Source organism: Kryptolebias marmoratus, linkage group LG2, assembly GCF_001649575.2.
Source record: "Kryptolebias marmoratus isolate JLee-2015 linkage group LG2, ASM164957v2, whole genome shotgun sequence".
NCBI classification, from domain to species: domain Eukaryota; kingdom Metazoa; phylum Chordata; class Actinopteri; order Cyprinodontiformes; family Rivulidae; genus Kryptolebias; species Kryptolebias marmoratus.
The window spans coordinates 27,270,437-27,342,525 of NC_051431.1; the positions used below are offsets into that span (position 1 = coordinate 27,270,437).

Genomic DNA, 72,089 nt, shown 5'->3' on the forward strand with positions numbered 1-72,089 from the left:
GATATATTTTTTTAATTCCTGAAGCCTGAGGAAACCAGTAGGTTTATTAAGGTGTTACGTCCCAGCACAGCCAGAGGGTGAGAGACGTAACATGAATAATCCCAGACAGTTTTAGATGGTGATAAGAAAAGGTGTTTATTCTTGTTTGGTTTAAAATTGGGTGGCAAACAAAAATAACAATGAGCATAACCTCCAAACAGGAGTGTGACACGTGAAAAATTAATAACCAAAACTAAAAGAAACAAATTCCATTCAAAACAAAAGTTGGGACTCAACTTAAAGTGGGGCCAAATGGCTCTTAAATACAAAGTCTGATGCCCCTTTTCCACTGGCTCTACTACAGAAGCCCTACTCTACTCGGCCCGGCTTGGCTCAGCTCTATAAAAAAGGCATCGCGTTTCCACCGGCCAGTTTGGTCGGTAGCAGAGGAACGCCTCCTTGTGTTGCAGGCAGGGCTGTAGCTTCCATTGAGGACACCGAGGTCCGGACCTCAGCATTTTTCTGCTGTGTATATTATAAAAAAAATATTCAAAACAATGCTTTTGAGCGGCGTGGTTCTCTGCGTAGCTCCACCAGTTTACTGTAGGAGGAGCTGCAACTGTGTGCAGCTGCAGCCAAACTCAATGTCTACGAAGAAGAGTGCAGCTTTGCGTACCTTACTGCTAAAATAAAGACCAGAAGAAGGAGAGCGCCACTTACGGTGAAACACAACTGAGGTAACTTGCTAAAAATATTCTCCTTCAATTCCACGAAGCTGAAGTTGGTTTCTGATTGCAGCTTCCGATTCGGAAAATGGCTAAAGGGCGATTCCACCTAATTTTTCACTACCTTCAGCATCTTTAATTTACTCTAGTTAAAAAACTACAACACCTAGACACTTCAAACCTAAACCAGAATATTCTACACTGATTGCAGAACATTTAAAACCAAGTGTGTGATCTGTGAAACCTTAATCTAATTTGTGAAACCTTAATAAAGGACGACTTCCGCACTTTTTTTGCATCTGGACCACACTGGTATTTGATAAAAAGGTCAAATCTATGCTAAAATCTTGTGTTCTGAATGTGTTTGTGCAGCGTGAACAATCAGCATTCATATAAACTAATTAATGTAATTTCAGTGAGTCATCATGGTTGTGCCCTGAATCCTCTGTTGCTTAAGATGACATCGCGCCCCATGAATTTACAAACACACAATTACATGTTATATACACATTCAAGTCACCTGTTTTAAATAAATGCTTCTATTTTAATTAAGTTTTGGTCATCATTGTAACTGATGTGCAGGGGGATAATGAGTGGTTGACCTCAGTATTTTTTAAAGTCTGGCTAAGGCCCTGGTTGCAAGGGTGGGTGGGTGCGCTACCGAAACTTAGCGTCATTTGTGGAGACAACAGAAGCGCTATGGACAACGTTGGCCCTGTGTTGTTGCTGTTTTTTAAAGTTATGGGGATTCTCCTGAGACTTCAGGAAGAAAGGCGCAGTGGAAAAAATGCTCTGGATGCCGCGATAGTTGCACGGAGTAGGACAGCTGTTATCTGCCAGAGATTTTAGGCTTTACAGCGCCTTCAGCTGGGGGACAGACGGCAGAAACATTGCAGGGTAAGCTAACGCTGTTGTTTATATTCCTATTACTTCGCTACCGTTCTAAAATTGTCTATCGTTGTTTCTTTTGCTCTTTATGCTTGCATCTGACCACACCCACGACTAATGAGTGAACAGGTCCAAAAGAGGGACCAAAAAAGCAGGGACCGGCATTGAAAAAATCCCGGTGGAGACTAGCGCAAAGCAAACCGAGTGGAGTGGAGCCGGGACCTTTAGAGCCGGTGGAAAAGGGGCATTAGTAACGGCTGAAAGCCAAACAAAACACAAGTATCAGAAGAAAAACAAGCACTGAATACTTCTGGAACACAAATCAAACTACTTGTGAGGTTTCTAAGTGTAAAACACAAAGTCCGAACACTGAAGGCTATCAAACATAACAAAAGCTACACAGCTTAAATCAGAGGCATACAACCAACAAGGAGGCAAACTGTTCTAAACAGGAACAGCTGCTCCAGGCGGAAGGCAGTGAGGGCTTAAATATGGCGGGCCTCCTCAGGGATAGGTGAAGCAGTTAATTGGCCAACCAATCAGGATGTCCATGGGTGGCGACCAGGAAGGAGAGACAGGAAGGGCTGCATCCAATGGTCCCACAGTGGAGCCTGCTGGCGACTCAGCGGACTGCACAAGGGGGAGGAGGGAAAAAGAAAAGAAAAACACACACAAGGCCACTGGCCGTAACAAGGTCTAAAACATAAAAATCCTCACTGACTCTTCATTTTCTGTTTTTTATTTAAACAGGGTGTGCTGCGACCTTTCTGTGTGACGTTTGCATGTTTCTCAGTGCATGCATGGGTTTTCTCTAGATACTCCAGTTTCTTCCCACAGAAAAAAATAAAATAAAACACAGAGATGTTAGGTTAACTGGCAATTTACTTTCCATGTTTGTATTTGCAATAATTGCTGCCATTCACGCCTTGTTTTTCTTCCTATAGATAGTACTTCTGGACCAGGGCTTCTGTGTTTGTCTGTGTCTTTTCCCTGTCCTCTCAAACCCCATCCGGTCGAGGCAGATGGCTGCTCATCCTGGGTCTGGATCTGCTGGAGGTTTCTTCCTGTTAAAAGGGAGTTTTTCCTCTCCACTGTCGCCCTGTGCTTGCTCAGGATGAGGGATTGTATTGAAGTGAAGATTCAATGCAATCCGCTGGTTTCCTTAGATACACAGCCTTTGACTAATTGGCATTTTATATTTTATTGTATCTGATTTTTATTACAGTATTAAACAAACATTGTAAAAAAATAAAAAATAAAAATCCCCTTCGCTGAATTGCCACCTTAACGTGGTGGAGGGGTTTGCGTACCCCCATGATCCTGGGGGTCATGTTGTCTGGGGTGTTTGTCCTTGGTAGGGTCACCCATGGCAAACTGCCCTCTGGGGAGGGATCAGACTAAGAGCGATTCAAAACATTGATAACTCGCCTGGATTAGGATACCCTGCTGGAGCCAGGTCTGTGGTAGGGGGAGGGGGTTGTGTCCTGATACATAAAACCAAAACAGGGTGGACTTTTTTTTTCCAATATCTGTATGTCTGTTCTATACACCATGTGTATATTAAGGAAAACTACCAGCCAATAAACAGATCTGGTCAAAAGATCCAAGTGTGTACGTTTGGTGCATGAGGAATTTAACCAAGTTAGGTGGTCTAAACTTTTGGTATGTTAGGATTGCACTATTTAGCAGAACCTCTGTTTTGTCACATTGAGATTTCCCCTTCCCCATAAAAGTGAAAGATTGTATTCTTTAGATTTCCACATATACATTTCCACTATTTTTTTTATTTTATTTTATCAAGTGATGTATTCTCTGCCTTCTAAAAATTTGATCTTTCTGCATCAGCAGCGCCTTCAGTTTCATCATCTCCAAAGTTACTACTGGTAAGACTTTCTAATTCTTCATTCTCTGGTTGCCATTCATCATCACTTTCTCTTGCATCATTGCATCTTAATTCATAGATAATCCCTCCTCTTATCTTACAGTCTATCTACTTGTATAAAATGACAGCTGACAGTGAGATTGCATCGTGCTGAAACTTTTAGTTGCCAAACCTGTTCAAACCCAGGAAGACAAAGACTTGATTTACAGAAACAAAATTATTCTAATACCTGTTCTTCTGAGAAAAACTAAGACCACTGACTTCAGTTGTTGACATATAACAAGTGATGCATGACGTCCAATTGACTGGACAGAAAATGAATCATTATTTCTGCCCAGAATAAAAGTCAGACTTTGTAAACCATAAATATTGTAATATAAATTGAAAAAAAAAACAACAGCAAAGACCATCTGCTGTAGAAAAAAAGCTTTCTTGGTTTTGAGAAACTTTGGTGCTCTTACCCTTGTTGGTCAGTGGGTGGCAGTATTTGGGTTAACTCACTATGCTTGATTTGAGAGGCTAAATTACATCTATATGAACTGAATGTTGGAAAAACCAGCTTTAAAAAGCCATCCACCAGAGTGACCACTATATAGAAAAGGGTTAAAATAGTAAATGACAACACCAGTTTTATGTTTGGAATGAGGAAAATGTGTTTTGAGAAAAAGTCATTTCTAAACCTGGGATTGGTGTCAAATGTCCAAGAGGAGTCTGTTCAGAGAATCATTTCACTTTAGGCTTTTCTTTTCCCTTTTTTTTTGCCATCCTGCCAGCCGCCTTTGCTGATTTGAGTTTTTACTCCTTTCTGCAGTTTCTGCTTCTTGGACAGCTTCTACAAGAACAGAGACAAAGATCTTTATGACCACTTATACTGAGTCTGGAAGCTTAGAAACCCCAGGGAGTTCTTAGAATGGTTTGGTCCAAAAACACCTATAGAACTGGGGCTAACTTCTCAGAAAGGTCACATGTATGGATCAAATAACAAGACAGAAGAAATGTTTGTTTTTCTTTTCCGTTTGGTTGGGCGTCGCCCAGTCACCCCTACTAACAAACCATTCATCAACCTGATGTAAAATTACAACTTTTCTGTTTACATTCAGCAACGTTTCTGTTGTCTTAAAGGACAGCCTCAAAAACTGAAACAAAAAGGCTGTCAGAAGAAACATTCAAACTAATTTATTGAACTGCAAAAGATCAAACTGTAAACTAAAGCTCACCTTTATTCAAACACCAAATAACCCTTCAGCGCTTTTATACTCATCATTTGGAGTTTGGACACCACTTCAGTGTTGTCTGTCACCTCATCTGCAGCGTCGCCTGAATGTCAAACAGCACCGTAAACAGAAAAATTAGCTGCATAGCAGCCTGAGAAGTTCAAACGCAGGTTGCTGATTTAATGTGAACTTTCTGTTATATATTATGTATCAATAGGACTTCTAGGAAAGAAAAAATCAAATGAGATTTAAATGATTAAATATACTGCAAACTGCTATAAACCCTTCTTTAGCATCATTTGATCTTTGACTCAAATTAGTTGGCAGAAAATGTTCATAATTTTAAAGGTTCTTATTCCAACAGCCTTTCATCAGATCCTGTGGATAGTGTTAGTTTTGAAAGATTTGGTTCAACATCTCAAACACATCTAATATATCACTTGACTGCATTGAGGTCAAATTTAATATTTTGCCAACTTTTTAGATGACCCTCAGGTACAGCAGCATTCTGCCTGCATCAGTTTTGTCCCTGTGTTGTAAATTTTGTTCCTGCTTACAAACCCTTAGCCATAATAACCTTCAGGTTCCATCCGTTTATTATCTGCGGGGGCAGCAGCTTGAGGACAGAGACCCAGACATCTCTTTTCACCGCCACCTCTTCCAGGAGGATTCCAAGGCGTTTCCGGGCCTGCCAGGAGAGTCTCCCCAGCCCCCGGGTGATCTCTCAGTTGGACATGCCTGAAACACCTCCCTAAGGAGTCCAGGGGGCATCACCTAAACTGGCTCCTCCTTCTACGAGTCCATCTCACCATACCTCTGAGAGAGCCCCGCTACCCTGTGGAGAAAACTCTTTTCCGCTTCCTCTATCCAAGATCTTGTTCTTTCGGTCACTACCCAGAGTTCATGACCTTAGTTGAGGGTAGGAACGTAGACCGGCTGGTACAGAGTTTTGCCTTGCAGCTCCGCTTCATCCTCACCAAAACGGACCAGTACAGAGAACACATTACTGCACCGATCTGTCTGTCGACCTCACGCTCCATTCTTCCCTCATTCGTGAACAAAACCCCGAGATACTTCAGCTCCTCCACAGGAGGCAGCTACTTCTTCCATCTGAACATTGACATTAGGTGAAAGAACTTGTGCAGAGATGCTTATTAGAAAATCTTTCTGTATTTACAGGTTTTAACAGACAAGCAGGTACAGACAAAGAGTGCTTATTTACAGAGCAGCACATGATGTTAAAATGAGCGCTAAAACATGACGGTATGTACAGATGGACTACAGCAGAAAGTACACTAAGAACAAGATTTATCACAAAACTTCAGGTACTCTACACAGTATCACAAATTCCATGAACTGTACAGTTAAAAACCAAAATATGGTAAATCTACATGAAATCCAGCGTTCCTCCAAATGAGAAGCACTGAATTATATATATTTACATTATGTATACATATAGTGTGTAAGCATGTATGTTGTCATACATTTATAGCTACCTGTGGTGCAAAAGCAGCAAAAGAAATTACAATGTGTGGAATCCAATACAAGAAAATAAAAAGGTCTGACTGACATAGTAAGGTTACATCATACATAACTAATATACTGGCAAAAAGAAATATTGAGCGCAGGTAAATAATATTCGCTCAAAGTCCTAATGGTCAGAAGTGAACACAAGGTTACAGTCAGTCATTCACAAACAGAAGAGATTGTCAATAATACTTCAAGTTCATGCAAAGATAGAAACCATTACAAAAGAAAAAAAAATAAACAGAACTTTTCCCTGTTGGCCATCCAGCTGTGCAGCTTTCCCTTCATTGTGATGTGGAAGGTGCAGAACAATGGGAGGGGCTTCCTGTGCGGATTATGGAACAGAGTTGGAGTGCAGTACGGGCACTTGGTGGGAGGGGACCGCCTCAGCATCGGCCTCGTCCTGGCTGGACGGGCTGCTGACTGTGGCAGAGCTGGGCGGGGGCGTGGAGGTGAGGGCGGGGCCGAAGCAGGCTGCGCCGCTGCCGCCGTGGGACCCGGCGGCGGGCGGGACGGCGTGCTCCTCTTTGGGCCGCTCGCTGGCGAACTCGGTGATGCTGAAGACAAACTGGAGGCAGCCCAGTTTGATGTAGCTGCCGTGGTGGAGGAGGGCCGTGCCCTCCCAGCCCGCCCCACTGCCCCCGATCAGTCTGGAGCTGCTCGCCTTGCAGCTGCACGAGCGCTCCACACCACCCTGAGAGTGGCTGCTCATGACGCCGCCGACGGGTAAACAGCCCACTACGGGGCTGGGACCTTCATCTTCCTCCCGCTTCTTACTGCGACCTGCAAGCAGAACACAGACAGCAGGTCTGAGACAGACTGACAGAGCTACCACCACCACCAGGCCTGCACAGGGAGGAGAAACCAAACAAACTATTTCTAGAAAGAAGTTTTTAATCTTTCTTTGTCATAAACCTTTATGCTACATTTTATTGCTGTCAACAACCACAAGACTAAATAAACGCCAGTATGTTTTCTCATAAGCCAGTGATGTAACTGAAAAAAACAACTGAATATGACCATGGGGACGCCCTGGTGTGGGTCAGGAGGTGAACCCCCTAGATGCTCTTGGATCTTAAATATTGAAGCTAAATCTGGACCCTTTGGGAACTTACATGTAAGGGTTTATGAGTAGGAAAATAAAATAAAATGACAAAGATTGCATATTCTACATTTGACCTGTTATTTTAGCGGTGACCAAAACAACTCAAATTATACACAAAAGTTAATTTCATTAACCTTTTCTTGAGCATTTAATTTTATTTTTCTTTTCACATTTTGCTTTTTAATAGTTATATTTTAACAAGAGACAAAATGCTGCCATCATATAGATTTATTTTTTCCTTTAATAAATAAGTAGGCCGTTCTAAATAAAACGTGTAATTTAGAGCTTTGCGATTCATTTAATTACCTCATTTGTTCAGTTTGGTTGTTATCTAGTCTTCTTTCACTTTCATTTTGTTTAGAAGTCCAGGTTTAAAACGCTCAATTTGTTTTTGTTTTTTTAATTCACCCCCTCCTGAGTCTCCTGAGTATGCCTCCACCTCCACCACGTCAACATGAAAATATAATTATTACTGTACATCAATGCTGCACTGAAGTTAGTATTATGCTAAAGCTACATCTTCTACTTCTGTTTTTACACCCCAGACGCCTTCGTTTGTGTTATGAAATTAGGAGTGTTGTCTTTTACATTTTTACTGACAGCCTTATGGAGCTTTTCATGCTAACGGCAAGTTTATTGAAACGCTGCGATCAGGAAAAATCTCCACTTTGGAACAGCGTACCATACATTTTAGCAGGCTTACTTTAAACATAGGGCCATCAAAAGGTTTGGGTTATAATAGCGTCCGTGTTTCTGGTTTGGAAAGTGAAATAAGAGATTTATTTGAGCTGTATCTGATCTCAAATTACATTTAGAGTAAATTGAGACAACATTTGCATACTTTACCTTATCCTCACTGAGTTTTCAGATGATACTATCAGGTATATTTTGTGTTTTCAGGAAGGTGGATGTATATTCTTCTGAAGCTATCCACTACAGTAGTCTGAGTTTAAGGACTTTTAGCTTGCTAGGCTACCGAGAGGATCATCTGGCGAGCACCAAATAGTTTCTTCTGCACACAAGAGAACTCTCAGATAATATACTGTGCCCACATTTCCTGTGTGCATGAAGACTGATGCAGGCTCCTTTTAACCTCACAAGTGCGTTTCTTACCACGCACACTTTTTCACAAGTGATTCAAAAACCTATTTCAGTAGCATGTAGCCTTGAAGGATGCTAATGCTACGCTTAGCAGAGAAAGAGGAGGAATCATGTTAGCAGGGTGAGAAGCAGAAGGAAAAGGAGGAGTTTGTGTTTGCGCTCGGTCTTCTGTGCAGATTAAACATTAAAGCACATTAAAGTAAGAAACAGAGCTGATCTGAGATCAGTCCAAGCAAAAAGGGACTTACGGATAATGCCTTGGACCTTGGCCACTAGGCCACTGGGTGGAGACGGCGAAGCTTTCTCTGAGAAGTCACACGAGTACAGGACATTGTCCACGGTGGTACCGTGCTCGCTGTAGTTCAGCAGCTCATAATGCTTGGTGTTCTGAAGGAGGAAATACACACACATTCACAAGAACAGCAACATACAGAGCAGCAAAGTCGCTCCGACAGGTTAGAGGCTCGTACCTCGTCGTAGAAGATACAGGCGTGTTTCCCCGATACATAGTTGCAGTGACCGTAGTTTGTAAGGCACACATCCATGTCAGCACCTTGACAGAAAAACAGGAAGTGAGTCGTGTTCACATTGACGCCATGGAACACGTTGGACGGCTGCTTTAGTCTGTTTCAAAAACGAGTGCCGCTTATTTCTTGACGACATCCATTCCTGTCAACATTAACCTCAACCTGACATGGAACATGTTGAACATTGGGAATTAGGAACTGCTGGCAGCCTGTTGGAAAACTGAGCAGAAGTTGGTGCTTTTTACTGACAGAGAAACCGATGATGAGTAACACTGCCAACCGCGCCAATAAAAGATGTTAAAGTGTTAATAATTAAAGAGAAACTGAAAAAAAAAAAATCAATATTAAAATCAGGATTACTGAACGAGATTACTTGTTGAGGTTGGAAACATTGCATTTATTGAAACAAAAACAACAGTGAGTTCCCTTGAATGTGAATTTTTTCTTGTCTCTGTCTGTTATATTTTTGCAGCAGAACTTCTGTTGAGCTGAATGAGCTGCCTTTGAATGACAACACCCTTAAGATCTGGAAAAGCTTCACCTAATCGGACGCAGCTTCATCTTTTTCTTGAGGAATATCCGATTCTACACATGCAACTTAGAAGTCTTTAATAAACTGTTGTCTCACTTCTGCTGACATGTGACCCAGTGGTCTGCAGTCTGCGTCTCTTACCAGATCCTATGTATAACGTCCGGTAACACATGTTGACGGCTCCCCCTCTTCCTGTTAGAGGATAGAAGACAGCTCGGGCCTGCACCTTCTTCTGTCCTGGTGAGAAGATGGCGCAGCTGTTAACTCTGCATATCAGACACTTCGTCTGCTCACAAACCTTCTGTGGGCAGAACGCTGAGCTTTAACAGCCAAAGAGCGCGATGAGAGGCGAGTTCAGTGGCTTACTGTCAGGATGGGGGGACAGACTTTTCGAGGCAGTACTGGAGGCTGGTGAAGGTGAAGGTGGAGCGCTGGGGGCTTTGGGGGGGAACAGCTGCTGGATCCTTTGGTAGGCCAGCAGCTTGATCAGATCTGCATCCAGCCGGTCCAATTCGATCCCTGCACGTAGAACACACACAGACGATCAGAGGAAGGTAAAGGAAACCCCTTGCATTCACAATTCATCAATTATGAGAATCTGTCGTCATCAATACAGGACTTTATCTTTATCTTTAAGCTGCAAAATGAACTACATAAAGTCAGACAGGCTTTCTGTCTGCTACATTAAATGTTTTAGAAAACCTTTAGACCAGAATCTGCTCTCATGTTCAAAAAAATACAGCCATACAAGGTGTTGAGTTTTGTCCTCCTATCGAGAATGGTTTCTCCATCTAATTAACCTCTGTTCTTGTAAACAATGGGTTAAGTAAAATGCTAAAAGAAAGATCTGGATCTCCTTCTACTCCTTTTTTGTCCACTGCAGCAGGAGAAACTCCTCCTGATGGGTGGGAAAACACCTCTCAACACAACATATAAAAAGCGCAGGCCTAGTTGAAATACATTTGAATGTTCCAGTTTCCATCTAAATATTTCTCATTACAATTTGTTGCCGTTTTTAACCAACAGTACCCTTACATCATGCTGAACATTCAGGCTTTTATTTGTAATTGCAAAAATAAAAAGAGCTTCCTTTATTTGTCATACTGAAGTTGGAACTATGAATTATATTTTAAACTTTAATCTGAAAGTATTTGTTTACAGTTAATTATGTGGGATACTGTAAAAGCCAAAGTTGACTGTTAAAAATAAAATGAACTAAAATAAAATAGTAGATCACGATTACTGGAGGAAAATTGATTGTTTAATTTAAAAAAATTATCTGACTAAATAATCAAAATAAAACAGTGGTCAGTGGCGATCCTGCTTTATTCCAGACACGTCAGATGCGCGTGAGCACTCACCCCCGTCCACCCTTTCACTGTTTATGCACACTGACAGGTTTGTGACAGAAGAAAGTGCGCTGGGCAGCAGAGCAGGACCGGCCTTCAGCTCTGTGGAGGAAAACATCACAGTCTTCAAAATGGCTTTAAACAGGAAGTCCCTACTGCATCTAACAACAGGTTCATCTGCTCAAGTTATTCTTTTCTCTTTATTAATCTAAAACAAATTCTCATTTCAACTTCCTTCCGTTTTTACTTTTCTTTTCATACAATGTCAAGAAAACTAGTTTTTTTAGAAGTAGCATCTGTTGCAGTATTGATTCGATGAATAATTTTCTACAAACGTACAAACATGAACCCTTCTCCAGCTTGTATGGGACAGTTTGTTCCAAAGAGCAACAGGTTAGTACAACAGTTCTTGTCTAAATAAGAAGGAGAAAAAAAAAAAGTTTAGCAGAGATGATGTTTTGATGTCAGAATACATCTCGATCCTGCTCTGAGGAACCTGAGGAACTGACCTGGGTACCATGAAGGTTTCCAGACTGAGAGGATAAAAAAAATAGAGGGCTGGGAGTTCATGTGCTGCATGTCACTTTGTTGTTGCTGGATGGGGACGGACAGTTTATCGACGGTTTGGCAAAAACTATGAATCGTATGTAGAGGGAAAATCTAAACCTCAATAATAAAACAAAAAGTTTTTTTTAAGTACAGTAAGTAGTCAACTTAAGGCTCCAGCATACTCTATAAGACGTTAAGAAGTCTGCTCGCGGTCACGTGGTCGCGAGCCGTTCATTTTCCACACACACCTTTCATCGTCCACGAGACACTTGGCTCAGAACCCCGCGAAAGCTCCTCCCCCCTCCTACAGCGTTAAAACAGGTTTCTTCCCGCTGGCGTCCTAACTTTCCCGTCTTTGTACAGATTTTTGCTTCCCTTAACCCAACCAGATGTGTTTATGAAACAGACTGAGACAGTACACGTCGCTTGGCATTTGCAAATATGACGGCGCCTGGCCGAGGCACATTTCCTCTTGGCCACAAAGAGCCGCCTGCATCTCCATGCAGTCTCCTTCGAAAACAATAACTGAGATCTCCTTCCACAAGTTTTTCATCAACTGACCATCTTTTTAAGTTCATGGGTTTATCAGTTTAGACGGCTTTATTTTTCTAACAGCCTCGGCCAGCTGCTTCTCAGCGGAACAGGAGAAGCAAAATGACTCCATTAAAGCTTTTTCGCATAAACACACTCACAACAACTTCTGACCAATCACACAACATTTGCCGCAAACCCCTTGCGTCTCAAAACGGCGGGTGAAGCTGCTACGCCAACAAAATGATGCAATTTTTGTCACAACTACGTGACTGAGAGCCGACCTTGTGACTTCTCATGGAGTATGCAAACAGCTTTACACCATCTGATAAAAGTCAAAAGTCTTTCATCAGATGATGTGTTTTGAGAGAAGTGATTTATTGAACAAAACCTGCCAGCCACACAGCTGTCCTCAACCTGCTGCAGTCTCTCTGAACACCAGGAACACACAGATTTTTCCACGAGTAACTTGAATCTGTTCAGTTTGAACAGCACCAAGCACCCGATCACTGAGTGCACCAGAGCAAAGCAGCTCATTTGAACTAGCAGAAGAAGAAATGCACAGGAGAATCAGCTTGTGACCGGCACTGGCCGATTTCTGGCCTAACGGACCAAAATAAGTGATCAACCGATCAACACTCAAAAATCTGATATTTTTCTGGCCTATGAACGCACCCCAGGTGAGTCGCTGCCTCCTGCAGCACTGCTCATTAGGAAATCCCCTACTGCTGTATGGTCTGTCTGTAGAGTGTTTAAAATAAAGTCAGAGGAAGAACACAAGATGGAGAGGCTGTTAGAAGGAAACAGTGTTTCTACGGAAGAATATTCTCTGCTCTTCGTCACGCTCTGTTTGTTCCTTTAAGTTTTCAGCCTCTGTGTTGGGAAACTCAGTGAATCAGGATGTTAGCAGGTAGTTGGGAAAACTTCATGAGGCGAGCTGTATTTACTGACTCTGAGACTCATGATGCTAATAGAATCACCTGTACAGCAGCTCCTCTCTCTGATACGTGACTGTCCTCTGCTTTTATTATGTTTAATTACCAATCACTTACAGCAGAAGGCTGAGAGAGTGTCCCTACAGCCAAATGAAAGAATGACTTCATCTGACACATCTAACATTAAGGAAGAGGTTTGGTAGTTTGTGGATTTTCTTTCCCAAGTATTACTTTTGACAGAGCTGCTAATTATCATAATAGAGAACTTGTACTGTGGGTGAAAAATCTGTAATGTGGTGGAGGAATGTTTTGAGGTATGTACGTAAAATAAAAATGCTAAGATTTATAAATCAGATATTCAGTACTGTATTTTCCGCACTATTATAAGATCCATTCATTGACCCGTCTTTTTGGAGAATATTGCACCGACATAAGCATCAAGTATAAACGCCTCAGGTCCGTGCACGGAGCCCTGCGCGACTATAACTGAGCCTTAATGCTTTGTAGTTTACCAAAGTCATACTAAAACATTACGACTTCTTACATATATAAAGCGCACTGTTGGGTTTTTTTTGAGAAAATTGAAGGCTTTAAGTGCGTCTTATAGTCTGGAAAAGACGGTAAACATTTTTCTGTTGGGCTTTATTTGTACAAACCCTTCTAATTATCTGGAGGATATTATTTTTAGATTTTCAGTGACAAAGTTGGAGCTGTACAAAACCCAGAAATTGGTGTCGGCCAACAAAACCAGAATCCATGCATCTCCACAAAAGACTGTTTTACAATTTTACTGACTGAAGAAGACACAAAGTTAGATTTCATATATATTATATTATATACTACTTATATTTCATACTAGCGGTGTAATAGTACGCCTAAGTCACAGTTTGGTATGGCACAATACAAAAAACACCTAGCATTTGCACTGTAACATAGAGATATTTATAGTACCTATATCTTTAAGTGTATTTAAGCATCACACTTAAATACTACCATAAATCAACAACTGCATGTTCATACCAGCAATAAAACACATTAAACAAACAATCCCTTCTTTCCGTTCCAGCTGGGCACTTTATGAGTCTGGAAAGCCTTACAGTCCAGAGCCCTCTTCAGTCTTAATAAGGGCTTTTCATCTAAAGGGCTGTTTACACTACTTCATTTTGGAGTTCATTTTCTTCTGCGGTTCAGTCGTTCGTGTACGCGACGACAGCGCTTGTGTCCTCTGAAACCGAAGCTTTCTGAACCCACGTCTCAGAGTGGACGTTTTCAGACACCCGCGTTCGCATTTCATAGGAAGCCGAAACTTGTGAAACGGCACCACAAACAGCTGCTGTTCGACGCACACACGAGTAGATAAGCAAACAGCGGAGTGCCGTTTATGTTACCCACCCTTTTCGACATGTCATGACCGAGGACCTGTTGCCTGTTTCATAGTTTTGTTTTAACACAGTGAGCACGTAGTCTCTTTAACACAAGCTCGGCCGCAAAAAACCTCTTCTTTGATGGAACAGAAACTGCAGGAACACACGTGGATATGTTTGCTAATTCTGCTAGTTGAAGGCACTATCGCTCCTTCACATTTTACCCGTCTGATGGCTCAGTGGGGAGGTGTGGGCGTGTGTTCTGGCAGTAAAGGTGGAGCTCACCTGTGGCTGTAGTTTCCACTTTGTAATTTTTTCCAAATAAAACTGAAACTATGAGGGAAATAGACGTGAAACCACTCAAGGTTTTTAAAATGAGAGGTGCAGATTCCATTCTAGAGGGGGATAAATCATTCATAAGCATCAGGACTGATTTTTGGATGTCTTCGATAAATAATCTGTAGTTTGATGATTACATTTTTCACTTTTTATATGATATAAATAATGATGTATAGTTGAGGAAAAGGTATATTTATCTGGGCTGTGATAATGTACCTCTGGTTTGCCTTAAAAGTACAAAAAAGAACTACTTGTTTGATGTCAAAATACTTCCACAACAAAACAAAACAGCTCAATGCAGTCATTCATTAGAGTTTTAGTATTTCAAATCCTAGAGAAAATAAAAAATATATATTTTTATCCCAAGTTTCCTTTACATCAGAGAGCTGTAGTGTCGCCTCAGCCTCTCTAAAACCATGTGAATCGTACCTGTGGTTGGTAAGGATGGCTCCAGCTTTGCCGAGTCCTGGTCCTGGGTGCCTTTAGCTGCTGAGTCTGATGTTGAACTGCTGGTGATGGAGAAACTGGGCTTTTCATCTCTGCTCATACACTCCACCTGGAGCTCTGTCTGGCTCCTGTGGTTCTGCTGGGTGCTGGGGGGCCATATTGTAGGGCCCGTGGGGCAGTTTTTCTGAACGTAACCCTCCGTTGTGCTCTCGGGATCCTTTTTAACCATTTTTGTTCCTATGTGGTTTGGGAGCTTCGGCATGGGAGCCGAGTCTGAGGGGGTTGGACAAGGCTTCAGTCTGTGCTGCAGCTCAGCCTGCCTGCAGGAGTCCGATGCACTCTTACAGTCTACAGGTCCATTGGCTTTGGAAGGCTGAAGCTCTGCCAGAGGTCCGTTGGGTTTTCTACAGTTCTGACATGGTTTCATGCTGCATTTACAAACACCCAGCTCTGCTGGGGGGTCTCTGGAAATAAAGGTCCCTTCGGGGTTTTCAGGTAAACCACAGGACTTAAAGCAGGGGTCAGAAGAAGTAGTCCTTCTTAATGAGGCCTTAGTCTTTATGTCTTCTGATGTAACACATGTTTTCTTACTGTCCAACTCTGCTGATGACACTGTGGACGCTGCAGATCCAACCTTCTGTTTGATGGACAGGTGTCGCATGATGCTGCACTGGAGTGCGATGACATCCTGAAGCCACTGTTCAACACAGAACAGACACTTATTTGTTGAGAATAAGGAAACACTTCGTTTTACAGAAGAAACGATCTGATGGACCTTATAGCAACATCTTACAGATTTTTCCTGTGTAGCAACATTTTCAAATATTGGTGACTGAATAATAATACCATTTGTATAACCTTCTGAGATGCTCAATTCATTGAATCTTTCAATCCAATAAATAAATATTATATACCTACATTGGCTGACACATACATGTGATGCCGTTTCTAACAGTGAATTTGTATTTCATGGCTTTCAGTTCACGCTACATTCATCTGCTCACTTATTCACCAAATAGTGCATCAGTCAGATACATACTCAGACAGGATGTTCAGTCCTGTCCTTAAAAATGGGTTTTAGATATCTGACAGTAACTGAATTGCACTAAACATAGGTCTGAACTCCCTCAATGCACATTAAAAACATTTTCACTCAAACCACCTTCTGAGGTGGTCTGGACCCCTTGTGTCTGCATGTGTTTGGTAGCCTGAACAGCGGTCCATCTCAAGCCTCGATGACGGACCTCCTACCGACCTGAGGTGACCCCACACAGGCAGCAGTCTGCTCAGCTGCAGCTGATTACAAACAATAAACAGCAAGGATTGGGAATATTATGAAGATACGCTTTTATTTAGAGTTCTGTTTTTTAGCTAAAAGTTTTAATGAACTGTTTATTAGAACCCTTCCTAATAAAGATGTCATTACAGGATGCTGTATGGAGAGTTTCTCTTTAGTTTAATGTTTTCAAAGTGTTTTTAGAGCTGTTGGACCACAGCTGTGGTCAATGTCAGCTAGAATATTCTGTCAATCACAGAACAACAGCATTATTTTGTATTATATTTACCTAATGAAGCACAGAGCTGATGTTACATTTACAATGAAGCTGTTAAACCGCCGATGGCTGTCAGAGCACCGTGTTACAGGTTAGAATCTTTAGTCTTTGCTTTGACACTGAGCTCTGAGCTTCCTGGTCATTTCGCTTCTTTATTTTACTTATATTATGTCTGTCATGTAGTTTAGCTTAATAAGAGATAACTCAACAAACAAATGACTCACACGGCTCTGAAGCGTGTTAAAATTAAAATAATATATTTCAGATGCCTTTATGTGTTGTCATTTATCTTGTTTGTTGCTCACTGACAGCCCTCTGTGTGATGTGTGTGTGTGTGTGTGTGTGTGTATATGCATACAGTGCAGCTAACTGACATCAGTTGAAAATAATGAGGGAAACACATTTCACCACCAAATGTGAACAGAGGCGTCAGAGTTGACCACATGCAGTCAAATCACCTGAACTAAATTTAAAACAGATTCAAAAAACCAAATGCGAACAGGCCCAGAGAGTGAAAAAACTCGATCAGTTAGTGAGATGGCATAAATAAAAGGAGGCTCGAAATGGGCAGAGCCTAAAAAAAGCAGCTGATTTAGTTAGTGGGGCTAAAACGGCAATAATAATCCAAGGAAAAAAAATAATATCTTATACAAAAAACACAAGTAGTTACACTGACAATGCAACCATTAGTGCAGAAAAAAACAACTTTTTTTATGACAACGCACACAGTTTGGATTACCTGTTAGTTTTAGCAGCATCATAGGCTCACAGCATCATTATGTCACATATTTTTAAGGTATTATAGGAAAGCAGCATCCTCTGATGTATCATACTAATGCAGTAATGTTAGTGTATCATTCACAGAAAACATTATTAATCAAAATGTTAAAGAAGTTTTAACTGCTGGCTGCCTGAGTGTCCAAAAAGCACCGGTTCTGTTTATTATTTCATTTTATTTATTACTATTTATATCTGTTTTCAATAACTTAAATATTCCATTTAGGAGGTCTAAAATAAAGACTCGTTTAATATGTCTCGTTTAATATTATCATCTCAGTTCCCACAGAGAAACATTGTGCATCTCTATAACCTGCAAAAACCTGAGGAAAACAACTTGTTTTGTATGTGTTTGGTTGTAGTTTAAAGTATTTTCAGTCCCCAGAAAGACTGAAGTCTAAAAGGCAAACAAACTGAACTGTCCTCACAGTTCGTCTTATGTGTGGCTTGCTCTTTAATAAGAGCAAACTTTTCTTATAGATTCGAGGCGTTGGCCTTGTACCCACCTCCTCCTGCTCAGCCTCGGTGGTGAAGCGTTTCGAGGGCTGATGGTCAGGACCGCTGCCACAGATCAGCTCCAGCTGACGCACGCCTGCAGGAAGCAGCATGGAGGGAGGACTCTGGTACTGAGCCTTGATGGCATCTGGCACCTGAACAAAAACAACCATTCTCAGACAATTTTTGCATATTTTTTCCTATTCTAATATTACATTTCAATCTTTAAGTTAATTTCAGGCTGTATTCCAGTTGAACAAATGCCTTCCAGAGGGTAAACAGAACTATTATTTGATGATTTGGGGTTTTTAATGAAAGAGTATTATGTTCGATCAGCATGTGGACTAAACAAGAGGAGAATAAACAGATGATTGGTACACAAAAACCTTGATTTAAAGACATCAAAGTAAAAAAAAAACGCAAATCAACTGTGTGTCAGTGCTCAAGATATAAGATAAAGAAACAATACAACACGCTGCAGCCTGCACGCTACCTTCATGGTTTTCTTGGTATGCTGATGAGAAGTGCGCCGATTGGGAGCATTCCGCCGGTGGACTCGGCGGAGGAAGTCCACCTTGACGGCGTGCTGGGAGATCCTGTCCTGGAACTGGTCAAAGAGCTGACAGCGGCTGGACAAGCTCAGGCTCCTCTGATTCAACTGGACAGCAAATAAGAACGTGAGCGGAAAAAATGTTTGGGTAGTCAAAGAAAGATTTGGAGCTCAGAGGAGGCCTCTTACCACAAGGTGCTCAACGTGGTTTGGACACATCCATTTGCCAGCAGGAAAAGCTGTTAGTGGAGGGTCCAGACAGTCCATGTGAAAGAGAAGTGGACAATAATCACACTGGATCAGCGGAGCCAACCTGCAACTCCTGGGAGAAGAAACACGGGTTAAATCTCTGGTTTATCCTTTAAAGCAGTTCCAGTTTTAAAGCAGGACTGGTGCGTGAGCCGGTTCTGAAATGGTTCTATAAAACAAACAAATGTACACCCAAGAACAAGACTGTTTATTTACAGCTATAAAGACACATCATTGCATCACATTAAAACATCCCTCTCTTTACAACACCCAGTTTCTGACGGACATTTAAAAGCTGTGCCGAAAACAGGAAATCCACAGTCCATTTCACCGGTGTGTGATAAATAAAGACCAAACAATGTGGATAAAAAACAACTACACTGTGTTAATATATCAGTTATAAATTAGTGCTGCTGCGATTTTTCAGCCTAGTCAACATCAGCAATTATGATAAGTCGCCAACATAAATATTTTTACTTGACATATAATTTTATATTATTATATATAATATAATCCATCTTTAAGATCTTTGTCTCTTTTTGGCCACTGTAACAGAAAAACCATCCTGGTGACTGGAAACAAGTGTGTTTGGGTGGTAAAACCCATCTCAACTCCTGACCTGCGTATTAATGTACTCCTTTAAGCAGCTAATTATGTAGATATTATCAGCTAAACAAATAACATTTAAATCAGACAAGTTAAAAAAAATGATACAAGCAATTTAATAAATACAACTGATATGTGATATGAAAGTTGTTACATTTTAAACAGTGATGCTGTTTTTGTTTCTCTCTACGTTCTGAAAGTAAAATCATGTGAATGAAATCCTGCAGGTTTTCTCACCTCAGTTTGATGTAGTTCTTAATAATATTAATAATAATTTCCTTACAACATGCTGAATGCTCAGGCTTTTTTTAAATACATAAAGAATAAGAATCATTTTATTTATTTGTCATGTTGGAGTTGGCACTTTAAACCTTTATGTTGGACTAATTTGCAAGTTTTTGCTTCCATTTCACTTTCTGATTTACTGTAAATGCCAAAGTTGATTACTAAAAAGTGAAATAAAACTTTGGAATTTTGGATGAAATTTAGTCATTTAGATTAAATTACTCAAATGAATCAAAATAAAAATAGCTGATAGTGGCAGCCCCGTTAAAAATGAGGACAGTATGCTTCTCTGAGTGACTGATGATAATAAGACAAAGAGCAAAAACAATCAGCTTACAGTATTCTACTGCTAATTCAGCTAATCAGTGCTAAAGCAGTGTTTATTATCGCTCTGGCCTCATTTGAGCAGACACTAACTCTGAGTATTTAGACACGACGGTCACAGCCTTTTAAATAGATGGTTGTCTTTGTGAATCTGCACCCTGACTCTGACAAAGCCGTTTTATTTGCTGTGGCCCAGGAAAGATTTGATAATTAAGCAGCACCTGCCACAAATCCGCCACTGAAGCTGATCAGATGTTGCTCTCTAACCTGTTGCAGGAAAAGCACACTTTAACGGGGAGGGGGACGAGGCCGTTTGGATCCAGCTCGTGCTGAGGCCTCCTGAACGGCTTCCCTAGCAGCTCTTCTTTTCTCCTTCGTTTACTGCTGCCTGGAAAAAAACAGAACACACACATATAGAAACATGAGCTCGGACGTCCTCCCACTGTCTGCTGCAGAAGAAACACACGGGAGACAGATGGCTCGTCACACTCTGGCTGCTCTGTTGCAGCTGAATCACGATACATGTACTACATAACATAACAATGATAGGCAGGGAGTATTCTGAACTAATCTGTGCTGCAGACAAAAGACTCATTTTCGTCAAGTTTTCAAATGTTCATGAGTTAGAACAGCGACGTACCAAAAGCCTGAAGTTCAGCAGGTTCCACAGCAGATAAGGTGCAGTGCTTTCCTTATAATTGAAGTTTACTAAAGAACTACATATGGAGCCTTTTTCACCCAGTTCTTTGGGAAACGGAACGTCTAAATGAATCCAGAGATGTTTGTAGAATGGACTCACCTGGCAGAGCAGTGGTGCAGGTCAGCTCACTGGGCAGCTGAAACTGGGTGGGATTTCTCTCCATAGCTGCAGCTATAAGGAGCTGAAACGGCCTCTTGAGGAGGCGCGGCGTCGGAGCTGATGATGTTGCGCACTCTGGCTCAGCTCCCGGGATATCATCCTCTGGCTCGGCTACCTCCTCCTCTCCGTCGTTCTGCTCCTCCGAGGGAGTCGGGGTGGACGAGGTGTTGGATGTCGGAGTCCCAGGACGGCTGCTCGGCCTGCTGCTGGTCCTGCGCTCAAGAAGACGGACCTGTGCCACTCTCAGACCAGGACCTGCTGCTCCGGCGCCCGGAGGCAGACCGTCAAGCCGCAGCGGGCCGGCGCTGAGCTCGAGCTCCATGGCGGGGGATGCAGAGCGCTTTGATGAGGACCGCTCTGGTAGGCCATTAGTCTGCTCGTTCTTCTGCTCCCGCTTCTGACAGCAACACACACAAATCAAAACGTTGAGTTATCAACCCACATAGCAAACAGCAAGAGCACGGTTCAGGTCACACGTGGTTCTCAGGACTTTATTCAAGAGTGAGGGAGAAGGAAACTGTGTGACGTCAGACAGAAAAGGAGGTAATATGATGTGGATGTGACCAAATGAATCTGGGATTTCCTTAATAATTAAAGAAAATCCACACACTTTTTGCACTGTGAAAAGGGTGTGGATGTGTTTTGGTCATTGCAGCCCTCTATGTGATTTATAATAGAAGTAGACTAATTTTTTAAATTGGCCAATATTGGACATATTATTAAAAAAAAAAAAAAAATCCCTAATCAGCTATGTTTGTACTTATTTAACCAAATACCAAGTAGGAAGATGAAGATGCAGCAGCAGCTGCTACAACCAGCTCACTGTCGCCTAAAATTGAGTTTTCTTAAGCGAGAATGGTCTTTAATGTGCTATTCTGAAGTGTACAAGTTCTTTTAAGGGTTGTTAAATATACATCTATTTAGTTTAAGCAATTATTGACATATTTTGTTAAATAAAAAATACATATTGGCCAAATAAATAAATCATACCAACCAATCGGTGTCGTTTATCGGTCACTGGCTGCCCTGATTTCTAAAGATTGGCATCAGCCCACCTCTGATTCAGACTGTTTATGCTGACAGCGCTGAGGCTGAGAATGTATCAGCTCACTGAGAGGTGAATAAACTTTCTGACTGACTAGATCCGCTTATCAGGCGGATTGATACACTCAGCACCGTCAGCGTATATCCGGCCACCTGTGCTTCACACACATTCGTGTAGTAACCCGGATGTTGTTTGGTTGAGAAAACAGTGACAGACTAAACAAACGGAGTCATGCCAAAGTGTGTTGAGGTTTACTAACAGCTAATGTGTCATTCTTTCACACCAGTCTGTCGTTTTTGAGAAAGAATTGTTTTATAAACCTGACAACCAATAAACAGATCCTCATTTGGCTAGTCATAAGCCTAGCTCGGATGAAGACTTTTGCCCTTTTCATACTCTGCGCTCTCTGACTGATAAGGTACTAATTACTGATAACAATTTGACAGAACATCACTTTAAAGATGACTAAAATATCCCTTTAGGTCCATATGTGAATCAATATTATTTTAAAAAGAAACATTTGAGGAACTTTACTTTACAACAAAAGAGGAAGTGTTTTTTATTTTATTTTGTTTCCTAACTTACAGGCAGATTTTGTAATAAAATTCTGCATGTCATGCACACAAATGAGCCTAAATGAGCCTTGATTTTCAAAACTGGTCATTTAGTCACAAACACTGGAGTTCAGTGAGAGCGTAGCTGTAAATTCACGTATTTATTTAGCAGTTTTGAGGATTTTTTTTTTTCCACCAGCTATTCTCCCAAGAGTCGCAGCTCAGTGAGACACCAGCTTTAGGGCGGTGCTGAGCAGAGTACTGCTTTATCTAGTGAATTATTTTTAATTTCCTGTAAGACGAGAATTTTTAAACCATCATACTGCAGCAGAGCACAAATAACAACCAGAATCTTTTATTATCCAACATATTTTTTGCCAATAAAAAGGTTTCATTACCTTGAATTGACTCTAACAGAGATGACACGCCCTCGCACAGCAGAGGACAATTTACATCAAACTATTCAATCACAAAGTGAATGTTCCTAAATTATAACGCAGATTGGAGTGGTGGTTAAAGCTAGTTGGCACAACAGGTTGTTACCAGCCGAGACAAGCTTAGGTAAATTAAAGAACACAAACCTGAAATGAATGACTGTGAAAAAGAGAAACGAGATGGACGACAAAAACTTTTGTCTGCAGCTTGGAAGGTTTTAAACTAAAACACAACCAGAGCAACTTAGTGCATTTGAGTTGTACGAATCCTAACTTATACTGCCAACATAGCAAAATGTTTTGTTTTTGCACTACTAAACAGAAAAAAGGCCTTCACCATTGGCTCAATTATTAACTAAATAATATATGAAAACAAAAATATACTGTAAGAGAAAGCATAAAAATACGCTTATTTATAAAGAAAACCACACTGCAGAAGATCTGGCGTCAATACCCAACACTGACAGGAATCTTTACTAACAGATCCTTCATATGAGATTGATATGGATATAAAAGTTTACACATCCCTAGTTGAAACATTTCAATATGTTTTCAACAGCTTGTCTATTAAGACTCTTCCTGATCAACAGTCCTGCTGAGGAGGATCTTATCACTGTTAGTAAACACTGACAACGCACAAGGCGTCTTTATGTCAAAGCAGAATTTTAGCAATGTCACAGCAGCGCACACCACATTTTAAAAGTCAATAAAAGACAAAACAGCGCACCATCTGATGCTTCATTAAAGAACAAAACTGAACAGAGCAGGCTGAGACAGCTCACAAAAACACTGCTCATGAAGATGACGGCTCAAAGACCTGGAAATACAACCATGAAACAAGTTTCACCTCCAAAAATAAAGTTTTCACCACCAGATGAAACACTTAACACCTTTTTTAGTCCTCTCTGGGGCACAACTGCTATTTATTCAGTCCCTCCATGATTTCGTGGGCATTTTTTGTGATTGTTGCGGGCTAAAATGCCCGATTTCGCAGGGCATTTTCCTAAAAGTTGTGATGAAAAGTAGCGATTTTTTTTTACTAAAATCAATAAAAAACATAACTTTTAATATATAAACCAAAAATACTTACTAGTTTTGTAAGATAATTACTAACAAACATTGACATTCTTAAAAGGTGCTTTATTTGAGAACTTTGACAGCTTATAAACTGACATTCATGACCATTAGATCACCAAATGATTCCCGAGAGCGGCACCGCTGCTGCTCACCGCTCCCTCAGGGGAAGGGTCAAATGCGGAGAACAAATTTCGCACACTCAGGTGTGTGACAATTAGTGGTACTTTAACTTTAATTTCTAGATTGTCCCCCGTCTGCAGCTCTCCTCACATGTTTTGCAGACACAAAGTGTTTGTCGATGCGTTTATGTTCCATGATTACACTGCAGGACGTGTAAAACAGCTTCCCCCCCACTCTTGTGCAGCTGGGTAGGAAACTGGTTTATGACCGCAGTGAAGTTAGTTTTAAGTTGGATATTGGATATTCGCGCACTGCGGAGTTAGCGGCATCTAGCTCATGGCTGACCCGAAACAGGAACGCTAATGTCAACCAGCCGTCCCTAAGTGAACCACCGCGCGTGAGAGAAGGGGCCGGCAGAGAACAGCTGGCCGACATTAGCGTTCCTGTTTCGGGTCAGCCATGAGCTAGACGCCGCTAACTCTGCGGTGCGCGAATATCCAATATCCAACTTAAAACTAACTTCACTGCGGTGTTTGGCGTGGTCCTTTGCTGAAATCTTTGTGGGCAAATGTGAAGCATTAATGCACATTCTCACTTTGGTCGTTGCTGCTGCATGCTCCCGGCATTCTGATGTTAACAGGAAGAGACGTCAAATATCTTCTTCGTGAGCTATTTGGGGTTAAAGTTGCAGGAAAGTTGAGGTGTTCTGGACAAAGTTGCAAAAAGTTGCGATTTTGCGGGGTTTGCTTGATTTTGCGTTAATAGTTGCGATCGCAACATCGCAAAATCCTGGAGAGTCTGTTTATTAGATCATTTTAATAACCAATGTTTAAATTATTAAGTCCAAAGCAACGTAAAAGAAAAAAATCTGCTATTTAGATTAGCATTTTTTTAAATCTTAAGTGCAACAAGAAAATACTGGAAAAAAACAAAAAATTGTTTGATAAAATCATAATACCAGTTCACTTAGAAACCTCATGCTTCTTAATTCAGCGGGAACTGCTCAACCTTTCATGCCACTCACCTTTTTTCGCACATTACAGCGATGACACATCCATTCACCTGGGGGGAGCATTTCTTCACTCAGAGGCGGGTTGCTAAGGTGAGACAAAACACAACCATCAGACAACAAGCTTATATCTTGAGCAAAATAACTGGATTTCAGTCATCTGTTTCACAAGTGCTGTGACTAAATGAATATTAAAGAATTATGTATTTTCTTTAAAGCAAGTTTGTGAAATTGGCGACAATGCCTCCCCCTGGTGGACAAAAATCAGATTGCAACTCAAAATGTCTACAATAATGTGCAAAGTAATGTTTGTTTACAACCTGTTATTCACGTGAAAACTGCTGACACATTCATTCCTTCATATTTATTTAACTTCCTGCAGAGAAGGGAGACTCGCACACGAAATTAGTACAGGGCTGATCATACACACTCCCCACTTCAAAATGACAAACTTCTTTAAAATTGAGTGGGAGCATGAATGCTTGTTTGTCTAATTTGTCTCCACATGTCCTTGTGGTGGACTTGTCCTGTCCAGGGTGTCCCCCACCTCTCACACAGTGACTGCTGGAGATAGATACCAGCTCCCCATGACCCAGAAAAGAGGAGCAGGCAAAAAAAAAAAAAAATTAAAAATGGTTGGATGGACAAATGTTTATGATCTTAATCACTCAAAAAGTTCAAGTCTTCAGCACAACCTGATGTTCATTTACAATACTCCTATTTAGAGTAAAATAGAGAAAGCTATTTTATGCTTTAGGCCAGGATGTGATGAGCATTAAGTGATAAATAGTCTGCATTTATACAGGATACTTAGCTGGGATCACAAAGTGTTTTGCAATATGAACAACAGCTATACACTGTCACAGCTTTTGTATTTCATTAATGTGAAAAGTGCACTGCTTGTCTGAACAATTTACTGTTAGAAAGCTTCATCTTCTAGAAAATGGAAGGCCTTTTTCCACTCTTCTTTCATCCAAACTTATTCAAACCCAGAAAATAATAATAAATTTTGTCCGTTTTCATACTTTAACCCTGCTAATAGCTGAAAAAAAAAACATCATCTAAAAAAATAAGCCAATGTGGTGACACTGAGGTATATCCTGTCATTAATCCTGCAGACTCAGTATTACCATAACAAGTCAGCCTGTCCAACAATCTGAAGCATGATGCTCAGCAGTGCCCAGTATTACTTTAACAGATAACTATGAAAACATAGACAGGCCCGACCATATATGGGCACGTCGTTTCCAGGTGACAACCTGGCAGATGACGAGCACAGCCGACCGATGCGGCGCCAACCACAACTCCGAAGGACCAACATCTTACAGAAAAGCTGCCAGACTCCATCTCGGAAAACCGAACATCCGGTTTTGGTGTTCACGAACCTTTTGCTTATCGGCGCCTGAATTCAAAAGGTTGGTAAGATGGCGCTGGAAGTGGAAACAGGGAGCAGAGCAGAGAGGTCGCCATATTGTAAACAGAGACAGACTCCATTTTTAGCAGCAGCAGCAGCTCCTCTCGGGCTGCAGCCGCGGCAGGAGGGGAGGACCGACTGCAAGTCAGCTTTACCTCGTCGAAAACGGGTTCCGAACCACGTCGGCTCGGTTCTAATTTTACTTCAGCAACAAGAAGCAGGGCTTGACCACTGTCCAACTACAACACCACCCAGAAGTGGGAAACCCCTTACATAATAGCGGCTCTCCACTCCTCAACCTATATGATGACCCGGATTTCTGCTATCAGAACAGAACTTAGAACCGGGCCTTTATATATACTTTAACCTGAGCTGATAACACAAGCAAGCGATGCTCTGAAAAAACAACATTTAAGCTTTTAAGTAAGTAAGTTGCACATTGCTCACTACCGTAATCCTCAGTGTATGCGAAACGCAGCGGAACCATTCATTGCAAACATCGTAGATGTGCTAGTACCAGAGAAATGAGCTCAGGACGGATAAAACACTTTACATGTTCTGCCATTAGGACACTTAGGTGACATAATCCAGAGCATATGCGACCACCTCTTAGATCTGTACGGTACCAGAAGCAGAACCAGGAGAAACCATCTTGTGGTTAGCATCCATGCTGCTAACGCTACTCCCTGCAGCTCCCCCCGGACACTCCGCCTGCCATGCCTTGTTGGTACTCACCAGCACTGCAGGTGAAAAGCGGCCGGACAGTGGTCACAGCACAGCAGGTCTCCCCCTTCCCGGCAACTATCGCAGGTATCGTGGTTGGTGGCTCTGCCGCTCCTCCGGACGTCTCTCACCAACTTCCGACTCCTCTTCTCCACGTCCTCGGACTTTGGAGGCGCCAGTAGTGTTTGGATTTGCTGTAAAAGTAACGCAGGTGTTTAGCGCGAGGTCGAGGCTGCCGCGCACACCGTCGCTGCCTGTCTACGGGGAGGAAATATGGTGCCCGCAGAGCCGGGCTGTTTCTCGAGCTCACAGAGCGGCAACTTGTGGCCTCCATCACCAGCACCACCTACAGCTTCACTAGCTGAGCGAGCTGCTTGACAACAGACTAGAACCATCATGACAAATACAATAAAGGTGATACTAATGACAAGAAAGTGTTAGCACCAATTCATTATCTCTACCGAGGCCTTCAAACATAGCAACCTCACCTCCATTAAGCCCCCAGAGGTATCCAAATCGTACACAATCGTCGGGGTCTCCATTTTGTCCCACATTCATTCAAGGAGCGGACTTTGCAAAAAACGAATAGCGATGTAAATGTCCGAGGAGACACGGCAGTAGGTGTAAATCCTGTCAAAAGGTTTCACTCCAAATGTTTCTGGCCAGCCAAGCTAATGTTAGCGAGCTAAAGGAGCTAGCTGCGAAGGCAAGACGTCAGCCAGTCAAGGTTGTGAAGCTAACGGGCTCACTGGCTTCTGATGGCCCGAATAAAGACAACAAAAGTGAAGAGTTATCTCGCGATTAGGACGCTGGCCTCGTAGCACCACTTTTTATGTCCAAGCACCGAGAACACATCCAGTATTTGATCATGGAGAGAATCTTGCTCATGGCGACAAAATCCATCTGCGGCCTAGCTGGCAAGCCATGATTCTTGTTTCTGCTCCTGCAGAAAGGAGCCCTGTAAATTTGCAAACCCCTCCGAACCCATTGTTCACAGAACACGGAACAGAAAATCCACTTGGAGGTTCGGCGCGTCGCGGTCCAAAGCGCAGTTTCCGAGAGCGCCTGGAAGCGGCAATCCTCAATTCAAAGACGCGGAGATGCAAATTTAGTTGATGTTATTGTTGTGAAAAAGGCTGTGCATCTACACTGGCTGCTAGCAACATCCTCTACCAGTTGGCGCAACCGCGAACCGCCGAACGCGCATGCGCATTCCACAGGCTAGGAACGACAACTAGCACGTATCGAGGAGCGACTGAGAATATGAAGCTTCCGACTGTTGTTAAATAAAATATCAAAACAGACTTATAGTTGTCATGGTTTTAGCACATCTCGAAACAGCTGTGTTCATAAAACTGCAACAGAGAAGAGTATGTTAACGTTTATATCAGCGGCTTTTGTTCTCCTAAACAGCTTTAACTGTACTGGTGTAAGTTAAAAGTTGGATAATGAGCAGCTTTTCTCTATAAAGGCACTAGTTTATAGAGCTAGTAGATTTTAAAGGTGTTTGGTAATTTGTTTGGATGTTTCAGAATCACGGATTACCTGTGTGTTTCATCATGAAGTCCCATAAATTCATGTCTGATTGTTTGATAAGGTTCCTGTTTGGGCCAGGGGCGATTCTAGGAGCTGACCTTTAGGATGCTCAGCCCCCATTGAGCAGCTGACAGTGGATCTGGGCTTGAGCTGCTCTTTTTCCAGGGTGGAATGATTCTGCAACACAACTTCAGTGCTTTTTTAATAAAAAAAAGAAGTGGGAGCAGAGGTTTCAGTTTTCTCTAATCCACACAAAATCAAAGTTACAAACAGGCTCAAATATACAGTATCTAAACCCAGTGGCGGGTGGTGCATTTCACACTTAGGCCCTCAGTGATGTCCAATTTAGTCAATAAATACCTTTCATTATGCCAGCATTTCTAACACCAGGACTGGATAGTAGTTAGAAACACACTTAAGCACTACTTGGCATTGCATCACCTCAGTTGTGTACAAAATGGGCTATTATCCGGCGCATTTTAAAAATCAACAAACCCACATCAGCTATTAAAACATATCTGGTATGCTACTGTCAAAACTAAATAAAACAGAATAAAATAAATAAAATGTTTGCACTCACCAAAACGGCTTTGTCCCCCAAAACACTTATTTCAACACAAAATCCATTCTGGGACAGGTTAGCTAGGTCAGGGTCAGCCGTCCTCCTCTAACAAGTTCTAGCTTCTCTTGAAAAGTTTGTCTTGAAAACAGCCTTGCCGCCAAATCAACGTGTTGCTCTCCTTCGGCCATTGTGGGTTAAAAAGTTTTTAACCGTTAACAGTCCTGGGTGTGACTCTGTTGATCTGCATAGCACTGCCGTGGCTCAAACTAGAAAGTATCCATATCCAATCACAGGACGCGTAAATGTCACGTTCAACGTGAGGGCAGCTAGAGGGCCTTACTGACACAACTCCTGATCTGATTGGCTATCGCAACTATCTATCAACTGTATTTGCCCGTTCACCTACAGACGCCTGCACTGTTGATTCTGGAGGCCCGGGCAGATTTCATACAGCCTGGCAACATAAGATAGCTGAATTCTGATTGGATAAAAACTAACCTAAAAACAACAGCACTGGAAAAAGCATAATATGACATTAAGAGAATATGAATACTTTTAGATATCTAGGGAAAGTACATTAAAAATTAAATTAACCTTTATCATAATTAGGACCATGATTCTTGGTTATGTTAGGCCAGCAGAGAAGGCCTTGCTGGCCCTGACGGCCCAGCACTGTCTAAACCCCCCACTAATATTTGGTTAAATGTGCCTTAGCAAGTTGCACCTTAACCACAGGCTTTTTGTACCATCAACAAGTAAAATATCTGCAATAAATTCAAACTCGTGCACTCGGTGTTTGCTTTGAAGCTGTATGCTGTATAAACATTCCACTATTGTAAAAGAAAAATGGTCAAAATAAATAATAAAAAGCTTCAAATCAAAAACTGATTTTCATACTCTTGAAGAGTGGATGGAAATTTCTGATCACCACTGTTTCCTAATAATATGTCCACATCATGATTCATTTTCTGAACTCTCTTAATGACTATCAGTCTACCACAGGGGATTTATGGAGTTTTCTTTATCTTTTAATAAGTCAGCCAAACAAAACCAAATTTCAATCAAAACAACACATTTGAAATCAAAATTTTACAAACTGCAATCAAATACTTTTTTATTGATAATAAAATAATGTCTAAGTTGAAATGAAGATCTAACAGTTTTGATTTCAAGCCCAAAGTTTTAGAAGGGAAAAGTTGCATCTACACTGCTGGAACTTTCATTCACGCATGTCAGAAAGTTTGGGTTACCTCAGGCTTTTGCTTGTGAAACTTACATTTTTGGAAGAAACAAAAAGTTTTGCAGCTGCAGACCTGAACAACTTGAACAACCTGAACAGAGCCTCTGATGGAGGATGTAAGACTTGTCTCTATTGGTCAGAGTCCCATCCCATCAGCCAATCACGTTCTGTTTTGACCCTCCGTTGGACTGTTAAGTCATTTTCATATAAGCAGTATTTCTTTCACAAATGCCAGGTCTTCCTGTTTAATAACTATTACATTTAAATCAGAAAGAAGTGATTGCTTATAACAGTATATCTATTTTTATTTGCTGCTTATGGTTTTAGACAATTTTTCTGATGTTTTCTTTTTAAGACACAACAAATTAATGGTTTCAGATGTTAAGTTTGGGTGTTGTTTTTGCTGTTTGACTGTTTTCAAGAGAATATTTGCCAACATTATATTCATGATAAAAAGCTTTTGTGGTCTCCACCTTTAATGATAGTAAATGTTATATTGTATTAAGATCTGCCTCCCTGTCTTGCTGTTGCTGATGTTTGGAACATCAGGGAACTCTGATCTTCAGTGTTGAAAGGCCATTTTGTTTCAGAAGAATTTCCTTGTGACATTGTTTACAGATATATTTGTTTTAAATGAACTGTCAGTCTGAAGGTTAAAAAAAGAGAAAATCCCCCACAATTGTCATTGTATAGTTTGTACCCTGGCAGCAAGTAAGATATTGATAATCCATAACCTTTCCACTGAACCACACTGAAAAAACTTTGAACTATCCCTTTAATTATTGACTTGGTTACATTTCTCTGAAGCCTGATGGTTGATGGGAAGTTTGAAGGTCTCACCAGCAGAGGGAGGCACTCCCTCAGTGTTAAGTCAAATGGAGTCACACGGTTGGCCAATTCTTTTATTTAGGAATGTTTAACTTTTCTACTTTTTCCAGGATTTTTATTGTTTCACATGTTTTTGCTCAAAACAAATTTTTGCCCACACAAAACAGCTTTTGAAAAATATCTATCTATCTATCTATCTATCTATCTATCTATCTATCTATCTATCTATCTATCTATCTATCTATCTATCTATCTATCTATCTATCTATCTGTCTGTGTGTCTGTCTGTCTGTCTGTCTGTCTATCTATTGAGAGAGGTAGGTGATAGACACCCTGGAATGTGAGCAACAGACGTGCCAGCCAGAAAGGGGGAAGGAGTTGCCCTTTGACCTTCAGAGAAGGGAGGCAGTGGTCCACCCTCTGGAGGAATATATATATATATTATACATATTGTTTCAGAGAGTTATGTTTTTAAACTTTGTTTTAAAAGCTGTGAGTGAGTCTGGGTCACAAACAGAGAAAGAAATAATGTTTCCAGAGCAGAGGGTCCTGAAAACTAAAAGTTCAGCCTCCTAATGTAGTTTTAGAAATCCTAGGGATGGTAAGTAAACCGGTGCTTTGAGAGCAGTTCTTGTGGGGTGGTAAGGGCTAAGGAGGTCTTGTAAATAAGATGATGCCAGGCCATGAAGGGCTTTGCATGCAAAAGTTTTTCAGCATCACTTTGGGAAAATGCTCCTTATATTTTGAGATATTGCATAAATGACAAAGAACAATCTTTGAAACAAGTTTAATATGTAAATGAAATGAAAGTTCTTGATAAAAAATGACTCCAAGGTTTTTTATGGGGGAGCTGGATGCTAAAGTAAACCTGTCAAGAGTCAGTAGATGGTTGGAAATTTAAATTTTTGTTGGTTTACAGCTAAGAACAATAACATCTGTTGTCTCAGAGTTCTAGAGTAAACAATAACTGGTGATTCAGGTCTTTATGTCCACAAGACAAGGTTGAAGCTTACTTAACAGGTCAAAATTATCATCAGGCATCATTACCTCCACCAAGTAGATTATGTTTTCTGTAGTGTAGGTTGGGTTGTTACTTGAAAACTAATTAATAGTTTTTAATTATTTTTTAGGAAATGTTGAGGTTGTCACAAGAAACAATTGATTACATTTTGGTTGTGATCCGGATCAGGCTATTTTTTTAATGATGCTATGGCATTGGTAGAGGTTTGGGTTTTCTAAGTGCTCTAAGTGTCATTAGCGTAACAATGAAAATTGATGTTATGTTTTCCGATGGTGTTACACAATAGAAGCATGTAAAGAAAAAACAATACTGGACCAAGGCCAGAACCTTGTGGAACACCGTAACTAACTCTAGTGGACACGCACAAACTGAAACCTGAACTGGAAAATGTTGTGGTCAAATTCTGCACTGAGATCCAGTAGATGCACAGTCAATACCTTTATCTGAAGCAATAAGAAAATAATTTAATCATTCCATTTAAAGATCTCTCTGTTTTTTTGTTTTTTTGTTGTTTTTTTTTCAGTTTTTGAGTTTAGAATACCTAAATATAGTTAGACTTTAACACCAAAAAGCGTTACAGAAATCACTTTCTTGAAGAGATGTGTCTCACCAAACACCTTATGCAACAAAGTTTAAAATAAAGACCTCATGTGATTTGTTAGAACTCAGAGTATGTGCTGGGGAAAAGTCTTAGCTACTCCTACATCAGATTTTAGCTCAATGTCTGTAGAAACAACAAAGTTATAGTCATATTTGTGTTTTCTCAGGTTAATTAGCTGGGGTGGACATCGTGAATGAGGTTCACTCCAAAAGTTAAATAATTGTGGAGGTACATCCATTATCATTAAAATCTGTCCACTAGTTCATGAGATATTTTAGTCTAGTTACATGCATGGTGGTAAGTGATAACTAATGTACTAAAAGTGCAACATTTCTTTGAGCTTGCCTAAAATGTAATTTATGGTAAGGAAGTTTAGTCCCTCCAGTACTTGCAGCATGTAGTTGCTTATCCGTGGTAAGTCTGTGATTGACATCGCTGTTTTCTTTGCTGCCATCTTGTGGGTCAGCAGCATCCGAGTCAGTGACTCAGAGAAACTAAACAAACTGACAAGGAAGGCTGGATGTGGAAAACATGATGTTTCACAGGCTGCTGCAGCAGATTTAAAGAACTTTATGCACAATCGCAGGCTTCAATGGTTTTTCAAAATCTATACAGCTTCTTTCAAAGACACACCACTGCTTTGACAGAGTCAGTACATTAGTGTGATACTTGCTAACATTTAGTAAAAGGAACAGACCTGAAGAGATCCACTTCTCTCTCTGCATCAGTTGTTGTGTTCATCTGAGATTACTTGTCAAGAGTGTTGGTACTCCAGTCTAATAATCAATTCAGACAGAGGCTGGAGAGCTTTCCCTCTTGAAAAAGGAGTATTTTCTTATTTTAACAGTGTAAAATAAAATGGACAAACAGGCACACAGCTGTGTGGAGACACATTAACTCTTTTCTTCCACCAAATGGCACACATGGGGATACAATATGGGTTGCAAAAGTATTCACCCCAATATTAATCTTTTTGTTTTACTGCTCTACAAGCTGGAGTTGTATTGGACTTTTACTTTGATTATAAGTAATAATTCTACAAAAAAAAATACTGAAGATTAAGTTGTTCTAAAAAATGCAAAACTAAAAAGTGGTGTATATGTATTCACACTTTTTGCTTTAAACCCACTTTGAATGGAAAAGCTGGTAAAGAAATTGGATGGAAGCTAAACCCTCAACCATTACGTTCAGAAGGCATATAATTAGTTAAAAAAGATCCGCCCATGAGCAATCTAAGTATAGGAAAACAAGTCAACCATGATGGAGAGAAAATGTCCAGTTGTACACCTCCCCTGTGTCTTTAGTTTTCTGCTCATGTCCGGTCTGTCTGCTCTAAGCTAGTTGACTGATAATCTATTTTCTAATTTTAGTGTTGTGAATGGATGTTTTAAACAGAAAATCTCTGTTTGACACCTGTCATGTCATTGGTGCATTTGGTAAACTCATGTGAGGTTTAGCGTTACTTGTGGATGAATCAATGAGTAAAACCAGCAGAATGTGTTCATGGATCTGAATTATTTCTGCACCAAAGAGACTCTTTTAATCATATTGCTCTCTGCTGACAGAACAATATGATAAATCTACTGACAAATACGGGTGTTGACCTGTCCTGCCCCATAACTACAAATAAGTACAAATTGAGAATGAATCAACAAAAAACATTTTAAATTCCATTTAAGATAGTAGAAAAACAACTAAAACAAAATAATACACAGCAAACTAAGTAGTTAGGTAATTAACAATATTTATTAAGAGGAGTTACTTTTTGAAGCAATTTTTTTTTCTTTTGTAGAAGGGTGGCACCCCACCTGCCCTTATGAATAGACCTGCTTGAGGTGGAATATTAGGGATCCAACAATACCACATTTTGTTCAAAGTGAGCACAAGTACTTAAATAGAGTACTTGCAAATACTGAGTATGAATATAAGTACTAGTAAATGACATTGCACACAGATGCACAGAGTGTCTTGGCCATGGACATTTTGGCATATGGTGGGGAAGCCAGGCTCGAACTTTCCGACTGGCAGTCAACCACTTCCTGACCAAAAATGTGCATGTTAGGGTAGCTGACAACTCTAAATTGTCAATAGGTATGAGTGTTGAGAGTATGTGGTTGTCCATCTCAGCAACAATTCAAGCCTGCTTTTTATGCAGGAGGTTTTTTCCTGTTAAAAATGAATCATTTGATTCACTGTTGCCCACTGCTCAGTACTTGCTTGAATCTGGGTCTATTTTGATTTGGACTCTTGCATAGTGCCCTGAGATGACTTTTGGGTAGCAATACATGATGCAGCTTAGTACTTACCAGGTACCTCAAGGGACGGGCCTGTTTTATGAAATGACTTGAGTACCCACCAGGTACATATACAGGAACTGGGCTGTGTATTGTCATTAACTTTTGTTGTGAACTTTACCCAGTGTTACCCACACCTGAGCCAGCCATTCTGTGTTTGTGTCCCTTTCCTATCTTCTCTGACCCCAGCTGGTCGATTCAGATGGTCACCTATCCTGCTTCTGGTTCTGCTGGAGGTTTCTTTGTTAAACGAGAGTCGTTCCTTTCCATTGTTGCTAACGTCGCGCTCAGGGTGGGAGATTGCGACGAAGTGAAGATTCAATGCAATCTGGCTTCCTTCAGATAGATAGAATTTGTATTGATTGGCTTTTTTTATAATGTACCGTATGTGAATATATTGTATTAAAAAAGGAACTGAATTGTAACCAAACAGTCAATCAACAAAGTCTTTTAGAATTTCAACTTTTATTGAAGATATTTGAGAAGCAGCTTATTTATGTACAACAATTCAAAAACTATGCTAATTATTATCAATGTGATCAGACCAGCTTGCAAGGATACATATCATTATTGAACAACATATACTGTGTTTTTTATAACAGCATTGCTTTTAATTAAGACAGTGTCCAGGTTATAACAATATAAACCACAGCTTACACTGGTGTGAAGCTCACATTAGCTTCTAAAGAAGTTATCAACAACAAATCACAAAGTGTTCATACTTAATCTGTAAGGCTAAACTGATGCTCATGAAATCAAAACATCTTTACCGTCCTTGGATTATATAAGTTAAATACTGTAAGAACATGAGGAAATCATTCCAAAATACTATTCTTATCTTGCTGATCCCCACCAACAACCTCATGTTATTGGTAGGAAAGCTCTCATAGACAATGTGTCTTAATGTTAATGCTACTATAAGAAATGCTTCAACACTGTTTCCATTACATCTTTGATTTCGTAAAGAGAGGAAGCTTGAGGACCACAGACCTGTAGACAAACTGGGACAAGGTTCTCCTAGCAACAACTGAACTGAAAACAGGTGAAAACAACTTGCCTGGCTATGTTTAAACTGGATACACTGGCTCAATCCACTGAGAGCCAAAATAAATAAATGTTTCTCTAAAATAACTCAAGTTTTTAACAAGGTGTTATAGTCTCAGTGTCTTTATGGAGGCCCTCTGATAAGTGTGCTGGTGGTCATTTTTAAAGTTATTGCTCTATTCGACTGCTTACAGAAGGCATTGATATCCATAGGTCCTGCTCAGAACTAAAAAGATATTCACAAGAAGTCCAACTCTGGTTCCAAGTCATATCAGAGAGGTGCAGTGTCCTGCATCCAGTTTAATCTGATATTTGAACATTTTACATGGCACTTTCCTTTTTTCTGTCTTTTAAATGTAGAATTAAAGTAAATAGAAGTACCATAAACTGAAAATTTTATCTTCTTCCTCCCATTCAGTTCCCACGTTTCATAGCTGCCCACGATGTGTCATCTTTAACTGTAGTTTCTCTGAACAACTCTCTTCATTAATGTGTTGCTTCTGTTTTTAACTCTGAACAGTGATTAGCTGTTTCAGGTCTTTTTGCTGAACTCCATCCTGAGTCCAGTTCTGGACTGAACTTCTTCACATGTGACATCACTTCAAGAACCTTTCATTTAAGGCACAATCTAATGCCAGGAGGTTCAACGATTTAAGGAACAGAAGTTCGGGGGATTAAAAGGATTAAAATCAGGAATAGATCGTTTCATGGATGCAGTGGAAATTTTGGTTTTAATGGCACTAATTACAATGACTCCAGAACCTCTTCAGACCTTCACTTTTTGTAATTTTGCAGCCTGATTCTACCATCCTTTTCCCTAATTATCCTCCTCAGTGCCCTATAATGTCAGAGTAAAAACAGAACTGAATATAATATTATACATTTAATAAAAAGAAAAATTTGAAAAATCACATTTTTATCAGTTTTCAGACCCTTTATAGAGTTGAATTGCCTTTGGCAGCAGTTCCATCATCAAGTCATTTTGTTTTTCACACCTGGATTGGTGGATTTTCTGCTGTTGTTTTTTTGTAAATCCTCTCACTCTCAGCCTAGTTGGATGGAAACCATTGGTGGAGCCATTTTCTTATCTCTTCAGAGATATTTGATAGGATCCAGTCGTGACTCTGGCTGGTCCTCTCTAAGACATTCACAGAGTTGTCCCTAAGCCTTTCCTGTGTTCTCTGTGGGTCATTATTATGTTAGAAGGTCAACCTTCAGTCCAGTCTGAGCCCCTGAGCTCTGTGGAACAAGTTTTCATTGAGGATATCTCTGTTCTTTTCTTCATTTGGCTCTTCTTTAACACTGACCAGTCTCCCAGCCCTTGCTGCTGAAAAAAAACCTGTATCATGGTGCTGCCACCACCATGCTTCACAGTGGGGATGGTGCTAGACAGGTGATGAGCGGTGTCTTGTTTCCATCAGATATAATGATTATAACTGAGACCAAACAGTTTTGTTTTGGTTTCATCTTCACAGTCTGTTCACAGGTGTTTTTCACTGAGGAGAGGTTTCCATCAATCTCCTCTGCCATTTAGCCCAGATCAGTGGAGGTCTGCAGTTCTGGTTATCCTTCTGGTACAGAGTCCCATCTCCACACAGGATCTCTGAAGCTCAGTCAGAGTGAACATCAGGTTCTTGGTCTTCTCTCTCATTAAGGCCCTTCTCCCTTGATTGCTCAGTGTAATCAGGTGAGCAGTTCTTAAAAAGAAAGAGTTCTGGTTCTTCCAAACTTCTTTCACTGAGAATTATGGAGACCACTGAGCTCTGAGGAAGCTTCAGAGCAGCTGAAATGTTTTAGTAGCCTTCCTCATATTTGTCCCCTGCAACAATCCTGTCTCTGAGCTCTGCAGGAAGTTCCTTTGACGTCATGGTTTGGATTTTGCTCTAATTGTCAGCAGGCCTTCTGATAAGCTGTGAGCATTTCCAAATCAGGTCCAACAGTTTATTTCACTGCAGGTGGACTCCATTTAAGGCGTAGAAACATCTCAGAGATCAAGAGAATTGGGAGGGGCCTGAGCTAAACTTCAAGTACTGTTATGCAAGGTCTAAATATTTATGGAAATATGACTTTCTTTTAATGTTTTTAGTAAATTTATCAAAAAGAATTGTATAAAATTCACCTTGTCATTATGGGATACTGAGTGCAGATTAATGAGAAATAAAGATGAATTTAAATAATTGTACAACAGGCTGCAAAGTAAAACTGTTAAAAATGGAGAAGGTCTGAATGCTTCCTGAAGTGACTGTATGCACAGATGCTTTTTGCTGTCTTAGATCATAATTTGCTCCTCAGGAGCGGGCACGAAATTAAAAACTGTACAACTTGTTGCTGTGTGACCACTGCTGTTGGAGAGCTAGAAAAATAATCTGGACACCCAGTGTTTCCAGGGTTGCTGCAGTGTCCTCTGTTGAGTGAATAAAGGGAGCCTCATCATCCATATTGTACTTAAAACTGGGTGAAGGCGCCAGAGTCACCGAAGGAGTGAGTGTCAGGAACGTTGATAAAGCCAACAGGCTTCATATCAGTTTCTTTTGCAACACACACACACACACACAGAAGTCTTCAAATCGAAACCTCATATTCTCTGGTTTCCTGTAAAAAAAAGAAAAACTTCAGTCAAAGAGAGAGAGAGAAAAAAAAAACAGTTTCTTAAATATAAAACACCCCAGACAAAACCTAACATGGAGTGAGACAAATGATGCTGAAAATGAGCCTTTTTTCCTCATTTCTGGATCTAAAAAGTTTTATATGTCAACATCATATCATGTTTTTGGACAAAAACAACTATTTTTAAATTACTGCAATGCAGCAGTAAAATATGCTTCATGAGCCAAGTATTTCTCTACATCTGAGTAGCTTTCTGTTTATTTATATCACAACAATCTGACAGTAAGCAACCCCATCTGTAAGATGGAGTGTGGTGAAACAGAACTAATGCAATTTTTTTAAAGACAAATTTGAACAAAATAGCAGTAATAAGGCTGGGGACTATTTTCAGCAGCACTTTAATCCTCACTGGTTCTCTGCTGGCAGCAGCACAGTGACTCACAATAAACTAAAGAGTGTTTGTTTTTTCAACACAAAGAGGAAAGATGTAACCCAGTGTGACAGCATATAAAACTGATGCTCTTTAAAAAGTTTTTGAATCTGTTTAGCTCAAAAAAGATCCTTAAGGTTCTGATAAACAATACTATATTATAATATAGTATATTATAATATAGTATATTATAATATAAATTTTTAGTTGGTTGTTGCTCATAACTAACCATCCAATAATAAAACCCCAATTCAGACAAAGTTAGGATGTTATGTAAAATGTAAATAACAGAATGTGAAGGTTTGCAAATCTCATAAACCCATATGTGGTGATTTGGTTTTTCTATGGGTTTTGTTTATGTTTTATTTTTATTCTTTGGTTTGGGGTTTTGTTTCTGTTGTATTTTGTTTTTTGTTGTCTCATGTTCATGTTGCATTTCACCCTTCCCCAGTCACTCACTTGCCTGTTAACCACGCCCATCTACACCAGTCCCGACTCTGTAATCACTCCACCCGTTTCCACTCATCTCGTTATCCTCAGTACTCAAATACCCGGTCATTTCTCCCACTAGTCGCTGGTTCATTGTCTGTGTTAGTCATCTCTTGTTTGTCGTTGGTTGCTAGTTGTTTTTTGCTGTCTTGTCCCGATTCTTTTCGCTCCGTGTTCATGCTCTGTTTTTCCTTTCGTTTTTGCTGCCATGTCAGCTTTTTGTTTTCGTTTTGGTTCTTAGTTTAATAAATTAGTTTCTTATTTATAACTATGAGTCTGCGTTCTGGGTTCGCCTCTGTCTCCACGGTTCCTGACAGCATATTTATTAACCCAACATAGTAACCGTATCAAATATTAAAGGAAACAAAATTTACAATTATTTAGGAAAAAAATAATAATTTTGAATTTTATGGCAGCAAAATATCTAAACAAAAAAAAAGTTGGGACAGGGGGAACAAAAGAATTTAAAAAAAAGATTAATTGGCAACAGGTCAGCAAGAAGACTGAGCATAAAAAATCATTTTACAGAGGCTGAATCTTTCAGAAGTAAAGATAGGCAGAGGTTCACAAGTTTATTAAAAAGTGTCTAAAAATAATGGAACAGTTTTAAAATAGCACTTCAGCATAATAATTAAGAAGTCTTTGAATATCCAATCATCTATAGTTTACACAAAAATGGCTGTACCTCAATGAATTTCACAGATATTTGGTAAAATGTTGGCGTGGTCATAGCTGAGAGCCTTTTCCAACATGTACTCCAAGAACTAATAGATCATGCAAGATGTTGTAATACTGCATGATATTGCGCATAATGTTATTTTCAAAGTTGAACCAAAACAGCTACTCTGTCATTCAACAACATAAGATACGTTTAGTCTAAAACTCTGGCATGAAAGGTAGCAGCAATAAGCATTTCTTCAAGAATTCGTAGGCCTTTAATTAACTGTAATAATTTAGTTGGATGCCTTGTTAAAAAAAAAAAAAATCAAACGTACCCAAAGACAACTCTCAGTTTGATAAGTTTTTCTTTTTATTTGGGTAAAACAAACAATCAGTCAATCAAACAAAAACCGACCAGCTAGAGATGATTCTTGGTGTAATTAGTTTGACTATTAGCAGATTTTGGAGCACATTCTATCACCGATTATATCCTAAAAACAGTTTTAAACTTAATTTACCCAACAAAATATCTCTTCCCTTCTGTTAACTCAACTTGCCCTGTTTAGCAACTCGTGACAAGCTCCAAATAAACTACACAGAACAAAGTGATGTAAAATAATTTTATAATTGTGAATTTTGACTTATTTGGTTCCGGGGAATTATGCGTGTAGGCTCAAACAACAAACAAATTCTAAAAAAGATCATGTTAGTTGCTTCTGGACTGCTGAAATGTGTGCTCATTCCTTGTCAATGTATATTTATGTCAAAGGGAGGTCTTTACAGTTTTAGGTTTCTGCATAAGGATGGGAAACAGTACACCCCTCATTCAATTCTAGGGTTTTACATACTCATGTACAAACACTAGTGTGGATTTTCTACTGACATATGCTAAAATCAAGAAAATGGTGTATGCACAAGAATAATCTAATCTTGTCTGAAGACCTGGTTCCAAGCACATTTTTTAATATATTTCTAAAGCAACATGGAACTGAGCACACGAGACACCTCCCCTGACACGCCTCTATTTAAATATGGAAATTGATGCAAATATGTTCTGCAGGAGTGATTTTTCTCTCTGCACATTCAAAAATCATGCCTACATGCGTGAAAAACTGGAATTACACAAAGTTAGAAATGCTCCTAAATAAGGCAGTGGGGTGTAAAAATGTTGGGTTAGACACAATGTCTCCTGGCATTAAGAGGAGGGTCGGTGTGTGTGCGGCTGTTGTCACCAGAGCAGCGCTCACAGTTACAAAAAAATGGTCATTATTTACTATCACTGCTGTAAATGTGGAAAGTCAATTTTTATTGTTTTTATTGTAATTTATGTGTGTGTGTGAATACATTATTGTTTTGTTATTCATTTGTGAGGAAAACAGATAAATTAACATTAAAGACAGCATTTTAAAGACAAAATTTTTTTTGAGAGACCAATATTATTTTGTATGTATTAATTTAGTTATTTTGTGAGTTTGCATAAGGTTAGTAATCTAAGAGGTTTAGGGTATAAACAAGTTGTTTTCGTGTAGAAAGATCTCTTTCTTAAGGTCGTTGCTAATGTGATAAAACAGCATTCAGTTACACAAGACTAATCTGAGTTAATGGAATATATTGTGCATAATCTATGAATGTTTGTATAATTATGATTTATGTATTTCAGATAATTAAACCTCTGAGGAGAAAATACTTTCTCTCTTTTTTCTGGTAACTATAAATGTCAATAGGAGTGAGTGACAGGGTGAATGATTGTATGTCTTGTTTGTCTCTGTGTGACCCTGTGATTGACAGGTGACCTGTCAAGGATGAAGCCTGCCTTTCACTGACTGACTGCTGGAGTTAGGCACCAGCTCCATGTGAGCCTGAGCAGGAATGTGCAGGTGGAGTGGATAGAGGGGTGAAAGGTTACATAAAGTTTTGGTTCTTTTAATTTTATTGTTTTATATACAACAGTGAAAATGGCTGAGAGAGAGACTTGGATCCACACCAGCCACTGCAGAAAGGCCCCACCTCCTGGGGGTCTAAACAAGAGGATACAAGACAAAGAATCCTGCTAAATGAACTTTTGCTGACCCTAGTCAGCAGCCACAGAGTGATATTGAAGACGGCCAACTCTGTTCTGACAAATACTGTTCTGACAAACCAGCTGGCGGCTTCTCACACAACTACATACGTCCAACTGTTCTTCCCAGGACATCTTACTCTGAGTGACAGCCAAGGTCACCCCGAAAGGATCAACGATGGATTGCAGACCTCCAACTGATCCGAAAAGAACTGAAACCAGTAATGGTCCACAAAAATCGAAAATAGGGATAGCAATTAGCTGTTAGGCAGCAATTTTGAAAACTGTTTTCATTACATTACTGTGGCCCTTTTCCACCACTGTTTCCCCTCTCCTCCCCCCAACACAGTCTCATGCTCGACTCATTGTCACATGCTCTTCATGTTCCAACACCCCTACCTCATGACTCGGGATCTTCTAACTTGTGTTACAGAACATTGCATAGTTTTGTAAAGGGTGCTGACTACAATTAATCTTGCTGTGCGTGCTTGCTGTTTACTGCTTATCACACTGAATCTCGAGAGTCACTTCTACTGAAGTTTCTTTAGATTTTTGGCCCTGCCTTTTACCTGCTTTTGGGCTAGAACATTCTTTTCCCCCCCCCCTTTTAATTCCTCTCTTTTGCATCTGAATTTCACTCAAAACATTTATTTCTGATCTAAGACCTAGCGCTCCCCAGAACTTTGTGTAGCTAGCCAAGATCAGCTGCAACACAAGTTAAACCAAGACCCAACAGAAGCTCAGCAGCAGGATCTTTGGGAATTTGACTTGCAGGCCTGTTGGATGAATTCGACTCACCGTTGTCTCATATTCAGATGTGTCTGTCAAAGATTCTCCTGTGATGTTTTTGTATGGTATGCTGGAGGGCAGAGAGAGCTGTAAAGGCTTCTTCTGACCCCTGAGCACAGAAAGAAAAATGCAGTTTTTCATTGTGGTCAAGGAGGACAGATTTGCAGCATAATAGTATAATAAAAGGCTTGATGAAATCAACATTTATCTTAAAATCAGAACATAGTATCAGGTATTTGTGGACTGATTATTCCAAAGTTTGTGCAATCATGTCTTTCATTTCTTTTCCGACGAATTGTCCAAATATGCTCTTCTGTACGTGCTTGTTTCTATGTACACTGACCACAGTTATAGTTAGCTCTATCGTTTCTCAACATAAGCGTATCTTAGTCTAAAACTCTGGGATGAAAGGCGGTTGACAATGTGAATTCTTTCAAGCAATGCTAGGCAATGCTTTAATTACTTAAATATAATACCTAAAGGAGTGTTGCGATTTCGTAATGATTTTTGTAGAGTCATATTTTTAATACTTCAGAAACCCATCTGAATTTACATTTCCTGATCCATTTCTGATCAAAATCCTGAACTGGACTTTAGTGGTGCCAATTCTTAAATATCCACAGAATATGAATACCCCCCAATCACCCTAATCTTTAAAAATAAAACACAAATTGATCCATAGTTTCATCATCTTTACTCGCTGCAGTAGTTATTCTGATTTACTTTGAGATGTGAAGGTAGATCCCAGTGAAGATGATTAGGAGGAGGATGGGTATGAAGACAGCAAAGGCTAAATGGACCCCCTCCATCCTAAAATCTGCAGTGGATACTGTTGGAGAAAGAACAGACAGCAATCAGGTGAACTATTTGTTGACAAGTAAAAAGTGTTCAAAATAAAAAAATAAAAATCATCATATCAAAAACCAGAGAAAAGAAACAATGATTGATTGTAACAAAGAAAGCAAAGTAAAAATGAATTATTATAGGTGACGATCTGATAAACCTGATTAATATCTTTTTAACAGTTTTCCAAAACTAAGTTTAAGACAAACAGTAGCTACTTTGTAAGACTGCTGCAACATACAAAAATCAGCCACAACATGGATGGTCTTGGAGAGGACTTTGGAGGGGTGCAGTGAGCTCCTGTTACATGTGATAGTGCTTGGTATATTCCTAAAGGTTTTAAGAATACACAATACTTTTGTCGTGACTTTGTGGTGGTTTATTATTGTGGTGGCAGCGTGTCCATTATGTGCAGCCCGCACACAACGGCATGGTTTGTCTGTTGAGAATCTGAAGCAGGACAAGCTTCACTGGTTTCATGCCTAAACTTTGACCCCATCATGCCCACACCATGCTGGCAGTGCTCCAAGTAAGTTGTTGCAGTACCAGGTCTGGACTGGTAATCGGGCATACAGAGGGCATTTGCCTGGTGGGCTTGTGCACTTTTGGGACACTTTATTTTTTCCAACCAACTGGCCCATAAATAAAGAGCAGTGACCCATTTATTATTGCGCTGGGCCAGTCACATCTCTTAGCCCGCCCTGACACACTACTCCCCTCCCTTCGTCTCAAGTTTCTTCTGGTTCTGGCATCAGTACAGGAAGAAGATGAAAGATGCTAAATGTAGTGTCAAAAAAGAAAGAGTAGCCCAGAAAAACTACAGGAAAACAAGAGAAATGTGCAGACAGATGCTGCCAAATGGGTTAACACTACAGAGATGTTTGCCGTAGCTTCATGTTCTGCAGCAGCAGACGCTCTGCAACATAAAGCAGAGGAGCAGAATGTGGAACGTGGTGAGTTAGCAAAATAAGGAGGAAATAACTGTGTGACATTAATGTCTTAATGTTTCTGTCAGCATCATTACTGAGCCAAAATAGTGTTATGAAATTTTAATAACATTTTAGGTTAAGTAAGGCTGTAATTTGGCTGCTACAACAATATTGTGCTAAAATTTATGCAGAATGCATATATGTAGCCTAAATCCTCCTAAGAGAAACAGTTTTAAAACACATTTGATGCTAATTTATCAACATAAACTGCAATAATACACAGAAGCAGTACTTAATTTAACCTACAGTAACTGTAGGTTAAATTAAGTACATAACAAACAGAGATCTAATAATACTCTGTTATGAGCATTTATACAAAACAAAATCATTATTGCTGTAAAATCCTGGTGGTATTTAGCACCAGTATTTATCAGTATTACAGCCTACTTGAAATCCATAAATGTATAGGTAGTATCCGTTTATGTAGTATCATAAAATACAATGAAGCCATTAAATACTATTGATTAAAAATTGTACATAATAAATTGTACATTTTTCATCTTATTGGAAGAGAAATATCACAGCTAATCAATTTCTATAACATTTCTTTGTGTTTGTCTGGACAAAACAGCTTGTAGAGACAGAAGTGGAGGAGAAAAACATGGAAGCACAAGTACTTTTTCAAGTTACTTCTTTACTTTGTTTAAAGACATCAGTGCAGTTTGATCATGTGATTATAAATTATGGCTCACATTTTTGCTAGATTGTATTTCTTAGGCATATTTTTATTTCATGATGAATTTACATTGCAACTCTGCTTATCATTTCTCAAATAAAAAATGATTTAATGTAACTAATTAACTTAATGCACAGTTTTATCTAACTTGTCATAGTTTCTTTTTTTTCTCTTAGAAAAAAAATGCTGTTTTATGCAGATGACCGCATGCTGCCTTTTTCCAATAGACATTTGTAAAATGCATCTATTACACATGGTTCCAGATTAAAGTTAACAATATAGTAACTGATCTTTTTCATATCTTTGTTTCTCACTTTTCCGAAGGTCACTCTGAGGTTTTTCTTTACTGTCTGTTGGTTTGACTTGTAAATGTTCCACTTGACCATCTATGAACAACAATGCATCAGTCAAGAGTGAGTGAGTACACTGGTTATTTTTTGCATTGTCCATGGCATGTATAACTGGACTTAGTGTCACTTTGGGAAGTATGCACACATAAATAAGAGGATCATCTGCAGAGATCATGTCTGACCAACAATGGTGCAACATTCTTGATGGTATAGCTGCTACTTGCCCCCCCTATTTTTTCTCACTACAACTAATAGGATTGCAAAAAGCTGTCACCACATGGCAACAATGACCGGTCCATTCATTCTATGCTCCAAAATATCCCAGGTTGCTGGTGTACAGAGCATGATGAGGGCTAAGTAGAAGTTTCTGCAAAACATAAACAAGTGGACTGTCCCCAAAGTGGTAGGGTCCACCATAAATGACTGAGTTGGACCTGTAAAACATAATTGGACTAATCCACAAAGTTAGCCTGTGTTCAAAACTGTAGCATTTATGTTGCTGGTTTTTGATCTTTCACAATAAATTTAGCTTATACTGCAATAAACTGTTTTTAGCTTTTATTTTTTGTCTTCTTTGTCTTAATTCTTATAGTAGGTAGTAACCATATTTATTATTATGTCTAAAAATGTAAATTGTTATTGACCCATTATTCTGAGATTTTTTTTTAAATCTATAAACTGTTGTATAACTCTCATGACTTTATGCAACCAATAGACATTCAAATTGTGTTATTCTAAAATAAATATCAGAAATATCTTTCTTAAATAAATGTCAGAGTATAGATATTGGAATCAGTTTGTTCCTCAGAGAAAAAAATTAGATCATTTCTATATATAGTAGCACAGCCACACAAATAGAAAATACTGGAGGCAAAACTGATCTGTCAGAGTCTGACTCAGTGTAGAATCATTTATTTTAAGAATATTACCGTCTAAAGTGCTTCCATCAGACTCTGCTGGGCGAGCTGAAAACACAGAGACATAAAATGTTAGAACGGATTTAACTTCAGCATGCAAAATGGACACAGAACATTTTACAGATAATTAAATTTTACGAGTTCTAATTTGTAAAGATTTGCTTGCACTAGTTTTTGAACAACATAGATGAAGTAAGATGTCAAGGTAATCTAAAACTGACACTGTGAGACTTTCAGCTTACAGGTAGAATCAATAAAATTTCTTTACTAAGGTCATTTTCTAGAATTACTTTCATTAGTGGAGGCCAAATATTTTACTACTGTACACAAATACTTTATTGTTTCTCTTTAAGCATCAACAAATCCTGAGGCATGTATTTTGCCTGAACTACAGATGGTCAATGATTTTTAAACAGGTGTTAGGGATTCAAATATTGATCCCCAGCTGCCAAAAGCAAAGACAGAGTGATAATGTTTTTGTATTCTTGTATGTGTTTGTTTGTACCATTGTTAGTACCATTAGCAAAATATCTCAGAAACCAATGAATGGATTCTGATGAATACTCAGAAAGCAATCGCTGAGTTGACAACTTCAACTGGTGTAGCTGAGACTGATTCCCAACTTATACGCTGCGCTGATTGGACAAGATCTGTATTTAAAATGATTGGAACCACCCCTTTTGTTAGCAAAAAAGTTCATGAACCAGTGGACAAATTTTACTGAAACTGTCAGAAAGTAATCATTGGGTTGACATGGACAACTGATGAACTTTTGGACTTAACCCACTTCAAGATGGCCACCACAGCAAACTAACCTTAGGAAACACAAAAATGGCTATAGCTCAGCCAATTTTACAGATACTGAGTTAAGATTTGGTGTTTTAGTAGTTGAGCATTGTCCCCAACCCATATTTTGAGTGTAACAGATTGTGCAACATCTTTGCTTGAAGTTACCTGTTGGATCTAACACTGTTTGTCTGTTAGCAAAGTACATCATGATCTACTGTACACATTTTAATGAAACTCTCAAAGTAATCATTGGATGTACGTCTACAACTTAACATTTGGTGTCAACCCAGTTCAATGCGGCCACCACAGATAATCAATCTTTGCCTATGTGAAAATGGGTATACACCAGTAAACTTTACAGATATTAGGATAAAGTTGGGTGTGGTAGTAGCTGACAGTCATTTATAACACATACTCCAAAAGCTAACAAAGATAATGAGCTATCACAACATTGCATGAGATCACACAGAATATTTTATTCAACCGGGTTCCCATATTGAGTCCTGTTCTACTACTGAATACAGTCTGTGTTCAGTACACCTGCCAAACAATTGTGATTCCATGTTTGTTTCTGTCAGGTGAGATCCACCTTTACTGCCAGAATACATATACATTCCTCCATGATGAACTGTTAATCTGTTGAAGCATGAAGAGGAACACAAATATTCTCAAACAGCAGAATTAGCAAAGACATTGGGTGTGTGTACCCAAAGCCTCTGTTTCATCAGAGGGTGTTTACAGCAGGACTTGTAGTCTGTGGCAAATAACATGATAAATTAAAGGCCTAGCATTCCATTTAGGAATGCATATTGCCAGCTTTCATGCTAGAGTTTTAAACTAAATTTCTCTTATGTTGAGAAGGGATGGAGTAACAGCAGTTTTGGTTAAACCTTAAAAATGACCTTATGTGCAGAGCTGGTTGATTACTGACTAACCTGGGGTATTGATACAAATCCTCGTACTGAATCAGGACATACAAGTCTAGGGTCTCAGTTAACCCAGGTCCTACATGTCTTCATTCACATTGCTGCTAAGTCCATGAGTTATCAGACTCCCTGAAAAAATCTGCTGAATTTCTGAAAACACTGAACTCAGGGGTTTTGGGTCTATGAGTCTCGTAAAAAAATTCACCAGAAAAACAGCTGATTCAGGTGAGTAATACATACATGTTTACATACGTTTTACATAAACAGCATACCTTTAACGCTAACTAGGTGTAACATAAATGAGCTGTTTTTAAGTTAGTTGGTTTTTGTAAGTAAATTTCCATCTTTTTTTAGATTTCACATTTAAAATAAACCATTGATATGGGCTGAAATATTTGCATTGATTGTTTTTTATTCTGAGGTGTAAATCCAAGTTGTCCAAAGACCCCCAAATCAAATAATCGATGTGTTAAACTAAGAAAAGGATTTAAAAAAAAAAATCATTTTTCCTGACAGAAGATGATGCAGGACTGGTACAATATGTGGAACTTAAATGGACCTGGTTGTTGAAAGTTCCTCACCTTTACAGACAGGTGGCAGTCCACTCCACCGAGATGGGTGTCCAGGGACACAGTGGAGAACAGGCTCACCCAGGAGCTGGTGTCCAGTCCAGCAGGAGTAGTTCAAGCTCTCTCCAGCCTGAAAGTAGAGTTTCTTGGAGCTGGGGATCCCGTAGGTGGGGGTTCCTGGGTGGCTGCATGGCTCAAAGGTCTCGGCTGAAGATAAACATGAAAATTTATAAAAAAATAAATAAAATTCTTTTAGAATATGCTGTTAATTCAGATTAAATTAAATGTTTGGATAAATGAAGTTTGAAAGACAAAACTAAGTTGGATATCAAAGCTTTGAAGAGAAAAATCTTTTTTTTTTCTTGAGGCAAAACTGTACAGTTGAGAATATATTCCATTACCCACTAAGTTTACTGTGATTTAAATTAAAGGCCTAGAATTCCTTGAAGGAATCGGTCGCTGGCTTTCATGCCAGAGTTTTAGACTAAAATCAGCTTTGGTGGATGACTGTACCATGTTAGAATTTCTGTAAAATTGACTGACTTAGAGCCATTTTTGTGTAGGCTAAGGTACATTGGCTGTTGTGGCAGTCTTAAAATGTGGTAACTCCAAAAGGTAATAAGTTGTGGATGCACAAAGATTACTTTCTGACAGTTTTATTAAAAACGTTTGATTGGTTTATGAAGTATTTTGCTTGCAAACAAACAGAACTGATTCCAACAGTTAATGCTGAGGTTAAGTGTTGCTCAATTTGTCGAACTCAAAGACTACTGGGGTTGATGCTCATCTATTGAACATGAATTTTTAGCAAAATATCTGCAAGATTGGCTGAGTTAAAACCATTATTGTCTTTTTACGGTCAGTTAGATGTGGTGGCCATTTTTAATTGGATAGAGTATTTGTGCAAGAGGCAGGGTACAGCCTGGACAGGTCATTAGTACAACACAGGGACACATAGAGACAAACAACCATTTAAGTGCTGTGATGGACTTGCAACCTATCCAGAGTGTACCCAGTCTCTTGCACAGTGACCCCTGGAGATAAACACCAGCTCCCCCACAACTCTACATTAAAAAGTGTGTAAAGAAAATTGATGTATAGATGCATGAATGATTTACATCCCTGAGACACTTTTCTTGTGCACTCACCATGCTCTATATCCCTACCCTGGCACCAGTCTTGACCACATCAAAAGGCAGGTCTGCGCTCGAAATCATGCCACACTAGCATGATGCCACTGTCACAGGTAACATGTATGCAGAAGGTTGTTTCCATGACCTTGTCATGATCACGGTTGGGCATGAGGCTAGTGCGGCTAGTCCTGCCTCAAAACATTGACTAAGCCACTCTTGTTTATACAAGCCCAACATAATGAATATACTATTATAACAAACCATCACAACCTCACTACAGACACTTTGTGAATGCTCAAAACTTTTCACAAATTATCATTCTCTGTCAGGTGTAATGAAGAGCCTGATGTCTTCTTAATACTCACTTGAAGACCTCACTAAGACCTTTTCAGGACCCTGCAAAGATCATTCATGTTCTGGTTCATTTTTTAAGTCAAAGCAAGGTCTTCATCCAGTGTGAGGGAAATCCGATTAACAGATTGGCATGAAAACTTGTTCTTGTAGTTGTAACTAACCTCTTAAACCTAATTGAACCTGTTTGCAGTTAGATTTTCTATGCAAACCCCACCACATTTGAGGTTGTTGTTGTTCTTTTGGCTGCTCCCTTCTGCAGGAGTCGCCACAGTGAGTAAACTTGCATTAAAGATTTGGCAATTGTTTTATGCTGAATGCCCTTCCTGACACAACCTGGGCTTGATCCTGCAGCCACAGGATTACAAGACCACAGTATAGACCACAGAGCTACCACAACATTAAGGTATTAAAGAAGTACTTTGTAAAAAATATATAAACTGCCCTCTTGAACTCTTTAAATATTTTTAACTAACAATAACCATTTTAAAGGTGTCATTGTCAGGCGACAGTATGTGCACAATTTGTACTAAATATTTTGTAACTTAATACAGGATGTTAGGCTAACTTTTCTTGCAGGGGCTTGGTGCAGTCTTCAGGTGAACATTGAGTTTGCAGTGAGTTCCCATTGAGTTTGCAGTGAGATTCCATTACACAAACCACGGTGTAATAATTCAGGGACAGATTTGAGGATGCACAAAACCTTTGCACTAAAGTTGTGGTGTTTCTGGAAACGAAATGATGTGGTCAGATGATGTGGTCCTATTGGCTTCATCAGACCGTGATCTACAGCTCTCGCTGGAGCGGTTCACAGCCGAGTGTGAAGCAGCTGGGATGAGGATCAGTGCCTCCAAATCCGAGGCCATGATCTTGAGCCGGAAAAGGGTAGAGTGCCTTCTCCAGGTCGGGGAAGATGTCCTGCCCCAAGTGGAGGAGTTTAAGTATCTCTGGGTCTTGTTCATGAATGAGGGAAAACTGAAGCGGGAGATCGATAGGCGGATTGGTGCAGCATCTGCAGTGAAGCGGGCACTGTACCGGTCTGTCGTGGTGAAGAGAGAGCCGAGTCAAAAGGCGAAGCTCTCGATTTACCTGTCGATCTACGTTCCTACCCTCATCTATGGTCACGAGCTTTGGGTAGTGACCGAAAGAACGAGATCACGGCCCAAGTGGCTGGGGAGAGGGAAGTCTGGGTCTCCCTGCTTAGGTTGCTACCCCCGCGACCCGACCCCGGATAAAGGAAGGAAGGAAGGAAGGAGGGATGGATGGATGGATGGATGGATGGATGGATGGATGGATGGATGGATGGATGGATGGATGGATGGATGGATGGATGGATGGATGGATGGATGGATGGATGGATGGATGGATGGATGGATGGATGGATGGATGGATGGATGGATGGATGGATGGATGGATTATCCATGATGTGGGGCCTACAAAAAAAGTTGGCGTGGCGTCAACGAGAATTTGAAGCGGACTGGTCACACTGGTCTTGTGCAGATCTACAGCCTCATCACACCAACACTGTGCTGGCAGAGCTCCAAGTAAGTTATTGCAAAGCTTTCATCATGTGGCTGCAATGGCCAATCCACACTCTCTCCACATTTCATTAAATCTTGAGTCATGCTCCACCATCCTTGACAGTCATGGAAACAACTTAATGCAAACACGATACCCGTGGTCATAGCAGCATCCTGCAAGCCTGGCGTGATTGTCTAGCTTGTATCTGCAGTCTGACTTGATCCAAGAGGACCATCCCTAGGCTGTGGTGCAATCATAGACATATGTGGTAGTATTATTGTGAGAATGTGCTGCTGATGTATAGAGCATAAGGAGGACTCAAGGAAAACGGCAAACAAAAAAAAATATTTGGCAAGTAATAGTATAGCAACATCATGATTGCCTTCAGATGGAAAGAGGATTTACAAATTTACTACTATCCAGCCATGATCTAATAGGTTTTTCTAATAGTTATGAAGAGCATAGTAGGTCTTCATCCTATGTTAAGGGGACCTTGCACAATTTTTATAATCCTGGAAACACTATGGTACATACACAGACATCTCGGAAGTTTCTGGTTCCACCTGGGGCCTGAGGATCCTCGGTTGAAACAGGTGAGCAGGCTGTTCCCAGATAGACTGAAGCCCTTGTTGCAGATATACTGGATGGTTGACCCCACAGTAAAATGGGGACCAGATAGCACGCGCCTACTGTTCTCTACTGTTCCAGGATCACTGCAAGATACCACTGAATAAACACAGAAAGAAAAGTTAATTATTGTCACTAGATTTTTTTTTTCTTGTAATCCTTTTTCTTGTTTTTGTTTAACCATGTTTAATTTACCTGGAACACAAAAACACAGTTTGCAGTAAATCAATTCTTACTTTGCTGTAGGTGGATCATTCTGATTAGAGGTCTGCCCCCAAAAGTTTGCAACCAATCATACAGAAATAAAAAGAACTTTCTAGTTTTTTTACTGTTTCGGTACTGAGTTATATGGACATTACAAGTTAGATCTATATGTGTTGGAAGAAAGTCAAGACAGTCTGTTCTCATTACTTTATATCAGCTCTTAAACTCTTAAGATACCATTTGTAGACAACACACAGATTTATATATTAGATTAGTCCTAGCACCTCTGCTCTGTCATGTAGATAAAAGAGAAAGAGCTCTGTCTATTTCAGCCAGTTTATGTGAGCCCACAGAGGCAGAATAAAGAGATGAGCTTCTACTGTCTTAGAATGCAGCCATTTCAGTTCAGGGTCACTCAGCAAAGCTGCCAGTTGTGTGTGGTCAGTGAAAATTAATTAACACTTCTAGGTCTTGTTTATGAAGGAATTGTAGTTTTTTTAAATCATCTTTTTATTTTTTGTTTCGCAGAAAACAACAGAAAATGATATAGTATGTTAACAATTTTCCTTACAATGTTCAAAGGGTATCAAACTATTCCAATTTTATATATTTTTAAATGTATTCTCAATGTAGATTGTTTATCTTTATCTGCAATGTTTACTCTTCAGAATTGTTAACAGTTCAGTAAAGTGATTAAAACTGTTTGGGCCTTACATTATTTGGTGTATTAAGGGGTTGTGGTGGTGTGTGGTTGATGCACAGATGTAGGAGGAGAGATTAGGTAATGGTTCAGGGAACAAGTGTCAGGAGGAACCAATTGACACATCTGTGGGAGTTCTCCAATCAGTTTCTGCTTTTTTATCTCCAGTCGTGGCTGGGATGGAGAGGAGCTGCTGGTAGCTGACAGATCGGGTCGCTGAAAGTGCCACTCAGCTCGATTGTGGTCTTTGAAAAAGGACAACAATAAAAATATTTAACTTTGTTAAGGTACGGTATGCTTTCTGACTCTAAGTTGGGTGTGTTAGTTGTCCAAGATCTGCTACAGGGGTTTTTGCTCTGCTCTACTTCAATGTTATTATTTACCGGTTTTGTTTGTTTATTAAAGTAACACAGTATACACATTGCTGTAGTTGAAAAACTAGCGTCTGCAGCACAAACGCAAACATGTAATCTGTCATAGATGTTCTTACTGTGGATACAGCTTTCTTGCTTAAGGTTTTAAGATTTTCTAACTCTGGAACCCATTTTTGATAACTATTGTTTGAGGATTCCTAAAATATAGTTTCTGAAACAAGGCTAAAACAAACAAACAAACAAAAAAAAACAACAACGTTTATTTATTCACCAAAAATGTTCCTGTGTGGACAGGGGTCTTTGGAAGTCAGGCCATTATCTCCTCATTGGCTTTCTGAAGGTACAACTGAACTGGAGACATGAATCCCTTTAACACTAGTTATGCATTATGGCCACAAAGACTAGCCCCTCTTCAAGCTGCCTTTGGTCATTCACACATGAACCAATGAAAGCCACCATCCTTAAACCTGTACTGACAGCAGCTCCGTTGGTTAGGGTGGAGCACTGCACCCTCCAACGTTCTCTTCACACATACCTTCCAACTCTGCTCTGTGACTACCTCCCGTGCTGGCTCAGAGGCAAAATAATGGCGAGTTGACTTTGGCTTCCATTATTCCTTGATTATTTCACACATGACATTGTTGCAAGAAGAACATGTTCTTAGATGGCATGGGATAATAAATGAGGCTGCCATGCAAAAAAAGAAACTGCTAGCTGTTCTAAAATAATCGGAAATGATCAGAAATCTAATTTGACAGAATGCAGAAGGTCAGTCTTCATTTTTGAGAGTGACGAGGGCAGGATGCTCTTTACCTCCAGGGCCTTCAAAAAATTAATGCTCATTGCCTTTTTGGTATAGTTTGGCATTTAACATGATGACAGTTATAGTTGGGTTAGGGTAAGCCAACCATGGAGTAGGGTGGCCATATTATATGAATAGAATAGAATTTAATGACTTCAGTCATTAAAAGAAAAGCATTATAGAATAAGAAACAACCTCTCAATACCACAGCAAGCTGTGTAAAGGAGGAACTGCTGGTCAACATACATCCACTGTTTGACAAGATTGTCATTACTCCAGTATTGTCTTCGTCTCAGGACAGAGGACAGTGAATAACTATAGCAGTCTATTTGTTCTTACCTCTCTCACAGCTTGGGAGGTCCCCGCTCCAGGTGAGGTCCCACTGACACATGAGCAGTTCAGAGCCTACCACCTGGTAACCTGGATAACACTGGTAGGTCACCACGGTCCCCTGAACCAGGTCTGGGTGAGAAGAACTCTTCCAGCCATTAGAGATCTCAGGGAGCTCAGGGCAGGTGTCATTACGAGCGACTTCTGTAGAAACAAAGGGAGAGATCAAGAGTCAGACAGAGAGAAGACGTCAAAAACAAATGGTTTCACTGTCTGAAAGAAATTGTCAAATTTGATCAGCTCATAATTGCACGTGTAAACTGCCAGTGTTTCTTCTCACATATTTGTATCAAGCACTGGACCAAAAAAACTGTCCACACTTTCATGAAATTTCTTGTGTACATTCTTGCACTCTTGTACATTTTTTCCCCTTAACCATTTACAAGTACATCTCAATAAATTAGAATATTCTCAAAAAGTTAATTTATTTCAGCAATTCAGTTTAAAAAGTAAAACTCATGTGGATTCATTCCACACAGACTGATATATTTTAATTTTTTTTTTCTGTTAATGTTATTGATTATGGCTTACAGCTAATGAAAACCCAAAATTCAGTTTATCAGAAAATTAGAATATTGCATCAGGTTTTGTGGTGTTGTGGGGGCACAACACCACAAAACCTGCCCAGGTACTGTTTGAGAAACAACAGAACCCAGCTTGACCTGGCTTTCAGATGTGTATAGATATACCTCTCTGAAGTGGTGTTAGAAGACAGCATCCAACAGTCACTGGTATTTTCTGTCAATTCAAAAAGGTTATTGATCCCAGAATGAAAATTGTTATTTTTTTATGAGTAATATAAAAGGATTTGATCTTTCTTCCATTTCTCACAGGTGATGAATGTGAATCTCTCTGAGGGTGACAAGGTGGTGTTTGAAGATGTGGGCCACAGGAAGAGCATGATGCTGCCATCGAGCCCATTCTGATGAGGGGGTTGGTGGTACAAAGCCACAGTAACCAGATATCTATCCACTTCCACAGTCTGAAGTCTCAGGCTGGATCGGTCCTTCTCAGCTATCAAGGTAAGTCTGAAGCACAGAACAAACTCCACCTCTACACTTGCTAAACATTTGGAATATTGTATGCGGGGAGAGGGTGAAAATAATTAAAACAGAGCATTAAAAGATAGTTGTAGATTGGACACAACATACTCTACAGTTGGCTAACCAGTCATGTCTCTGTCTTTAGACAAAGAACTCCAGCCTCTTTTTTTGTTCTAGACAAAACATACACTTTAAACTTTGAGGTAAGAAAAAACGACCAAGGGAATCAAAGGAGCAGGAACCAGGACAAGGGTGGATGAGGTCAGAAGAGACAAAGGAACAAACGTCTCTCTTCCTTTGGTTTTTATCAAAATGAGCACACTTCAGATTATCATCAGCCAGTCAGATTCTGACCAGGCTTGGGTAGATTCTCATTTTCAAATAGGTTCTGTTAGGAGCACATAATATCAATCACGTACTGTAGAATAAAAATAAAGATTATTATAAAGAACATTTTGTACCATTAGAATACTCAGTTCAATGCTCTGTTACCATAACCATGCTAGAACCACAACTGTGCACACACACACACACACACACACACAAAAACGCCACTTGGCCTTCAGTTTTGAAAGTGGGTGATAAGACCTCCTGCCAGACCACTGAATGTGCTTCAGCAGAGTAAACTCGGGACAAAGAAGGAAAGTATTTGCACGTTGGACAACATGAACAAAATTCTTGAGCAATGGCACAGCTGATCCTTGTGTTTACTTTGAACCAATGAGATTCATGAAGACACTGTAATAAAAGCTTCCTCTCCGGTTCTCATCATCTGTATTCTGCAGAATGCCCCTCCCGCTCATTTCATTAGCTCCTATCAGACAGACTGTGCTGGCTGTGCCGTGGTGCACTGATAGAGAGTCTGTCCAAACACCAGAGACAGCCTTTTATTGCTTCCATTTTTATTTCCCTTACCCACAAAAACAAACTGCCTCCTCCTTTGTTTCATTTTGCCTCACATTCTTTTTAACCTCCCCCCTGCATCCATCCTGACCAATGCTGTGCTTCCAGTTTCATGCACCTGTTTGACTTTTCTATAAAACTGTTGAATTTAGCAAGAATTTATTTTTTTAATAAAATTTATAAATTTTATTTTTTATTAGCATTCAGAAATTTGTTTGTTCGAGCTAAAAATAGTTTTATGGAGCTTTCTGCTGGACGACTATAAATCTCTGAGAACATGATATGAAAAAATCTTTTCGGATTTTGTACTCTTTAGTGAACAAGCTATAGTAACTTTGTGAGAACTTTGTCGAAACATGGCTTTATTCATAAGAAACATGAGAAAAATCCAAATATGGCCACTGTTAAACTGGATACACCTGTAGTTTTCAGCAGAACACTTTTAAGACCCTGGCAGCAGATTTATAAGAAATTAAATGAGGAATGTATATTGCGCACCGCCTTTCACGAAAGAGTTTTAGATTAAGATTATATTATGCTGAGAAATGACAGTTGTAGCCGTTTTGACCAAACCTTGAAAATAACATGCACAATCTCATGCAATATTGAATGAGAAGTCATGCTAAGAATAAATGCCTCTCAGTTATCATCAAACCAAATTTGAGCTCAAAAAAAAAAAAACGTTAAGCGCAATCTCACGTAATGCTGTGGGATCTTTGAGTGTGTTTGCACTCAAAGAACATCATGGGAATGAGTCTCAACTCCTACCACACAAAATATAGCTTAATGTCTGTAAAATTCACTGAGTCATAGCAGTTTTTGTTTGTGCTAAAATCGAACTGAATTGAAAGTAATGTACATCTACAACTGATTGTCTTTTGAAGTCAGTCCAGTTCAAAAAGGCCACCTCAGCTAATTCACATTAGCATTTACAAAAATGGCAACATCTCAGTCAGTTGTACATATGTTTAATTAAAATAGGATGTAGTAGTAGGTGAGAGTCATTCACAACACATACTCTTAGCGTGACGTCTTGCGATATTGTATGAGATTGCATTTAATGTTATTTTCAAGCTTTGACCAAAGTAGCTACAACGCCATCTTTACTCAACATAAAATCATCTTAGTCTAAAACTCTGGCATCAAAGGCAGTGGGTGATATGCATTCCTTGAAAGAATGTTAGGCCTTTAATTTTTAAATACATTTTCTCTTCTTCATTGTCTTTACTGCATGAAAAGCGACAGGTAATACAAGTCAGATTTTTTCAATGAGCGTCGCTGTTTGATTTAATTCTGTGTGGGTTTGAAGCTTACCAAAGAAGTGGATTATGAAGCCATTGCCATAGCCGTAGATGTTGGTGGCTGGGTCAGACTGGAACTGGATGGTGACATCTGCAGAGGAGGTGTAGAGCTTAAAGCGGGACTTTGATCCTCCATACTGACCCAAGATTTTAGCTGTAAGATCATCTCCATCGTAAAAGGTCAACAGGTCATTTTTTCCAATGTTCAGCCTGTAAAGCACACAACACATTCAGTCTGTAGTCATGGACATTTCCTGAAGGCTTAAGAGAACACAATGTTTTTAAGACCTGACAAACTCATATTTTATTCACAATGGAATATAATAAATACGCCAGTTGTTGAAACTAAGAAATTGTACAATTTTTTTTTGGAAACAATTAGGATAATTTTGAATTTGGTGGCACCAACACATCTCAAAAAAAGTTGTTCCAGGGTCATGTTTTCCCTTTGTGAAGCATCCCCTCTTTCTTTAATAACAGTCTGTAAACATCTAGGAACTGAGGAGAACCAGTTGCTGGAGTTAAAAAAAAGTTTAAATTTTTCAGTTTAAACAAGTAATATGTTTACTGTGTTCCATTATGAATAAAATATGGATTTATGAGATATGAAAATCATTGCATTCTGTTTTAATTTACATTTTACATAAAGTAACAACTTTTTCAGAATTTGGGTTGTATATATTTAGGTTCCACTATAGTTCTTCTCATGTAGTCATGAAAATATTTAGCAGGTGCTGGTGTAGATCCTTCACTCCCCCTGAAAGAAGCCATTTACCGTATTTTCCGGACTATAAGGCACACTTAAAAGCCTTCAGTTTTCTCAGAGCGCCTTATAATCTGGAGCGCCCTATATATGTAAGAAGTTGTAATGTTTTAAGAGGAGGAGATGTTTAAACTTAAAGCATTCAGTCTGACTGTCATTGATTTATCTGCCTCGAATGAAATGTTGAGTACATATATGACATTAGTTAACTGTACTGTATTATTAGTTGTGATTCGCCCATCATAGGACTAATATTTCTTCCCTCTGTGGTCTAAAACCACTCCTTTTTATTGACTGCAGCAGTAATCTCCTTCCATGGTTTTTGAGCCATTTGATTATCTTTGTAATCTCTCACAGAGGGATCATATAAATGCTGATACAGGTGAACCAGCTCCACTACAGCACCGAATGGAGCGTGGCTCGCACAGTCCGCGCCAAGTTACAAAAAATGGGCAGGTGCATGATGTTGCACCTTATATTCCAGTGCACTTAATATATGACAAAAGCTCGAAAATGGACCGTCCATTGACAGTACGTTTTATAATCCAGTTCGCCCTATAGTGCGGAAAATGTCAAATGAGAAAAACAACTTTGAACAGAGGAGGTCTCAGATTTCAGATTTCTAAAACTTAAAACAGAGCATTAAGCCTGATACCCAGTCATTTCCCCTTTAATTCAGACCTTCATGCATGTGACCAATCTGTCTTTCGGTGAGCCAGGCAAACAAAATCCCTAAAGCCCCCCAGAAGGAGATTATTCTGCATGTGAATTTAGCTGCATAAGCACAGCAACTCATGCAATTTAAAGCTTGGACCTCCACACTGTCCAGTTTTGAACTGATAAAGCTCCCCCAATGAGAGGTAAAACATGTTCAACTACAGAAGTCCAGTTGTTTTGTTTTTTTAAAACTTTTTTATGTTTTTAGTGATCTTTTTTGCTGTTTGAACTCAAGTTTGGTTGTTTATGGTCTTATATCGGTTTTATTGTACCATTTTTTTATTGGTGTTTTTTATTGTTTACTGTCTTCAGTGTTTTTTGACTCCCACTGGAAAATCTAATTTCCCCTTTGAGAGACAATAAAAGCTTTGAATCTCTGAATATGAATTTTCTTTTTATTCTCACTGCAGGTATAGGGATGTGTGTTTTTTCACTAAATGTGAGTAGCCCATTAATACCTGTGAATGTGAACGTCATTCTCAGACCCAAGTGCACTTTTCAGTTGTCTTCACCTGTTCCATAAAACATTTTACTTCCTACATTTAGAGCAGTAGAGTCAGTGTGTTGGCAGTTTTATTTTTGCCCATTAGAATTAATGGGTCTAAAATTCCTCCACTATCACTTTGCTGGAAGTCACACACTTGTTTCAAAGCATCTCCTAGCCTCAGGGTAACAAACTGGTGTGGAGATATACAGATTAACAAAAGGAATTTTACTACTTTCACACTGTGGTTGCATCTTATCAGCATAGAAAAGGTTTGGCTGCTGTTGCTAAGTGATTCAGACAGACCAAAGGTAACTCAGCACTGACTTAAGGTATTACTCCACTTCACCGAGGCAGGATTAGGACCCTCAGGGGCCCCTGGGCATGACTGCTTTTTAGCATCATTTGTACCCTCTATCTGCTCTGGCTCAGTACTGAATTCACAAAGCAATTAGCACTGATTATGTTGGTGCAAACAAGTGCATCCAGTTCAGCAGGTGTGAGCAGTTTGCATTCTTTCTGTGTCAGATGGTGATCTAAATTTGACCTTTAGCCACAAATGCAGCAGGCAAAATGACAGAAAGTGCAAAAGTTGAGTCAGCATTCACATTGTTTTCCAGTTTTTTTATTTTTCCAACTACTGCTGCACACTGTGCTGTTTTAGTCATTCAGGGTGGCTGGTATGATTGCTATTTTCATAACTTTTAGGCTTTTCAAAACATTAAACTTTTTTTTTTTTACAAAGATTTTCCCATAGAAGTATATTGAGACCTCGATTCCTTTAAAACATTGTTCCTATTGAAATCTGCTTTAGTGTACTTGCTCTACTTTTGTCTTCTTATTCTACTTCTAGCTTTTAGCAACAGTGCTACCATTTTTCTACTCGTAGCTTAGTTTTTGCTACTTTAGCTTTTAGCTACTGATTTGATAGGTAGCATTTTGCTACATTTGACAAGAGTTTTACTTCTTTTAGCTAATGTTTTTCTACTTTTAGCTTCACCATTTTGGTAAAACTCAGATTTTTCTTCAAGTTTCAGCTGCTATTCAGCGACCAGCAATCACACTGCATTTTTACAGAAAATGCTATTTCTCTAGTTGCAGGTACAGTTTTGGCTAATTTTGTCAACTCTGTACAATGTATCACCGTACTAGTTGCAGCAGACTATTCCCAACTGAGCCACGTTTTTTGATGCATTTTTGTCAGGTGTGGCTCTGCAGAAGGAGTAATGAACCAAATATTGTGATGAAGTTTTTTAAATAAAAGGCCTTACATTTCTTAAAAAAGAAATGCATTAACTCCAAAAGTTAATCAGTCATAGATGTTGAGCCAATGAATAGTTTCTAAAAGTTTCATCTAAAATTCTAATCATCTAGATCACGATCATCTAAATTCATTTAGTGGGTCATAAGATTATTTGCTAACAGTCAAAGAGAGTTGACTTCAATAGTTATTAGCAAAGTTTTAAGAACAGATCTTGCATGAACAGTTAGTGCTCAGAATATAAGTTGCAGATCAGTCTCGGCTACTACCGCACCAAATTTTAGCTCAATATCTATAAAACTGACTAAGAACTGGATTGATTCCAAAAGTTAATCAGTGATAGATGTCAATGCAATCATCACTTTCTGAGAGCTTCATTAAAGTCCATTTTGTGATCCATTAGATATTTTGATAACGTTACAAACAAATAAACACACACACACACTCAAGCATGGGCAAAAACATTATCATAATTTTTCAAAAAATTTTCTAGAGCTTTTGGCTCATCATTAACCCTTTGACTCTTCGTTTTTACCACCCAAATCTGTGAAACAGTGGTGTGAAGAAGAATGTTAATATGACAAACAATCAGCAGTCTCAGAAATACATGTATGATGTTTAGAAACACAATAACAAACGAGGAGATTATTTAATTATTTACAACAAAACTCTACAACATCCAGTGGTTAGATGGACATGTTCTCCAGTGAGCTGACTGAGTCTGAATTACCCCGCTCACTGTCAAAGCTTGACGGGGTGAGGGGTGGTGATGCGGGGAGATGGGGGAAGTGTGTGTGGAGAGGGCGGTGTTCGGGACAACTACAGACCTCAGGGCTCTGTTGAAATGTCACCAGAGGCTGAACCATCTCATTGTCGAGAGCAGATTTAGAGCCCGGAGGAAATCCAGAATAAAGCAGTGACATGCTCTCTGCTGTCGCTAATTAATCACCAGTGGCTCCTGATAAAACTCATTAGTCAGCCTGAGATGGAGCTATTAATCACTGTGGGAATGCTGGAAAATCAAATGTTTAATCTCACAGTTTTTATGTCCAATTATCTGATGATGGTAACTTACTACACAATTTTTAGGCAAGTGGATATTTTGACCATATCATCATTTTTTTATGCACATTTTCTATCTCCAAGTTGTATAAACCTTATTGGACTGAAGAATATCAGGTGATATATATTTATGTAATTTTTTTGGATGTGGTCTCATGGGGATCAACACCTTATGTCAAGGTGTGCATAATTATTAGGCAGCTTCTTTTGCCCGGGCCAAAAAAAGGTTAACTTCTTTTTAAAAAAAAAAAGAATTGTAAAAAGTCATTCAGAGAGATGCAGAACTCTTGAAATTGTTACGACATTGGGGAAGGATCAGTGAACCATCAAATGTTTTGTTGCAAATACTATAGTCAGCAGGGTTGCAAGAAATGTTTTGAGAAAAAAAAGACACAAATTAACCACTGAAGATTTGAAAAAGCTATTTTTTTTTTGTTTGCTAAATTTGCTTAGTTGTGGTGGCCATCTTGAATGAAACTGATATAATAGCTTTTAAATATGTGATTTTTCAATATTTTTGATTTTTATGCTTCTAACAGTTTCTACATCATTAAATGATTGTCTGGGGGTTTATGCAACTCCTACTTATCTGGGTTTTATCAAAAATTGTGTTAGCAAAAATTGCTCTCATTTGTTTACAACTATATTTGGCAATTATTAATAGAAATTATCCTATTAAAGTTCAGAATATCTTGACATAGCTCATTTCTCTTTCAACCTGTGTTCTCTGATTCCATTGTTCTCCTTCTGACGTTGTTTACATTCAGATAATTTTTTACTGACTCAATATCAGCTGAGTGCTGAGACTGTTGGTAGTGTACTCGTCAGCGTTCAAATGTTAATAAACAACTTGTAATTGTTGGCTACAAGACCCGACTGTGCTGACTTCGCCTACTGAATGCAAATTACGCAGCAGACTGGTTATTCTTATAATAGATGATGCTCACATACAAAGGTTCAAATCAAAAACATTGAAAAATTGCATATTTTGACAGCTTTTATAGCTTTAGGAGATTTAGCAATACAAGTTTTAGTTTTTGTTTGTGACTAAATTTGTCAGTAAAACAAATATGTACCAGTCTATTTATTAGTCTCCAGATCCACTGATGTTTCCATGATTTTTCCCTCTAATAAAACAAAATGTTTCATATATTGTCAGGTTTGGTAGGGCTGGTTTCCTTTTCTTACGAATAGATCTGCAACAACGTCACTTCAATGACATCAGGGATGGTACGCAATTGACATCACCATCTCTAGACATCAACCTCAGTGTGTTTACCAGATAACCTATTCTGAGATCAACCACAAAGTTAACAAAGATACAATAGCTTGGTGTGCTGCTGTACAATATTCTAACCATTCAGACAGAAAGATTAGTCATTTCCACAGGATCCTGACGGAAGAAGTAAAAAGACTAGAGCCCCACTGATTGCTTCAGAATATGAAGTCTGTGGCAATCTGCATTTTGGCTGCCTGGTGTGCTCCCTCTGCTCTCCTGATTGGCGGGGTTCCTGATTACCCACAGCTGGTCCTGATTAAGTGAAACCTCACCAGGGTTCTTAGGGCAGTCTGGAGGGACAGACCAATGCTGGAGCATCGATTGCTTTTGGGTTATCTGTCTCGGCCTCAACTAATCGTAACTCACCTGAATGATTCTAACCTGTTTCGTGTCTGTGTCGGTCTAGAATCTCCTGGCTCTGTTCCCTGAGGAAACCTGCTTCCAGACGCTGAAAGAACCACCTCGTCAAAAGAACCCTGTGACCCACTTACCTGAGAACCTTACCTCACCTCTGCAAAGGAACCCTGTGACCCGCTTACCTAAGAGACTTACTTACCTGAGAACCTCCGGATCTGGTAACAGTCCTGAAGAGCCGTCACTACCTGCCATTACACCTACTTACCTGAAGCCCTTGTCTCCACGTTCGCTGCACCAGTAAGCCTATTAACCTGTCAGAACCTGTCTGCATTTTACCTTGGTTCTAGTTTACTCAGTCTCGTTCCTCTCTCTCCTACAGATCCCGTCTGTACTATTATCACTGTAAATAAAATGACTTACCGTTTGATAACCACTTGTGTCCGACCGTTTCTGGGTTGCTCATCTCTGACATCATCTGGAAATCATAACAAAGTCAATGTTTCATATCAGGTAAATATGTCCCCATATTTGTTATATCACTGAATCTATGGAGGTAATTTTCTAAGTTTACTTAATGTTGAGTGAATAAATTATATTTACTATGACCAACACACACTGATTTCACAGTTGAGGGATTTATGGATCTAGGAGATCAACTTTATGACAGAAGTAGGATGGTAAGACAGAACAGACAAGCTTTTGATTGGATTTTAGTGAGTATGGGAGGAGTCTGTCACATGTTTGTAATATGTACAAAGAAAAATAGTAATAATTACACTAACAGCCTCAGGGGGTGGCACAGTGGTGTAGTGGTTAGAGCTGTTGCCTCCCAGCAAGAAGGTTGCAGGATCGCTTCCTGACCTGGGGCCTCTCTGGGTGGAGTTTGCATGTTCTCCCTGTGCACACGTGGGTTTACTCTGGGTACTCCGGTTTCCTCCCACAGACTAAAAACATGCATGTTAGGTTAATTGATGACTCTAAAATTGTCCCTAGGTGTGAATGGTTGTTTGTCTCGTTAGTCTCTATGTGGCCCTGTGATGGACTTGCGACCTGTCCAGGGTGTCCCCCGCCTCTCGCACAGTGACTGCTGGGGATAGGCACCAGCTCCCCGTGACCCGGAATGGAGAAGCGGGTAAAGAAAATGGATGGATGAATGGACAGCCTCGGGTTAACCAGCTAAATTGGGACTAAGTACTTAATAGTGTTTTTAGTAGTCATAATAGTTGAAGTAATATATATAATATATATGCTAATAGCACATTGGGATAATATCTCTATAACAGAGATGGAGATGCTTTGTCCAACTTTATTAACCTGTTAAACAGCCGTGTAGATCTTCCTATCATTATTGTCTTTCAGAACTGCGGTTTCAAAATGGCTGTGCAGGCCCTCCACTTTTGATTTACCTCTCTTTTAACCATCTGGGTTGATCTATGGTCTCTCCAGAACCAATAATATCTGCCAAGCATCAAGACGTGAAACTCCCCATCTATGGCGTTGTCAATAAGACAGCCCCATGCTCATCTGGGACCAAAGGTTTTGACCTGGTGTTACAGCTTTCTTTTCCAAGGGAACTGTAGTATCATTAACAAAAAATGCTAAATGAAATCCAACAAGCATGCCAACAATGTGGCACAACAACTGAATTTAAAAAAATTAAAACCATTTTTTTAAAGTTCTAATGTGCTGACACATGTGTTGACATATGTTGTGACTGGTGAACATGCATTCAGGAGGAGAGGGGTGTTGTATGATTGTCAAGTATGTGGTTTGGCCAGTTGGATTGGACTTTCTCATGATGTGTGGGTAATCATGTGGTTAAAAACAAGTTGTTGTTTTTTTGAATCCCAAAACTATCATATAAACTATTTATGGTATAGGACCTAAAACTGTCACATAGATACAATAAATATAAATCTGGCAAAACTGACTGGAGATGCATGTCAGAGAAAGAGGTATCATGCAATGACAATGCTCCATAGCATCATCAGATCTATGGTGGTCAGATCTAAGATCCAAGATCTGACCACAGCAATATCTCAGAATGAGAAGCAGTATTCATCACAGTGGCAGACATCCAAAACAGTCGCAGGAATAAAGAACTGGACTTCCCCAAAGTCAGAGACCCGAATCACCTCAGCCAGATAATTGCAAAGAGTGGCTATGTATATCAATTTCAAAGTGAAACAGTCATCATCCACATGCCCTGCAGGGATGTCATGAAGTTGTATGCCAAAAATGAGTGAGACATTGGTTCACTGATCCACCTCACCAGGACATACAGCAAGGACTGGAATGTCCTTTGGACTGGATAATTGTGGTCGAATGTCATCCAAGAGAGACAAAATGATGACAACTGAAGGGGTTGAACAACCTGAAGGCAGTATTGCAGATGTCCAGGACAGCTACAAATACCTTGAAATCCCACAGGCAAATTGTAACCATGATGAGGCCACAAAGATGTCAGTCACAACCAAGTACAAGTAAGGCAGCTCCTAAAGAGCCACCAGTTAGTTGACAGGGGTATGATACTGTGAAAGATACTGAGGGTTTCACATATTAGGTGATGAATACCCAGCCACACACTACAAACTACAGAATAAAGCAGTGGTGATAGATGCAGCAATCCTTACTGACTGTAACATCAGGGAGAAGGAGAATGAGAAGCTTGAGGAACACCAAGGGCTGAAAGAGGAATAGAGAAGTTGTGGAGAGTCAAGGCCTCAGTGGTACCAGTGGTCATTGGAGCACTCAGGGCTGTGAGCCCCAAACTGGAAGAGTGACTTCAACAGATCCCAGGAACAACCTCAGAGATCTCTGTCCAGAAGAGTGCAGTCCTAGGAACAGCTAAGATACTGAAGAGAACCATCAAGCTCCCAGGCCTCTGGTAGAGGACCCGAGCTTGAAGTGAAGTAGAACCATGTGGAGCAAATAGGGCAAGCTGGTGTTATATATATATTCCCATCTCACTGGGTAATACCTGTACAACTTAAATAATGTCTTCAAGTTGTGCAGATAACTTAAATTTATCACTACATAAGTGTTTTTTTTTGTGTGTGTTGATTATTTAACAATGATGTTTTTCTAGCTGGTCAGAAGATAAAATACATTTATCATTTTAGTTTAAGACAACAATCTGACATGAGGATCAGTGCAACTAATACTGTCCTCTGTAAAACCTGTGTCATAGAAACAGTCTTATCTGAAAATGTGTAAATGATCCTCGCAAGCAGAGGAAAAACAAATTTGCATGTCTTACACAGTTTCATGTTAATTTGACAAATAAAACTTCACATCTGTTCAGAGAAGAAGGTAGATTGAGAAATATTTTTAGCTAGCATCAAATTTGTTGTGATTAAACAAAACAAGGGCTTTGCATGTCTAGGCATTGCAGCTGTAGAGAAAAATCCATCATTCCCATTACTTTGGGTTAATTACATTGCATTGCCTGGGATTTATTTGATTTGGCTCAATTTGAAGGAAAAGTGTGTGAAAATGAGTTTCACCTGGATTCTTGGAGAAGCAGTAGGATTATTTATTTCCAACAACAAATAATCTTGTTTCCAACCTTCATATGTGTAAACAATAAACAGAATTGACTTAATTATTTTATACGGAACCAGTAATATTCCTTGAGTGTTCAATCTTAACTGTGATTTTACAATAACTTAAAATAGAGAAAAGGTCTGCACATAAAACTGAATGTAACACAATCATACAAGCCCTTTACTGGAAAATCCATCCATCCATCAATTTTCTTCCTTTTATTTGTGGGTGGGTTGTGGAGGCAACAGCTCGAGGAGGTAAACCCAGACATCCCTCTCATCAGCAACACTCTCCAGCTCCTCCTGGAGGATCCCAATGTGTTTCCAAACCAGAGAGGATATATATTACCTCAGTGTGTTTTGGGTCTGCCCCAGGGTCTCCTCCCTGTGGGACATCCCTGGAAAACCTCCAGAGGCATCCCAATCAGATGCCCAAACCACCTCAGCTGACTCTTTTCAATGAGAAGGAGCAGCAGCTTTTCTCTTAGCTTGCCATGAATGATAGAGCTCATCACCCTATCTCCAAGGCTGAGCCCAGCAACCCTACAAAGAAAGTTAATTTCATCCACTTGTATCTAGGATTTTGTTGTTGTTGTCATGGTCCATACCGCATGACAATAAGTGAGGGTTGAAACGTAAATGGACCATTAAATTGAAAGCTTTGGCTTTTAGCTCATCTTCATCACAACAGTGATTAGGCAGTTACCTGACATATCGTCAAATTCATTTGATGGGTTTGACGATCTACACTCAGACTGTGGTGTTACGGGAGCAGAATCGCAAGTTGGATGCAATCCTTTTATAGGATCGTAGGCTAAATGTGGTTCCTGGACTCAGGAATGAAATGGGATAAATCTTGGAGAAAGTTGCTTGCTTGGAACAGGCGGAATGGACCTGGAATTTGGCTGTTTGGATTTGCCATTGAGAAGTACCAGCAAGACTTTAAAGGCAGACGGAAAGCATAAGTCGGCCTGACCCAAAACAATTATTGTTATGTGAATCTGGCTCCCTTATGCTGACCTTATCTGGCCAGCTATCTTCAATTTCTCCCTGGATTTTATGTAAACAAAATGCTCTGCCCCCTCCCTTGCCTAAGGACATCTGTGGATCTGCTCTGGGCTGGCTGATAAACATTCCATCATATTACCAAAGACAATGGCCTCTGTGATGTGATTCAGGGACTCTACAAACACACACACACAAAAAAAAAACACACCACACCGTCTTCCACCGTCTCTACACACATACATTTTCCACCGTCTCTGCCTCGTCTCTGTCACCTCCACTTGCACTCCCTCTCTCCCTTCCTTCACTACCTTAGTTTAGTTGTCTTAGCAATTCTTATGTTGGCTGTCAGTGGGCCTTTAGTACTATTAGTTAGCCTTATGGTACCTTTAGTTTAGCATTATCATGTTTCTGCTAGCATTTTTTATTTTGACTGTTTAGCAGGCCTTTGGTACTATTAGTTAGCCTCTTAGTACCTTTAGTTTAGCATTATCATGTTAGCTTATTTAGCCTTCCTGTACATTTAGTTTAGTTTAGTTTATCTTAGCTCATATTTTAGATATTGTTAGATTGTTATATTTCTGATTGCTGTTTAGTTCAGTTTTAACTTTATCATGATTTCATTTAGATTATCTTAGCTACTATTTTGACTATCTTAGCTCATGTTTAGATATGCTTAGTTTCATGGCTTTATTTAGATTATCTTATATTTCATTTAGATTATACATAATTGATGTTTTTATTTCTGTATTTCTATATTTGATTTTGATGTTTTTATCTGTATTTGATTCTGTACCTGATTGTTCTGTATTTGATTCTGTTGTTGTAAAGCACTTTGGATCGCCTTGCTGCTGAAAAGTGCTATATAAATAAATTTCATTTCACTTCACTTCACTTCACAACAGACTGAATCAACAACCTCATTACAGCAGACAAGGACTCTATCCATTGGTTCCATCCTGCCATCACTCATGAGCAAAACACTTGAGTTGACTTTGCAAGTTTTCATGTAGTATGAAAAGGCTTTTACCTCTGACTGGGAAGGGAGGGGAGGCCATTTGCTTTCTACTGCTTTTCTACTGCTCAGAGGGAGGCCAAGTGCAGGCCTCACCTTTCCTGCTAAGACCACATTTACACAAGACTCATCTCCTGGAGAGGAGGGTCCATCGGACAGTTAAACCTTGGATTCAGGAAGAGCAGTGTGGTTTTCGTCCTGGTCATGGAACACTGGACCAACTCTATACCCTCAGCAGGGTCCTAGAGGGTGCATGGGAGTTCGCCCAACCAGTCTGCATGTGTTTTGTGGACTTGGAGAAGGCGTTCGACCGTGTCCCTCGGGGAATCCTGTGAGGGGTACTCTGTGACTATGGGGTACCAGGCTCTTTGATACAGGCTGTTAGGTCCCTATATGACTGGTGTCAGAGCTTGGTCTGCATTGCCAGCAGTAAGTCGGGCTCGTTTCCAGTGAGACTTGGACTCTGCCAAGGTTGCCCTTTGTCACTGATTCTGTTCACAATGTCTATGGACAGAATTTTTAGGCGCAGCCAAGGTGTTGAGGGGATCCGTTTTGGTGGCCTTAGGATTGCGTCTCTGCTTTTTGCAGATGATGTGGTCCTATTTGCTTCATCAGGCCGTGATCTACAGCTTTTGCTGGAGCAGTTCACAGCCGAATGTGAAGCAGCTGGGATGAGGATCAGTGCCTCCAAATCCGAGGCCATGGTCTTGTGCCGGAAAAGAGTAGTGTGCCTTCTCCGGTTCGGGGAAGATGTCCTGCCTCAAGTGGAGGAGTTTGAGTATCTTGGGGTCTTGTTCAAGAATGGGAGATTGATAGGCAGTTTGGTGCTGCATCTGCAGTGATGCAGGCACTGTACCGATCTGTTGTGGTGAAAAGAGAGCTGAGCCAAAAGGTGAAGCTCTTGATTTGCTGGTCGATCTACATTCCTACCCTCATCTATGGTCACAAGCTTTGGGTAGTGACCGAAAGAATGAGATCGCGAATGCAAGCGGCTGAAATGAGTTTTCTCCACATGGTGTCTGGGCTGTCCCTTAGAGATATGGTGAGAAGCTCGGTCATCCAGGAGGGACTCAGAGTAGAGCCAATGCTTCTCCAAATCGAGAGGAGCCAGTTGAGGTGGCTTGGGCATCTGGTTAGGATGCCTCCTTGACTCCTCCCCAGTGAGGTGTTCTGGGCATGTCCAACCGGGAGGAGGCCCAGAGGAAGACCCAGGACACGATGGAGGAACTACATTTCTCGGCTGGCTTGGGAACGCCTTGGGATTTCCCCAGAGGAGCTGGCCCAAGTGGGAAGTCTGGGTCTCCCTGCTTAGGCTGCTACCCACATGACCCGACCCCGGATAAACGGAAGAAGATTGATGGATGGATGATCTCTAGGAAACTTTAGAGATTTTCCAATGTTGATTGTAAAAAAGTTGCACGTTTACACAGTGCTGCTGTGTTTGTTGAACCCACTGTAGATCTCAGGCCCAGTCACTAGCTGGCGTTGATGTGTATGCACGCAGACACTAGTCTCTCGAGCATGGAAGCAGATACATCCAAAATGGTGATCACACAGTCGTTAGTTTGGACTGATAATGAGGTTGGATTGCTGCTACACACTAAAAAGGGTGGGAAACACAAACAGCACTTTGCTATCATCCGATCTACTCAGGCATGTGCAGAACAGCTACTGACTTCAACTGTCTGTGGTGCACATGTGCAATTTCACAGATTGTGGTTTCCTTTTGAAATGCAAATGGAAGGGTCCAAAAAGTTCTACTCTGAGTCCTGGGTTCAAAACGTTTCAGTGTCAGAGAATCCAATCACTGTTGTTGTGTAAACAGGGGTGGAAATTAGCACCCGCCACCGGCCAAATGCGGGTAAATATTTGAAGTGGCGGGTGAATTTGATCAACACACGCCACTGTGGCGGGTTGGCAATTTGAACAGAAAAGGTGTTATTTGTCCTCTTGACATATAGGGGG

At 39.9% G+C, this 72,089-nt stretch overlaps 2 protein-coding genes across 2 annotated transcripts in view; both read right to left on the reverse strand.

Moving 5' to 3' along the window:
* Positions 1-5,839: 5,839 nt before the first annotated feature.
* Positions 5,840-28,263, reverse strand: phf12b (PHD finger protein 12b). Its single transcript, XM_017432194.3, has 15 exons — positions 27,557-28,263; positions 27,081-27,262; positions 24,947-25,019; positions 20,633-21,089; positions 20,101-20,221; positions 18,559-18,691; positions 18,313-18,477; positions 17,831-17,974; positions 14,977-15,691; positions 10,842-10,931; positions 9,847-9,999; positions 9,622-9,717; positions 8,892-8,974; positions 8,670-8,808; positions 5,840-6,998 (listed from the first exon to the last, which is right to left on the reverse strand). The coding sequence occupies exons 1-15, from the start codon at positions 27,620-27,622 to the stop codon at positions 6,550-6,552; spliced, it is 3,066 nt and encodes a 1,021-aa protein (XP_017287683.1). The 5' UTR covers positions 27,623-28,263; the 3' UTR covers positions 5,840-6,549.
* A 7,335-nt stretch (positions 28,264-35,598) lies between these two features.
* Positions 35,599-72,089, reverse strand: part of LOC108245342 (seizure protein 6 homolog) — a 255,510-nt gene continuing 219,019 nt past the window's right edge. The window contains exons 10-17 of the mRNA XM_017432192.2: positions 58,650-58,846; positions 55,339-55,533; positions 52,827-53,018; positions 49,300-49,494; positions 47,016-47,051; positions 43,952-44,057; positions 43,238-43,337; positions 35,599-38,786 (exon numbers count right to left, since the gene is read on the reverse strand). Of these exons, the coding sequence (XP_017287681.1) occupies positions 38,757-38,786; positions 43,238-43,337; positions 43,952-44,057; positions 47,016-47,051; positions 49,300-49,494; positions 52,827-53,018; positions 55,339-55,533; positions 58,650-58,846 (1,051 nt within the window). The 3' untranslated portion in view covers positions 35,599-38,756. The remainder of the gene's footprint in view (positions 38,787-43,237; positions 43,338-43,951; positions 44,058-47,015; positions 47,052-49,299; positions 49,495-52,826; positions 53,019-55,338; positions 55,534-58,649; positions 58,847-72,089) is intronic.

What these genes read in the sequence shown, in the direction of transcription:
- phf12b (XM_017432194.3), bottom strand. Translation starts at nt 27,622, where the DNA reads ATGTGGGACAAAATGGAGACCCCGACGATTGTGTACGATTTGGATACC. An exon ending in CCGAGGCTGAGCAGGAGGAG is followed by an intron (nt 15,692 to 17,830) that starts GTGGGTACAAGG and finishes TGTGTTGAACAG; the next exon opens with TGGCTTCAGGATGTCATCGC. An exon ending in GACGTTATACATAGGATCTG is followed by an intron (nt 8,975 to 9,621) that starts GTAAGAGACGCA and finishes TTTTCTGTCAAG; the next exon opens with GTGCTGACATGGATGTGTGC.